We start from the raw sequence: 71,547 nt of genomic DNA, 5'->3' as shown, positions 1-71,547 counted from the left end.
GAAAATGCAGGGAGTGTGAAGTTTCCGAAGGGCGGGAAAGAAGGGGCAAGCAGACTAGCAGAAAAGAAGAGGGGGGGGGGGGAGAAGAAAAGCGAGAGGGAGGGGGGGGGGGGTATGGGTGAAAATGGACAAAACACTTTCGGTATGGTCTCAGACGACGGCGCCGGCTGGGTCTTCGTGAAGACAGTTCACTAAATGCAGGTGTACAGGGCTAAGGTTATTCTTCCCAGTGAATCTGTTACTTGGAATGCTTCGATGGGTTAGTGACCCCGAAGGGCCGAAAGGATTCCCGGATGCTCATTTATGCCGCAATCGACTGTATTAAGTTTATGAATAAAATACGATTCACATTGCTCACGCTCACGATTAGTTCTGAAGTTGCTTTGTAGTAGAGTAACTTTGTTTTTCGAATCCATGACCTGTTTGATTGGTGTGTTTGGATAGGGGAAGGTTAGGTAGTGACTTGGTGTGTGCGCGGTGGTTATTGAATCTGATTCTGAAGGGAGTGTGGGTTTGAAATTTGTATTGCATCTGGCAGTGGCCACATTCCAGTAGGTATACAACGTTGCCCGAGTCGCAGTTAAGGTTTTATTTAATGTCATTTTTGAAAGCTGAATGTGTGCTGCTAGCCTGTTTTGCTTTCTGCATGTGTTTGCACAACTGGCATCGACTTTTTCCACAAGGTAGGCAACCTGCGGGAGGTGGTTTGTTTACTTTAGTGTGAACTACGTAATTTTGATTAAATTTTTTGGCCGTCTGTAGGTTACCCGTGGAGGATTTGGGAACATTTTGGAGTGTCGGTCGCTCTGCTCAATAATATTAAAGTGTTTCTTCAAAATTTTGTTGATATGTTAGGGGCGTTATTTGTGAAAGAATCAGGTTTGAGGGGTGAGGATTCGGAGGTGCAATTTGGTGTTTCCTGACAATATTCTCACTACTTAGTTTGGTAACCTTATTAATAGTGTCGTTAATTATGGGAGCCGGATAGCGTTGGTTCTCAAGGACCGTCTGCAGGTGGTTGGCATTTTCCTCAAAGTCCTCAGGGCGTGAGCAAATGCGCTTAAATCTAAGGGCTTGGGAGTAGGGGATATATGTTTTGCAGTGTCGTGGATGACAACTCTTAAAATGAAAGTATTGTTGTCTGTAAGTGGGCTTTTTGTAGACGCTATGTGAGTAGTATGCCCCCTTCTACTTATCGTGAGGTGCAAAAAGTTTATTTGGTGCGCGGAGTAGGTGTATGTGAAAGACATAGTTGGATGGGCGTTGTTGAATGCTGCAATAAACTGGTTTATGTTGTTTTCTGTGTCTGTTCATATTATGAATATGTCGTCAAGGATTCGCTCGTAAAAGGCCGATTTAAACGGATTTGAGGAAAAGAAATCTGACTCGATATGATGCATAAATATATTGGCGTAATTTGGTGCCATTTTAGTTCCCATGACCGTGCCGCTCGTTTGTAGGTAATAGCTATTACTAAATTCGAATGAATTTGGTTTCAATACTAACTTGGTGAGTGTCATGATTGCTCTCGGGCTAGGGGAATCTTTGCTACTGTGGTTTTCGTAGGCTGTGACTAGGGCTTGCATAACATCATCGTGTGGAATATTAGTGTAGAGGGAAACCACATCTAGGGTTACAAGTTGCGCGCCTTCGGGAACTTTTACTTTCGTTAACTCTTCGAGAAAGTGGCTAGTATCAGGTATGTAGGACGGGTGAGTGAGGGGAACGTATTTTATTAGTGAATCTATGTAAACGGAGAAGGGTTCTGTAAGCGTGCCGATGCCGGAAATTATTGGTCAACCTGGGTTGTTTTCTTTATGGACTTTTGAGAACATGTAGAACCGGCCTGGAGACGGGTTGGCTCTTGTGAGTGCCTTGTTTATTCGAGGTGTTATTTCTCCTTCCTCGGTTAGTTGGTTCAGAGTGGTCGTTATAGTATTTTAGTATTTTGATGTTCGGCGGTGGGGTCTGCAAGGAGGGATTTGTAAAGACCGGACCCCGGTTGAAACGTCGACGAAGAATTAATGAAGTGTTAATCTTCGCTATTTATTTCCTCTGCAGTCTTTTTCGCAAGTGTATATATATATATATATATATATATATATATATATATATATATATATATATATATATATATATATATATATATATAGGGGAAATGAGGGTGCTCGTTATAATACATGAAGGAAAGAAGCCAACAGCCAACAGTCGGCGAGGCCAAGGAAAGCGTTGGGGATGGTCCTCTTACGTCTTTTTTTTTTTTTTAATGTCTGCTTAGATAATCACCGAAATTAGTAACGAATCTGTTTAGGGGAAAGATAATTAAACGCAAAGTAGAAGAAAAAAAAAAGTAGAAGAAAAAACAACGTGCCGATGGTGGGAACCGAACCCACGACCTCCGAATATCGCGTCCGGTGCTCTTTGCGTTTAATTTCGTTTAATTATCTTCCCCTAAACAGATTCGTTACTAGTTTCTGTGATTATCTAAGCAGACATTAAAAAAAAAAAGACGTAAGAGGACCATCCCCAACGCTTTCCTTGGCCTCGCCGACTGTTGGCTTCTTTCCTTCATATATATATATATATATATATATATATATATATATATATATTATACATACATGTGTGTGTGTGTGTGTTCGTGTGCTGTTCCGTGGCAGGGTCGAGGCGTACACCCACGTAAAACACTGGTACACTCACATCGACCGCGACACAAACACAGACAAAGCCTCCTCTATGGCACAGATCAAGCACACCGGACATCAAAACACAGTCCGCTGCCAATGAATGAATAAATGAATCAAAACTTTATTTCCACCGAAAAGGAGTCCTTCATCTCCCGCCCCCGGCACGCAGGCCGGGGAGCGGGTCAGGAGGGCCCCGCAGGCTGAGGTCAGGTGAGGTTACAAGCACTCTTCACGGCCTCAGCCGCCAGGCGGGTCGCGTGCCGCTGAACGGTGGGATCTCCGCTCCGCAGCCAAACCTCCCAGGCATCTCCACTATCAATGTTAACGCCGGCGCATGGGGAATCGGCGCATTGCCATATTATGATCTAGCGTGCCTTTTTGTCCGTAATTTTTACATTTAGAATCTTCTTCCTCCCCGGTCTGTGTTAAGAAAACCCAGACAGGGCAGATGTAGTTATCGGCTTGTAATCGCCTCCAGATGCGTGCTTCATTGTTAGTGAGAGACCGATCTGGGGGAGGGTATACTTTTCGATCTAGTTTGTAAGATTCTGTGATCTCATTGTATGTGATAGCGCAATCTTTAATTCCCTTGCATTAGGGCTGTTCTATCGCTGCCCGGTGGTAGAGATCTCGGGCCAGCAGGTGCGCAGCTTCGTTACCAGGGACAGACTCGTGTGCTGGTATCCATATGATGGATATGGTTCTAGTAATGGGATTTGTGAGAAGAATCTTTTTGGCCTCCTCTGAGATCCGTCCTTTTGCAAAGTTCCAGACAGCCGTTTTGCTGTCGCTGATTATAGTTTTGGCCTGTGTACCAGTGCAAGCGAGCGCTATTGCGACCTCTTCAGCTGTACTAATGTCACGGGTGCGTGTTGAGGCCGTAATTTTATGTGCACCTTCTCCATTTACTACTGCCGAGACAGCTGCTCCGTGTCGTCCGCATGATGCGTCTACATAAGTAACTTCATCGGCTGCTTTGCGTTTCATTTTTTTAGCGATGGCTTTGGCTCTGTGTTCTCTGCGTTCTTTGTTGTAGTCTGGGTGCATGTTTCTAGGTAAGGGTGGTACCAGTATGTGTTCCCTTATGTTGGGTGGGATAGATGTTTTCGTCTGTGGGCCTCTGTCTGATTGGAGTCCGACCCAGTCTAGGATGGCGCTGCCTGTCTCCGCCTGACTTAGTCTTTCCAGTTGAGAGATTCTGACAGCTTCAGTGAGCTCTTGCCATGTATTATAAATCCCAATTTTCTCCAGCTTCTTTGTTGATGTGGAGACAGGGAGGCCTAGTGCGCGTTTGACGCATTTTAGAATTATGACGTCGATTTTTTCACGTTCTGTCTTTTTGAGATTGAGAAAAGTTGTGGCATAACATATGCAACTGATGATGTAGGCCTGTGTCATTTTGAGTAGACTGCGTTCCTTGAGACCGTGTCCTCTAAGCGCTACTCTTCTGAATATGCCCGTAATTTGGGCTGCGTAGTTCTCAAATTTTTTGATGGTGTTCGTGTTCTGCCCTCTTGCTTGGAGGATCATTCCTAAGATTCTAATTTCCTCTACTTGTGGAACCGGGTAGTTTTCAACATTTATCTTTATGTCTGCTTTATTTTTCTTATATTTGGGGTTGTAGATGAATAGTTCTGACTTTTGCGGTGAGCAGGATAGACCGCGTTCCGCAGCGTACTCAACCACCTTATTTGCGGCAGCCTGGAGTTTGTTATCTATCTCTGCGTCGCTACCTTTATTTATCCAGAGATTTATGTCATCTGCATACATGCTAAATTTTAAGTCCGGTATTTGCTTTAGTTGGTGCTGGTTAAATAGCAATGTTAAATAGAAAGGGAGACAAGACAGAGCCTTGTGGCGTTCCCTTGCTACCCAAGGTGACTGTGGGTGATTTGGCGCTTTGAAAGCTCATGGTGACTTCTCTGTTAGTAAGAAAATCTTTGATATAGTTATAGGTTCTGATTCCAACCCCAACTTCTTGGAGACCTTCGAGCACTGCCTTATGCTTGACATTGTTAGGTCAAGTCCGAGAATAGTCTTTGTATCTGAAGATTCATGTGTTATGATATCGTATCTAAGTCTGAGCATTACGTCCTGTGTGCTTAGCCCCGGCCTGAAGCCCACCATTTCGTGTGGCCAGAGGTTCTCTTGCTGCATGTATTTGGTAAGTCTCGTCTGAATAACGCGTTCTATTAGCTTTCCCACGCACGATGTCAGTGATATGGGTCTTAGGTTTTCTAGTTTTGTCGGCTTCCCCGGTTTGGGTATGAGGACTATACTGGCATTTTTTCATGCCTGCGGTAGTTGTCCAGTCTCCCATACCTTATTCATGTATTCTGTCAGGGCTGTGATTGACTCTTCGTCTAGATTTCTGATAATAGTGTTCATGATACCGTCAGGTCCTGGGGCTGATCTTGTCTTTAATCCAATAAACTCAGCTCGGACTTCAGCCCTGTGATGGGGGCGTCTAAGTCTAGGTTAGGTTTCCCCTCATATGCTGGTAACGTTTCGGTAATTCCGTTTTTCCGATGTAGATTTCGATTAATTTACTCATCAATTGTTCGTCCGAGCCATCGAAGACATGCTTAATTTTAGTTTGATTTACTTTGGCTTGTGCTTTAGATTTTTCCGGATCGAGCATGTGTCGTAGAATGTTCCATGTTTTGGAGAGGCTCATGCCTTGTTCCATTTCATCACATCTGCTACACCAGCTTTGTTCATTTAGTTTGATGGCATATGTCTCCATCTCTTTATTATGTCGAGCTAGTGCTCTCCTAATATTACGGTCCCATCTTTGTGTTTTTAGGCTTTTCTCTAGGTCCTGTTTCTTGTTCCGCATGTTCCGCGGAGTTTGCTATCGATACTCGGCGGTGCATCTTCGTCTTCTAGAGTGACTGTTGCTTCCTCCACGTGTTTCTTTAGCGTTTCTGACCACTTGACGATATCGTCGATTTTCTAAATTCCCTCGGTCTCTCGTATTTGCCTAAATCTTTCCCATTCCGTGATTTTGGGTTGTTTGGGTTTTCTAATTTTGATTCCTTTTCCTAATGTGAGTGCAATAATGAAGTGGTCACTACCTAGGTTTTGCTCGGTATTTTTCCAGTCCGCTGTGGTGTCCTTGCTGACGCACCCACCCGCACAACCCGCTGCCAAGGATTCGGGCGCCGAGCACGCGCCATGAGCGCACACTTCGTATGACTCATTTTCGGTGAGTCTACCCGCAGCATGGCCCGCGGGCGCAGAAGCACCGTTGCGGTGCTGCTTAGCGAGTGTAAGAACAAGGTAGAATGTATAGGGCTCAAGGCGCGAGACGTAGACAATATTGGAGGGTACGGTACGGGAACTGCACTCAGGGAAGGCAGATTCAATTTCGTAGGTGACGGCGGTGACTTGGCGCGGCACATGATACGGGCCCACATAGCGAGAAAGAAGCTTTGCCGATAGCACAATGCGGCCGGAAGGCATCTGTAGCAACAGATGGGACACAGGTAAGAAGGAGCTGTCGAAGTGGCTGTTGTAGTACTTTGACCGAGAAGCTTGGCGAGCATGGTCGGCACGGGCAATGGCTTCATGGTGTTAGAGATGGGACTCGGGTGCCGCTGGACGTATCCTGCCCGAACACACACACGGTTTCATAGGGTTCGTGTTCCCCAGGTTCCCTAGGTTGAGGTCGGGCTAGCCGTGGAGGGAGTGTCATCGCTCCAATGTCAATCACATGAACACACTGTCACTCCTGCTGACATGCCTCCTCGAAAGAGTTTAGAATTGGTGATGAGGAGGAAGCCGTTGAACATGGCCCTTCGGTTTCCTCATCGCACGCCTCCTCCCGAACCCGCAGCCCCCCGCACGAACACCAATCCCCTTCGCCCGATGCTGTTGCGTCAGAGCGTGATGCTGTTCGCCAAACAGCCTCCTTCTTGGAGGCGTTTGGCCAGCGCATCATGGCTCATTTCGCGCAGCTTGAGGACCGAGTCTCCAGTATCGACACCCGCGTTGCCGCTATTGAATTCCACCTCACTACCGTGGAAAAATAGGGTCGTGGCCATAGAGACCCGCAAGAGCGCGACTAAGGCAGCCCAATTGCTCATCTCTCGCTCTCCTCCTCACCCATCCTAGGATCTACACCAACCGCTTTCAAGAATTTTACCCTTCCTTATGATCTGCACTCCCTGCACCTTAATCTCTGGCAGTGGAACTGAGGGTTCCGCGGCACACGGAGCACCCTGCGGCTGTATTTATTTATTTGTTTAAAATACCTTACAGGGCCCAGAAGGGCATTGAGTAAGGGGGGGAAAATAGCGAAGTAAAATAGGAACAATTAGTTAAATACAACGCGCAGTACAAGACAGAGTAAAAACAATTAATATTACACAGGGTAAACATAATGACAAGACATACATCACCGCGAGAAACAGTTTAGTAAAGGGTACATAAGAAGTGGGAAGTTTGCATCGCATGTGCTCAGTACACATCTATAGAATAAGCAGAAGCCATAACAAAAAATCGAATTGATAAAACAGCTCAAGAAACCAAATCATAATATATTACTAACGATGAGAAAAAGAACTTATAGGACAGTAAATTCTATAAAATGACACAAAGGCAATAAAGAAAATGTTTGTGCAGCTGGTCTTGGAATGGTCTGTGATTGCTGATGGATACGATAATGTCGGGAAGATCATTCCAAAGAACAATAGCACGTGGAAGGGCAGATGAATTGAAGGCTTGGGTTCTACTGTGAATGCGTTTAATACTGTACTGGTTATGTAGGCGGCGGGAAATGCGTGTAGGGTCTTCGATGGGCAAGGGAGATGGCCTGTAGCTGTGACGATATTTGTGAAGTAAGCATAAAAGAGCGGTGGAGCGACGAATTTCTAAAGGTTCGAGGGAGATATCGAGTTTGATCGTAGTTATACTGAAATGGGGGGGGGACTGAACTTTGAAGTGATAAAACGAGCGTCTCTATTTTGCGCGGATTCAAACAAGTTGATTAGGTACTTTTGATATGGGGACAACGTAGGTGAAGCAAATTCTAAATGAGGATGCACAATTGTCAAGTAAGCCACGTTTCTGACGTTATTGGGAGCGTTTCGCAAGTTCCGGCGCAGGTACCCAAGTGATCTTGAAGCTTTGGCCCAAATGAATTGATGATGCGTGGTCCATGAAAGACTATTTATTCGTGAGGTGTATACCTAAATACTTATAAGATGATGCCCGAGACACGAGTGGCGTGATACGAGTTTTTTCTCCCGAGTCTGAGCATTTTGACACCTTTGAACCTCCATTTTTCTATATTTCGTATTGTTCATTTTTAAATCATCATATAAAGAGTTAATTACAATTATGTTATTAACTCGTCATCGCCTATCACACAACAATCGATCATCAATCACAAGAAAGACAAATTACCATGATAGAATTTTTTTCCGAGGTCAGCGATTATTTCTGGCCCGTAGTGCCGACGCCGCCGACGGCATTTCGACCGAACGCGTTGTATAAAATATAGCTTAATAAACCGGAAACCGAGGGCGCGTGGATGGCATCGCAGTTCTGTGGCTAAAATTAGGAGGCATTCATCGCATACACAAGGCTAGATGTCGGCGTCAGCAAGACTGTCTCCTGCTCGGCGCTGAGCGAGAAGTCGAGCTTAGCAAACAAGCGCAGAGCGCAGCAAATTCCTGGCCGCAGCGTGTAAAGGGCGGGACTTCGAATTCGAGAACTCCTGTCCAAAAAAGATTTGTGGAGGAGGGCCGCGCGGAGCGAGAGAGCAAAGAGCGTCAGAGCGAAGCAGCCGCCACCGCCACCTTGCCACTGGTCCATGCCGATCGTAAAACTAAGCTGTTGCCTGTTTTAGCCAAGTATTTTCTTTCCGGGATCAATTAAGTGTTCAATTTCAAGACCAGCTGTTACTTTTACATGTAACGAGCAGTCATGTGCACGTCATATACAAACTATACTATTTACAATTATGTTTATTGCGGCGAAATGCTATGCATTTCATGAGAAAATGTTAAACTTCTACATGTTTGTAGAAGTATGGTGCCAAAATGTGCGGCCACAGGAGTGTGAAAACATGGGTAGCAGTAATAACACGAGTAGATAGACCACTTAAGCTACTACGCTCTCCCCTTCCTGTTTTTTTTTTTTTTTTTTTTTTTTTTCACTTCATTTAGGAGCTCAGGTGAAGACTAACAACAGATTAATGCTTATCTGCGGGGTATCTCCATTCGCCGAGACTTACTTGTCCACCGCTACGATGCGACTGCATGTTTTTGAAGTCGAGGTAGCAGCTCCTCCTTAGTGAAGCTTCCCGGTCCGCAGCCCAGGTCCAGGTACTGGCGTCTTGCACCGGCTGCCATGCCCGACGGCTCGAGGAAACGGACCATGTTGAGCGCTCTGAGGTTCTCCTTGTACACGCATGTCTCAAGCGCCTGGTAGGCTTTTGTGCCGAGATGCCAATCGTTCAGTAAGCTCCTCACTTTCGACACTTGCTTCGTGTGGTTCGATGCCCACATTCTCGGATTCTGGAATGCGCTAAAATAATAGAAGAAAAAATGGGATAGTGAATTGGTTTCGATTGCTTTATGAAATTTAACATCCAAAATCGACTCAGGCTATGAGAGACGCCGTAGGCTCCGGAAATTTCGACCACCCGGGGTTCTTTAACGTTCGCTAACATCACACAGCACACGGATGTCTTGCTTTCCGCCTCCATTGGAAAGCCGCCGCAGCAGCAAGGATTTGATTCCGCGTCCACCACAGTGGGGCTTAGGGTGAATTGATGTAGTTCGAAGAGAACTGTCCTTGTCTTTTAATTAAAGCTGCGATTTGGGCGAGTTGGTACTGATTCATAATGAAAACAGCGCGGGAAAACAAGACGAACGAAGAACGACAACACAAGCGCTGACTCGCAACTAATGGTTTTCTTTTTAATTGGAAGAAAACGTTCTTTAAATGCTTTTCTAACCAGGAGAACACCAAAAGCAAAGGGAAGACAACGAAAACTACTAATAAAACATGATGGTGACAAGACACACACATCATCGCCATGGCGCATATGCGTGAGACAGATGTCTTTTCCGGATAAATAAGATAACTCTTTATCATTAAGAGCGATAGAAGGATTACTGACACACCCGCAACTGTCATCGTGAATATGAAATGACTATAATTTCACGTGCTGACCTATCTTTTATGCTTGGCGAGGATGGCGTTAGTAATTTTATGCTCGTTCGTTGCCAATCTTTGGAGGGGCTGAAGCCTCTCCAAACGTGGTCATTCGGCAGTGAAGAAGCAGTAGACGATGATCAGATGATGATGGAAAAACAGTATATATTGGCAAACTGTACATTACAGCAACAAGAGTCACACAGACAACTGTAACTTAAAAGAAAATAGACTCTCACACAGAGAAGTCACTCTACAAGCCCTTACTTTCCTACTGGGTGTTTCGGTTAAAGGCCTAGGGCCTATAGATACGTGCTAAGCACGGAGCCTAAATCTTGACTGCCGAACATGGTCTGAGGACCGCTTTTTGATGACAAACATCAGCAAAGACCCGAGCGCGGTCATCTAAGTGATCCGCCCCAAAAATGAAATAGCCAATCAAATTCTTGAAAAACATGCCGCCACAACCCCAGTGGGTTGGGAATAATCTTGGACCCAGGTTCTTAATTACGCAAAAAAAAAAAAATATATATAACACTCAAAACAAACGCACTCTCCGTGTGTTTACGACGCGACCTTACATCTGACGCCTTTCTGAAAGAAACGCCGCGGGGGATCTGGAGACTAAGCCACCCAGCCGTCCCGTTCGAGAAAAAAAGAAACAGGTGGGGGGGAGGGGCGGCAGTGTCCCAGAGCAGTGTACAGTCGCCGTTGCTCGCACCCGATGTCTGGCGACACAGCGGGAGGCCGCTGGGCGGAGTCGCTACTTGGGAGGGCCAAGGGTCGCACCTATTGTCGCCTTCTGCAGGACATTCTTGGGCGCTGACTGCGCCCAAGAAAAGGGGAGAAGAGGAGAGAAAAAAAAACAGCGCTCGCTCCCTCGGCCCGTGGGGGATTCGGCCGCCAGCTCGACTCCACGCGCGAGTCGCTTTTCACTGCGGCTGGTTCACACTGGCGACTGCGAGAGTGAAACGTACTAATTCGGGTTTGTACTCGTACTCTTTATCATGTGCTCGACGCTCTGGCATGAAGTGATTTCGTGATCTGCTATTGCGCGAGACCGCTACCAACAGCGCGCAAAACCACCGCCGCTTCCGTCTTCGTTGAACTAGAGCGCTTTTGACTGTAGAAACATCCCTAAACATGGGCATAATCATAAGATCTACTTCCTCGCTGATAATTGCACATATTCATACCCGAAATGAGTCCGAATTGAGCTCTGTAGCAGAGTCTGTAAAGGCGCGAAAGTCGGCTCTTCGTTCAAATCTCGTTCGGTGAAGGGGTTGTCATGAAGCGAGTCGCATGCCGATGTGAACACTCGTTGTCGATCGGCTCTTGTCGCAGGTCGCACCCTGCGTGACGAATTGAGCCGCGCGACATCCGCGAGTCGCCAGTGTGAACCAGCCTTTACACGTCCCTTCTAAGAGGGTAAATGAGCTTGGAATCCAGTAATTTACAAAAAAAAAAAAAAAGAAAACAGGCCGCCACATTCCTCTTTCAGGCGACCATTTCGCCACGCTACAGCGCACCTAAATCCGTCCCCACTGGGGAAAACCGTACACTCGAAGTCGGGAATTAAATCCAATACAAAACTATGGCACTGAAAAAACGAAATTTCTTCACGACAGCATGCCACATCTTGCATTGCGCACAGCAGTGTGCCCTAAAATTTGCTATACATGAGGCACATGTAAAGACATACAAAAAAAACATTGCACTACAAGAGCGCGTGTAGGCTACGCAGAGTTAGTTTCAGCACGAAAGCACCCATCCGCGGCGCACGGTTGTAGCACGCGCCACCGTTCACATCACATCACGCGGCGGGTGGCGGGGACATTCACGCCACTGCACAGTTCCCGCTCCGTCATGCAACTGTCTTTACACCACTGCTTGGTGCCGCCAAACAGTTCCGTGCACGCCACCAGTTGAGTGAACAGGAACCTTCACGCCTGGTGAGGCCAGCATGGCTATGCCCAACAACCAGATCCAAAATTTGACAGTAAGGCTTTCTTCGTCCATGTACTTCGCGCAAGATTTCGTTGCGCTCACAGCGCACGAAGACGGGACAAAAGACAAGGGTGACAAAAAGAAAACGAGCAAAACAAACTGCCTTGGTGCACTGACAGCGAAAAGAATTTTTGACAACTCGTCGAAATTTCTGCTTTACTCACTGCTATCTCGTGATGCCTACAAAGCTATATAACATTTATATTCAGTGCCCGAGGAGGTATTACAGATCGTGTTCGAGAAATTTGGCGTAATGTTTTTCACGTTGACTGCATATCGCTCCTTTTCCATGGTGACTCTGCGTGACAGAAATCCCCACAGCTGAATAACCGGCATATACAACGCTATACCATACAACATTTACGGAGGTATTTTATTCAAAAGATAATAGAGACCTTCTAGTATGGGATGTTGGGGCAACCCGTGCGAACTGTTGAGAAATCTTTGGCACACTCCCTTTAAACGTGCGCTCTCTTGGAGCACTCTAATGAAATAAATTTGATGCTGTATTGTTTTGTTTATTGAATCAGCAATGCATGGCTCTGCCCGTGAGACAGGATGAGTGAATTGACCTGTTACTCCTCCAAATTCTTTCTGTTATACGTAAAAATATCGTTTTGACATCATTTGTTTGACGGCTGCACTTGACGATTTGTTCGACCTGAAACCGTGTTGACATAATACCGTAGTGAAGAAGCTTGGTATTTACGAAAAAAAAAAATTAAAACAACGGCTGCACAACCAACGCCGCGAGGTACTACATGTACGGTCCGCTTCATCTCAGCAATTTGAACAAGTGGTATCGAATTCCTCGAGACGTCCTTGTGATCCGTCACGAGTGCATGCAAAAAGAAAAAAGTTGGCAATGGCTTAGCTCGGCGTTGCCAGGATATATGTAGCGAAAGCTAAGGCTTAGCTTGGTTAGCCTTTTTGATTGCAACTCTAGATTTGTCTGGTTGTCTAGGTATGTAGCATTGAAGACGAAACATTCTTGTTTTAGACAGACAATTCATTGCATTTCTTTTAATTATGGTTGCTTCTTGATTGCTACGAAGACGATCGCAGGCCTCCTTCTGCTTAAGGGACCGGCCAGCTGGATGGGTGGCGCCTCCTCTCAGCGCTCCGCTCGTTGCTGGAATGCACCACGCTAGCCGGAGCTTCGGAGTGCGCTGTCTGTCGTTGGTTTGTTTGAGATGGCTTCTGCACTCCTAATTTTTAGGTGACGTGCGTGAATATATCCGGTGAAATGAAGCCTGGGCAAACGTGTCGTGTTCTTCGCTGCAGTGGCAGCCATCCAAACTCATCGGAAGCTTCTAAGTCGATTCATTTCTATCAGTTTCCATATAAACATGAGCGGTGGGTGACCAGGACACGGTTCGTTCGAAGACATAGGCCCGCATCTGCTGGTATGGTTACTGTGTGGTCGTGTAAAGTGCGGACCTTTTTATATTCATATTGCAACCGAAAGCTTTGTGCCTTCTGTTTCCCTGGAGTGACGGCACGGAAACTCGGAGCCGAAGCCGCACTCCGGCACCTATAGTACTGATTTCATTGGCAATTGGAAATCGGCAAAATCCGAAATCGTACAACAACTGCGAAGATATAAGGAGCGCGATCTCGTCGCTCCCAAGCACAATTCACTGAATAAATGCACTCGCAGAATGTAAAAGAGTAGTCGCTCGCTTTACTCGTAGCAGCATTCATTGCTACATGCGCAACAGTCGCGTAGCAAAATGAAGCACTCAGGCTTTCGCCTTTCATCACTTTATTTCCTTCCTACATGCAGACTCTCCTTTTCAGTTCTCTGACATGCTATCGGGCATGCGACACAGCTGGCGAAGCGAGTGGAGGCGAGCGCAACGAGCGCAACGACGAGCCAAGCGGTGCTACGTCATATCAAACGGCGGTGGCGGCTCCGCGGCGAGGCATGCGGTTTGACGTCATGCCAGATGGCATGGCAAGCTCGCGATTGGCTCTAGTATGGTGCTCTAGAACATATTCTAGAGCACTGTAGCTCTAGCGGCGTCTGGCTTTAGCGACCTCCGCAAGCTACGGCGGTTGCTGGGCGACGGCTCAAGGTCGGTCTGTGTGCTTTCTCGGAGCACCGCCACAGTGAAATCGCAAGTTCGTGGCCAATGTAGATTTCGCTACAAAATGAAATCATTGAGAACGAAAATATTAGAACCGCCGTTGATTGGACTACCCGGCGGAACAAGGTTAGTTACAGAATGTGTCACAAAAAATAATCTCAGCTTGAGCTTCGCCCTACGCTGCGTTGCAGCGAGCGCCGTAGAAGCAGACGAACCGACAGCGCGTTCGATCGCATGGTCAAGAAGTGACGTAAGCCAAGTGACCACAGCAAAAGACCTCCCCGGGGTAGGATGCTGTGAGATTTGTGTCGCCCGCATGGGCGCCGTTAAAGTATAGTTGAAGTGGCGCCGTTCGGTGCCATATTGATTTTCTGATTGGCTATCCGAATTGTCACGTGTTTCAAATTTGTGCCACGAAGTTTAAAGTATAGTTGAAGTGGCGCCGTTCGGTGCCATATTGATTCTCTGATTGGCTATCCGAATAGTCACGTGTTTCAAATTTGTGCCACGAAGTTGAGAGCTGTCTAAATACTTTTTGCGGTGGCGTAAAAAGACTTGACCTTGAAAACGGTTTTTAGCATAGTTTTTCTTGCTGCCTGGACGATAAATGTAATTGTGCGGGGAAAAAGAAGGTAACTAATGAGGCGTCGTGAACTGCTTACTGTCGAGGGGCGCTTACTGAAATCTGATTGTCGGACATTGTGTAGCGGGAAATACGTCATACATAAACCATATACAATGACGCTAAAATGACGCGTCATGACGTAAGGATGTGCTGCCATTGCCGTAAATTACGAAATTTGGGCGGCTTTGTTGGAAACCACAGTGAGGCGACCGCACAAAGACTATCACTATTTTGACATGGAGTATAGGCGGCTGTTAGCTCACCGCAGTTTGGTAGAACTTACTCTGGGTGGTGATATAGAGTGCGACACCTTGTGGTGGCAGAAGGTTCTGAAACGACGTTAAGGCTACTTTTCAACTCTGCAACCATTCAGAGGATTAGTAATGAAGACACAGCTACCGCGGCACGAGGGCACTAGCTGTCCTCCCGTTGTAAACGATTCGCTCTCATAGAGAAAGCATCGATTCTCGTCAAACCGCAGCGATTGCGGTCTGCGAGCTCCACCTTGACTTGCTAAAGCTGTTAAGCTGCGCGAGACGGGGCATTTCAGAGCACGGTTCACGGTCTGTACGGTTCGTGAGCTCGACGACCTGAGGAGTGATATGGTGCTGTGGCTTTGCAAGGAACTTCGCGGCGAGAGGCAGCGATTGATCGCCTTTAACGCCGGACTTAATGTTCTGGCCGTTGTTCATATCTGCGGTATTCTACGGCGTGATCGCTTTGGGGAAGTTTTGACTGTCATTTGTTTAAGGGCTAGCCTCTCAATGTAAGCTCTTTCTGAACTGACGTTAATTGTGTGGGTAATGAGAGTGTGGCACTAGATTTGTTTGCTTGCCCAGACCAAATAGTACATTTGCCAGGTTTCTGCTGCAGTCTTCATTCCTGCCTCCAAAATATTGTGCTGTGGGCCACATCAGCCTTGAATCTCTTTACTTTTTTTTCCCCTTATCATATCCAGGTACTTGACTGTGCTTTTGCAATCATGTTCCTGTCTCCATTGCTGTAGTCTGACTGCACTAAATTCAAAGAAACGGGTGCCGAGTTCATCTCTTACGCCACTTTGTAAAGTGTTTCTAGGCCTTTAAGAAATGGAAGTAAATAGGATAACTATTTTATTATTTGTAGTACTAGGCTTAACAGTTTTTGTTCGCTTTAAGCTTATTATTGGAGCCACTTATAGTTGCATTCGAAAACTCTATGCACACGACCATCTGAGATGCTTGGCTTCATAAGACATGTTCAAACATTGTTTTATATGTGCTAGTTGAGGAGTAGGCGTGCATTAACAAACACAAATACTAGCGTTATGATGCAAATAAAGCAATTGTCGTATCTAATATCCACTGTCTGACTGCACCATAGCATCACACCTCACCATCATTCTACTTGTAACTTTTTCTTCTTTGAGGGGTGTATATACAGGGCGTCCAAGATAACTTTATCCAAGGATTAAAAATTAAAACATTTGTGGTAGTCTAGGGAAACCATTCTGTGGAATACTGCGCTACTTGATATACAGAGACAAATGGAAGACGACACACGAATGAAGCGCAAACTTACAACTATTTATTTTTATCGACAAAACACGTACATATATACAAAAGGCATTCTTGTCAAATCACAGACACATCATTCATGCATGTGATCACGCACGTTATCATTTCGACCACAACTCCGCATCTGCACAGCTATCATATCTAGCTCCTCTTTTGTGAGAGCCACAGAAGATGTACTAACGCACGTATCTTTTTCTGCTGACTCGATTAAGAAGGCTTCTACTATTTCTCTTTCAATTCTTTCCTTTTGTTTACCTACAATTTCAGTCCTATGGAATGATGGTTTGCAGCCATTTACGCATCGCAAGCAATGTTGCGCAAGATTTCCAGGGTGGCTGATTTTCCCACAGTCATTATGATGTTCCAGGAGCCTCTTATTAACACACCTTCCCGTTTGTCCGATGTATTGTTTTCCGCACGAAATCGGGATCTTGTAAATGATTTCATCCTGACAAGGTATGAACCTTTTTTGATGTGCAATTTCACATTCCTTCCTCTTGCCACGCTTATCATGCTCATTTACTGCATTACAGAGGCTTATCAACTTTTTTGGCGCCCTAAATATCACCTTCACATTATGTTTGGTTGCTACCTTCTTTAATCCATGTGATACTTTGTGTATATACGGAATTACAACACATCGCTCTCTGTTGCTCTCTTCTCTCTGCACCTGCGTTTTCTTCGTTATGTTATTCAGCAGCTTTTCTGCCACAGACGAAATGACACTATCTGGGAAACCACTGGCTTTCAGCCTGGTTATTTGCATGCCGATGCTTTCTGTCATTTTGTGATCGCAGGACTTCTTAATGCTCTGCAACATGCATGAGTGGGCGACGCTCCTTTTAACAAGCTTGGACTGGCTCGAATCGAATCTCATGAGGCTTTTTTCGTTTTTGGTATGATACCACCAGCATGTGTATATGGGGGTCTCCTGTATTTGTAGATCGAGGAACCTTATCATCCCTTTATCAGGTACTTCATAGGTAAAGTCAAGCCCATTGAACTTGCCCTTGAAAAGCGCGACCATCATATCCGCGTCAACCGTACCAGATCTTTCTGTACTAAAACAAAGCAAAAAATCGTCTACGTATCGAAAGCATGCTACAACACCCCTGCTATCCAGTTCAGGTTTTAGGCTGCGGTCTCCCTTTGCCATATAAAGGTTCGAAAGGACAGGAGCCAAGCACGACCCGATACAAATGCCTCCTCGCTGTGCGTATATTTTCCCTTCGTACAGCACATACAGGGATCTCAGATACACCCACAGTAGTTCAAGGAAGCCGCTAACGCTCGTCCCACACTCGTTCTGAAACTTCGTAGGTCCATAGCTGTCAATACATTCTTCAACTGCTGATATCGCCCCGTCTTGAGGAATTGAATAGAACATGTCTTTCACGTCTACTGACATGCACGTCACAGGATGGTCTTTCCTCAGAAAGCTGATGACTTCTTCGGAGCCTTGCACCATATATGGGTCATCACAAGTCAACTTAGACAGTTGCCCCTGCAGGTATCTAGCCACATGACTTTGCCACGTATTCCTGTCTTCCACAATCATCCTGAAGGGGTTTCCTTCTTTGTGCGTCTTAACGGAAAAGGGATGATAAGGTTCCTCGATCTACAAATACAGGAGACCCCCATGCACACATGCTGGTGGTATCATACCAAAAACGAAAAAAGCCTCATGAGATTCGATTCGAGCCAGTCCAAGCTTGTTAAAAGGAGCGTCGCCCACTCATGCATGTTGCAGAGCATTAAGAAGTCCTGCGATCACAAAATGACAGAAAGCATCGGCATGCAAATAACCAGGCTGAAAGCCAGTGGTTTCCCAGATAGTGTCATTTCGTCTGTGGCAGAAAAGCTGCTGAATAACATAACGAAGAAAACGCAGGTGCAGAGAGAAGAGAGCAACAGAGAGCGATGTGTTGTAATTCCGTATATACACAAAGTATCACATGGATTAAAGAAGGTAGCAACCAAACATAATGTGAAGGTGATATTTAGGGCGCCAAAAAAGTTGATAAGCCTCTGTAATGCAGTAAATGAGCATGATAAGCGTGGCAAGAGGAAGGAATGTGAAATTGCACATCAAAAAAGGTTCATACCTTGTCAGGATGAAATCATTTACAAGATCCCGATTTCGTGCGGAAAACAATACATCGGACAAACGGGAAGGTGTGTTAATAAGAGGCTCCTGGAACATCATAATGACTGTGGGAAAATCAGCCACCCTGGAAATCTTGCGCAACATTGCTTGCGATGCGTAAATGGCTGCAAACCATTATTCCATAGGACTGAAATTGTAGGTAAACAAAAGGAAAGAATTGAAAGAGAAATAGTAGAAGCCTTCTTAATCGAGTCAGCAGAAAAAGATACGTGCGTTAGTACATCTTCTGTGGCTCTCACAAAAGAGGAGCTAGATATGATAGCTGTGCAGATGCGGAGTTGTGGTCGAAATGATAACGTGCGTGATCACATGCATGAATGATGTGTCTGTGATTTGACAAGAATGCCTTTTGTATATATGTACGTGTTTTGTCGATAAAAATAAATAGTTGTAAGTTTGCGCTTCATTCGTGTGTCGTCTTCCACTTGTCTCTGTATATCAAGTAGCGTAGTATTCCACAGAATGATCAACCAACTGGCCCCCGTGTTTGCATTATAGGGAAACCACTTGTATACAGCTTCCAGCCTTCTGGCGCACCACTGACAATTTCTTAGTTAGCAATTAAGTAATTAGCAACAAAGATAATATTTATAATCTTCTAACTACTGTTTTCAAAGAATAAATGTGATATCAAATTGAAGAGCTCTTTCTCAAACTCCCATTCCATTTAATTTTGATAAAGAAAGCCTCATGTCTATCTTTGTTCCCAGCTCCTAAGAGCAGCCGCGAAATGCAAGAATTATCGCGTGACTATCTCATTCGCTCGTCACGATTGTGGTTCTCTCCATCGTGGTTTTGGTGAACACAATTAGCCGCTGCCGTGACTCGACGGTCCAGTTCCTCCAGTCTGCTTGTACGTTGGCGATGGTTACAGGGAGAGCGGCGAGCTCGCTGCAACTTGCACTGTCACCTGCGCAGGCTTTCTTAGTTTTGTCACGTGTGCGCGACACGGACTCGCTTTGTGTTTCAACCCCGTGAAACACGGTAACTTCACGGTAGAATTCGCCTTGTATAGAACATAGTTTCCCAGTGCACTCCGCACGATAATTAGCTTATCAAAGGTGAAACTACGGCCGAAAGGGAAAACACCTCAAGAAAGAGAACACGACTTGTATTTTGGGCTTATTCTAGATGGCATTTTCAGTTGACCGATAATTTTAACCATCTTTTGGATTGCTTTGGTTTGGTTTATGGGGCTTAACGTCCCAAAGTGACTCAGACTATGAGAGACGCTGTAGTGGAGGGCTCGGGAAGTTTAGACCACTCGGGGTTCTTTAACGTGCACTGTATTGGGCGCATTGCTTTTCACCTGCATCCAAAACCGGCTGCCGCGGCCGGGATTCGATCTCGCGTCCTTCCATGGGTTCAGCAGTCGAGCGCCCTAACCACTGATAATTAATGTGTGAATGAGTTGGTAATGAATATCGCGGCATTAGTTTAACAATGCTACGAAATGGACGTTCTGAAACACGGGTACTGGTCGACACATGTTTTATTGGCATCCTTAAATCGGGTGCTGTATACGGGCTAATGACGTCTTTCTACAAACCTATTGGGAGCTCAACATGGTCGCTGTTATCGCTGTTATCTCCAATGAGTGTTTTTGCAGTGTACAAACTGAGACAGACAAGCTTTACTCAGACACAAAAAAGTGGGCAATGTACACGTATACGTGAGAAACGAAGTATAATACGTGAATAATAATAATAATAATAATAATAATAATAATAATAATAATAATAATAATAATAATAATAATAATAATAATAATAATAATAATAATAATAATAATAATAATAATAATAATAATAATAATAAACAGAACTGTGTGAATTGGTAAGCAGCTTCCCGGTGCATTACTTATGTAATTAAAGAAAAATAAATCATTTGAAGCCTCACATGAAAATGAGTAGTAATGGTAATTTTCCTTTTGCTGCTAAAATGAGCAGAACAGAAATCATGCTGAAAGTTTCGCTTAATTACCCGATTTGTAATCGTGTTTAAGTTCAAAAACATCATGTGATTTTTCCCTCCACCCTAATTACGGGAAAATAAAACACGGAACTTAAGGAGCCGGTATATCTGTAAGTAAATATTTTCGCGGTGAACTTTTGTCCACACATCACAACTCTGAAATTATGTCTGCGTGATCGAACCGTAACTGCTTAATCGGATATGTCCTGCAATGGGGTGGCCCGTGTTTATATATGCCAAAGCAGTACTGCAGCTCTCCGCTATCCTTCGTTTGTATTGTTTTTGTTTTATTTTCATTTCTTCTGCAATTGCCTTTCTTCTGCAAGCCTTTATTGCCTCATCGTTGTCAGCAAAAGTGTCATGCTTTTGCGGCGGCTGATTGGTCACGACGGGATGACGTCATGGAGGTCTCGACCAATCACAGAGCACCACCACAGTATGCGCGAATGCGTGCCTTATATGGCCATATGTCAATCAAGGATCGATTTCTAATTAATGACTAATTAACTAGCTACTAAATACTGATGAATGATTACTAATAATGCCCCGAAAATTATTTACTAATTACTCATTACTAACTGCCTAGTTAATCAATAATTACTAATTAGTTGCAGATGCGTAACTAATTAATTACTATGTAATGTCGCGCACCCGGTAAAATCAACCACACAACAGTAAACGTAGAACTGCGAATATTCAAGGAGCGCGATCTCGTCGCTGCCAAGGCGAATTCACTGAATAAATGCACTCGCAGAATGTGAGTGAATAGTCGCTCGCTTTACTCGTAGCAGCATTAATCGCTACATGCACAACAGTCGCGTAGCAGAATGCAGTACTCAGGCTTTCGCCTTTCATCACTTTAGTCGCCAAAGTGTCCTCGAATTTTATTTTTCCTTCCTGCGGCGTGCCTTATATAAGTCATGACTGCGCCCACCGAAGTGTCCGCGACTGGTATCTATTGTTTTCTTCTCTGTTCTTTTTATTTCCGTCATTAATCTACCGCCACTGCTATCGCCATCAATTTTCAACGAGCTTTTACCGCATAAGTCGTTGAAATGACATATAGCGATGAATAACATAGAATTCCACTGCCTTGACAGCAGCGGCTGCCAATCTGGAGCGATAAAAGCTAGAAACCTTTTGTTCATTTCGGCGCAGTCGCTTTCACGTGAGCAGACGACATCAACCACGAGGATGGTTGAGCCTAAGGCACATGCTGCGAATTTTTCTTTCTCTTCTTTATTAGGAAAACGTAATCTGCGTCTGTAGAAAGGCAGACGAAACGTTGTCGGAAGTGTAACAGATGCTATATAAGATGGGCGCTATAGCAGAAGCTGCTGCACTCGACGACGTGGAGCTGGTTGACAGCACAGTAGTATGGCAAGGTTAACAATTCTGTCTGTGGCAGTGCCGCTGTTCCTGATGACTGCATGTTCTCCCAAGACCGTTTCTGACTTCGTAAGTTTGCCGCACGTTAGCGTGAAACGTCGGATACATGCACAAAAAAATATTGCAATAACGGGTAATTTTCTTGTAGTTTGCAAAAGCTATACGTATACAAGGGTGATTTTATTAGTTTTTAAACCTGCGAGGAAAGCAACCTTTTCGTTAAAAGAATAAATATTTTTCCCCTAATCTCCACTGAAGGCTGCACACTTGGCCCGCCAATTAAGTTTGCATTTATACTATTCTATCAGCTAGATTCTCTGGAAAACAATTTCAGATAATCAATCACGTCGGGGTGTCATCTCTATTTAACAAGATTTTATTTCCGCAGAGCCTGGTCTAGAAGCTAATGAGGTAAAATCATGGTGGGTGATAAATGGGAAAAGTGGATGCGAACCAGTTCGAAGCCCATGCATTTCGCCCAAGCTGGCCATTGCATGCTGTCGATTGGTTAGATGGCGCGTTGTCTTGGTGAAAGCCGGCATTATTACTCGTGACTCCCGCCATTCCTTTTACCTTCCTTTTCAAACAGCCCAATATCGTGATTATTTTGCCCTCCTACAAGTATTCAGTTTAAGGATAATTATTTGGCTGTCCCGAAAAGGAGTGGCTGCCCTTTACCAAACCATGCCAAAAGCGTAGACTACTACTACTACTTCGACTTAGATGCGTAATAATGATGGGTATCGCCAAGCACTCGCAAACGATATATATATATATATATATATATATATATATATATATATATATAAATGCCATTTCGAGTAAGCTTTTGGCCGATAGTCCACATTCGCAGTGCCCATCGCGCGCAGAACTTGTTCATGCGGAGTTCTTCGTACTCAGTTCTCTGTTCTTCTTCTGACTCAGTTGCTTTAGCATATAAGGGATATCGCACGTTTTGATTCGGCGGTCCTCCAAAAAGATGCCACAGATTATTTCTTCGATGTCCGATGGGACGTCCTAAGCAAGGGATCGGTGACAGAAAGGCTGTCGCTGCTTGCGTGTGTGCTAGCGTAGTTCAAGCATATGTCGGAAGTGAGCTACACACGTCTGGGGTCAGCTATATATACAAGATCTTATATACATATATACAAGAGCAGTACCTGTAAATCGTAATGTGCCAGCATTTATTGGGTTCCACTTTCTAGAAGTGTACCATGGTACCACGAAGACAATTGTCCATCCATCTTCGTATCTCAGTGCGGTAATGGGTGTGTGCAACTGCGCAGTACAGCCGTTAGTAGAATTATTGACACCTCTCACTTAGAACCCCAACACGAGGTGCGATTCCCTCTTTTGCGTTACTTACTGCACAACATAAGAACTAAATTAAGCACATTGAATCACTTCAATAGCGTTCTGCTTCAGTATGTGTGATTCTTGGCTGATATGCGGTATAACTTGTGCTCTCGACGAAGTGTATATCAGTACTTGTTAAATACCAAGCTGCTAACTTGAAAGCCGAAAAAAAAAAAAAAGAAAGCAGGCATAGTTTGTAATTAAAACGTCAGTCAGCCGCTGCCTTTAGTACAAAGTCAAACGTATCAGCTGTAATGCAAACGCCACCAACCATCTCCGTCCCGGATTGCTTGTACGCATTTATCACTAAGGTTTTATTTCGATTGTAAGGCTCATAAATTGCCGGACACCACTTTGTTTTATGTCAGAGCTCTTGAATACAAAAGGAGTAGAAAAAAAGTAGCAGCGTGTTATAGAGAATTTTTCCAACGAAAATCTTATTTTCTGATGCAGGACGAATACCTAGAATTGATACAAGCATCAAACAACATGTTAAAATACATGGAGGTGAGTACACGCATGACATGAAAAAAATCTAAAAAAAAAAAAAAAAAAAAGGAACGTCCTGAATAAGTCGCATTAAACATGCCTTTGTTATGCAGTGCTTACCTTCGGAAGTTTTGGAAATACAATGTTCTTGGGTGCCATCGGAAATTTGATGCTGAACATTTGTTACGAACCGTGCGAAACACTACGTACGCCTCTAAGCGTCAATAACTGCTTTTCAGTTAAGCTCGTTACTCGAAAATAAGATTCGTAGACAGACAGGACCCCGCCGGGGTGGCGCAGTGGTTACGGCGCTCGACTACTGTTCCCAAGGACGCGGGATCGAATCCCGGCCTCGGCGGCAGCTTTTCGATGGAGGCGAAAAGCAAGGCGCCCGTGTGCTGTGCGTTGTCAGTGCACGTTAAAGAACCCCAGGTGGTCGAAATTTCCGGAGTCCTCCACTACGGCGTCTCTCATAGCCTGAGTTGCTTTGGGACGTTAAACCCCACAAACCAAACCAAGATTCGTAGACAGAGATTTTCTGACTGCATTAACTTCAACGCCTACGAGGGCTTGAAATATCTTTAGCTGGTTGAACAAAAAATCCACTGAACTAATTTCATTATTAATCTGTTCAACTCGTTAGAATGGCATTTACGTGATGCGATGTTGCCAGTTTGTATATTTTAGTAAAGAAATGAAAAGGCAAAACATGATGCCTAAGGGCGTTGAATAGATGCAATGGCTGCAAAATTATGTAGCTGCCGAGATTTATAAACTTGAGGGAATTGCTTGAAAATGTTCTACCGAAGTCTAAAAATTATTGTAAGCAGAAAGCTGCAATATTCTGTCTTAAATAAATTGTCATGCCAATCCGCTTAAAATTTCGCAAAATGCAGGGCAGAAAACCAAATCCGTGGGACGAAGCTGCAGCGTCCGAAGTAGCGTCAAGGCTGGCTCCTGTGCTAAGTACCCTTCGTTACGTCACTGCCTCTATGATGTGGGATGCTACAGGTGTCCCTGACAGAACAAACGGAGCCATTATGGCAAGTTTCATGCTTCGTGTTATTTTTTTTTTCTTTCTTTATTTGACGCTGCATTAAAGTCGATGTCGAGTGTGGCGCTTCCGTTCATAATTAATGCTGGTTATCGTCTTACGTTCTAAGAGAACGTTTTCTTTGCTTACAGAAAAAAATTTATTCAGAGGTGACCTCTGTGCAAGGCTCCATCAGAAAGCTTTGTTCTCATTTCCATTACGCCTATTTTAGGAACGTCACTTTACAACGTCTGTTTTTACAAATATTGCTTGCACATCCAGCTACCTTACCGGAAAAGGAAGGCTTGGAGGTAAGTTATATTGTTTCATTTTTGTTACTTTTCTCATTGCATCTTTTATGAGGGTAATTTTTTTTTTTCATTCTTATATGTTCGTATTTGTAGAGCAGCAGTTCACATTATCTAATTCAGCTATCTAAGCATTTGATATCCACAGCACTAACTCTACATCCGCGATCAACCGGTCGCGAGATTTCCTCCTCGAGAAATAGGAAGGGGAAGGTAGACAATACAGATAACAGTAAAACGAAGAAACAAAGACGCTTATAAAAGGGTACGGCGTCGATTGCTTGCGAGCTCCCACTTATAAAGAGTTTTAGCTTAGCAGGGGACTATCAGCGTACAAGGGTTACGAATTGTCGGATGTCTATAACGGCAGGTGCGCGCCCACTTTGTCCGTCACCCCCGCGAACTTAACAAGGCCGGTGCATGACCTTCTCTCCCAGCAGCCTATGTCACGACTACCGGATGGGCGATAAAGGGTCAGCAAATGAAGCTGGGCGCACGGGTGTGACTGAAGTGGCGAAAGGACCCCACCTGATTCGACGCAGATTGACCTTTTATCGCCCATCCGGTAGCCCTGACCTAGGCTGCTGGGGTGCGCTGACCTTGTCAAGATATCGATGCTGACGCCAGGCCGGGCAAATGCCTCTGCGTGTGCGTGGCAGGCAGCCCCAGTATAAGCATACATGTATATACGTCCCCGCTAAGCAAACATTGTCTTTTTTCGTGCGATAGCATTAGCAGTGCAGTGAAGGCAAAAACCGCTCGGCGGAGGCCGCCACCATACCAGCCGAGGTGTTGTTCTCTCCACATATATACCAGGTGGAAAGTGGAGAAGAAAATCCTCCTCTCCACTTGTTAGGGAGAGGACGGCACGAAAAGGGGCGCTTTATTTTGCGCTTTTTTTTTTTTTTTTTTTTTAGTTAAGTTAAAACCTGCAAGGGAAGAGGAAGGACAGGTCCAAAGTTCGTCGGGCGTCTGTGTGAAACCTCCGACCGTTGCAGTTGGTGTTTAGGAGGCCTTTCCTGTCTCCACCTACCACCTGCCGCGTAGGACAGGTGTAGGAAAAGAAATCACCATCTCCGCTTGTAGGAGGGAGATGCGAGACTAAGAATGACTCAGCAAAAACGAAGATAACCAAGAATAATCACTCGGCCAAAATGAATAAACGAAGCGACTACGAATAGAAATGTAATACAAATGCAGTCAGGATTGGAATAGAATCGGAATTGAAGTAGAATTGGAATGGATAGGTGAGTGCAAGACAATGAAATCCGAATTGGAGTAGATGACCGAACGATATGAAAATAGCTTGGAGAGATGAGCTCAGGCTCTATAGGGGTATGACACGACGACGTTAAAAGCTCCCGTCTTCGGCTCCCTACTCATTCTCGTTAGTGTACATGCACTTTGCTACTCGCCTAATCACTAATCCCTTAATTTGTCTCCTTTATCTCACACATGTTAATTAGCGTGCAGTCTTCAGCTGCCACACCGTGTTAAAGAAGACTCGGCATAGGTATAAGCCCAGCGTTAACCAAGTCGCACTAACACGCCTGGTGGCCTAAAAGAGCAGCATGTTTGACTTTGGAATCCGGAATGGATTCCCATTTCAAAGAAGCTATCCAAGTTGGGAGCTCCTGCCAACTGATCCATGTTATGTGGTGTCATGACGTCACACGACCCGTCGATCAATCAGTACCCGACTATGTCACCCGCAAATTACCGCCTGCCCCATTATTTTCCGCTCACAGCACCGACAACGTTGACGTCTGATTTACTGGACAATTATGCCTGTAATGCTATCACTTCAAAATACGGTCGCATTTTCACCCTATCAAAACACCAACCCCTAAATTTCTTTTCTTGAGGTATACGCTTGGCTAAAAGAATTGTCGGAATCGGGCCACAGGATTGATGCGCGTTTTGTGATCCATACATGAGCCAAGATGGCCCAGCTAACCTTGCTCCCATCCCTATAGTACTTGCTTATAGTAGTTACTGAAGCTATACAGTATAGCTACTGAAGGTTTCGCAGAACATTCTTTTGCAAGACGTTTTGTATTATATTTTTAAAAATGTGATAGCTAGAAAACTACTGGGAAGGAGTTTGACAATTTTGTTTTCAATCAATGATTCCCCCTCCCCCCCCCCCCCTTTTTTTTTTTTCAGGAAGATGCCCTCTATTCCAGCATGCGCTCTATTTATTGTTCGGCGTCAATCCAAACTGAGAACGGCCAAATGAGCCAATTGTACCCGCGTAAGTATCGTTGCCTAATACAGAAAAAAGCAGACATTGCAGGCTCAGCAAAGGAAAACGCTCTGGTTGATGCTTAAGGAGAGGGGAAAAGGAAGAAATTAAACGAATAGAATGCATCGGGAACGCTGGTATACTAACCGGCATATATTGCTTCACTGCCGACACTCTGCCGACGCCAACATACGGCCGAGCGAAATGGCGTGGCATGTGGCCTAGCATATAGTCTTCCTCTCGGAAGAGAGCTGCTGTCGACAAATCTCGTCCCAGCAAACGGCTGTGCTAAGAGCTCCATTTATCGGTGACAAAGTTCATGCGAGAATATGCTGCATAGACACAATCTGGACATGACTGTGATAAAAATGGAAACGCAGAGATGCGTATATACTAATGCGGGCATAAATGCGCGTGATATGTCAGGATTAAGTAATTTGAATAACATGACGAGTATGTCTTCAAGCAAGCGCGACGCGTACCTGTTGATATGTTGGAATTATACAGAACGCGATCTGTTACGGTCTTCGTTTTAACAGCGAAAGCAGCCCACGCCGGACGACGTCTCCCGTATCCCATATTCCAATCATTCAATATCATCTCTCCTGCTCCGGGCACCTCGACACAAATTAGGGTGGCAGTGCGCCCCATCGATCATTGCGGCAGTCCATGCATGTTGCTACAAAGTACCATCTTCCAATATACTCCATTGTGTATAAAAGCGGATACGGGCAGTAGCACAGCAAATGCTTTCCCTGGGGTTTATACGTTACGTCGTGTAACGTAAAAAAATGGATTTCTTTTTTTTTTTTTTTTTGTTCCAGAAGCCCCTCAGTGCTTTACGGATCATGCCAATTCAAAGTCATTTGTTTTTCAAAGCTACATTTGCCAGTTGCCTAAACAGATGGCTGCAGCAGTTGAAGTACGCCAGTTAGGAAACTTCACAAAAGCGCACTTCCGTAGCAGTGCCTCAAAACGACCGCTTGACTCGCGTGCGGCAGGAAATTGTCACTCACAAAAGTCTGCCGTAGCCCTTCAGCAGCATGCGCATGTCGCTGCCAAAGACAATGTGGGTGCTCATTTGACAGAGTGCTTTCGTCTGCTTACATTTCGGAGTCATTTCATTCGAAGCCGTTGCTTAATAGGTTTGGTTTATAAGGTGTAACGCCCCAAAGCGACTCAAGCTGTGAGATACGCCGTGTAGCGGAGGACTCTGGATTAATTTAGACCACCTGGGGTTCTTCAAAGCGCACTGACATCGCATTGTGCACGGACGCCTTGCTTTCCGCATCCATTAAAACAATTACCGCTGCGACCGAGATTTGATTCTGCATCCTCGATATCAGCGCCCTAAGATACGGCGCCACCGCGGCGGGGCAGTCTTTATAACAGAAACTCCGGCCATTGGCACTAAGAAAGAAATATGAACTCACGCGTTGAGTCTTAAATGATCTCAAGTTGTGCGTGTGGCTCATACAAAACGGGTCGTTTTGAAGCGCACAAACCCATTTTTACAGTTTCGTTAACCTTCTCGGCTCGGTCGATCGTTAAACTCTTTTGCTTCTGCACGTCTGTTCCATATGACAAAGACCAAGCTATGTGACGATAACGATTACATTTGTCACGCGTCGTTAAAGAGGGCACCTGAAACGCCCTTCATAAGCGCTTCTGTTTCAAGTGCAATTTGCGTGATCTCCCTCCACTCGCCTTTCGGCATTGCTAACCTGCTTTTCTGAAAAACAGGCGTGCGCAGGGCTCTTCATCAGAACCAAGTTTACTTAGGCGCTCCCAGACCCATTCTAACCGCGAGTCCCCTTTCCGGGGGTGAAGGTGGCAAGTAAAGAGTCCTCGGAATGCAACATCACCGGTTCTTAGCCGCCAGTATAATAATAATTATATAAAAAAAACTGCATAACCATAACCCTGAACTTCAGATCATTATGGCACAGGTCCAACGAAGTAAATGTATCGGTGCAGACTTGGCTACCCCCCTTGGGTGATTAAAAAGATGCTGAACGCTGCAAGACGAGACCCGGCGTGCATTTAGCGCCATCATCGACCAATGATTAGCCATAATGCAGCATTTTGCGCGCTATTTTGTGGAAGCACAATCGGAACGTGCTTGGAACTTCTTTTCTGAAAAAACAAACAAAAAAACATGCCTTGGCTGAATTTAATTTACAATAATAATAATAATAATAATAATAATAATAATAATAATAATAATAATAATAATAATAATAATAATAATAATAATAATAATAATAATAATAATAATAATAATAATAATAATAATCTCTTAAAAGCCGCTCAATTATGCGATCATCCTCGCTGGCAGCAGTTCAGAGAGGTTTCACGTAGCGCTACCGAGTACACCATCCTTGCTGTTCTCGCTGGATGTTTTCTAGGCATCTGCTGCACACTGTTTTTCTTTATACATTTCACTGTAAGAATCACTTTAGCGCTGAGGTTTCTCCTGGCAAGGAAGAGGAGGGACGCGTGACATCTGCTTTCCCAGGCGCCATATGCCTGGTAGTGCGAGCAGAGCAAATGAAGGTCTAAGTTTTCCCACACGAGGATGATGAGAGATGAGAAGAAACCCAAAAAATGCGGACTGGTGTTCCAGGTGGTGGCAAAGAAAGGATTAACTGAGTTGCTCATGACTTCGAATACTCAAACATTTCGTTTGAGGGGCTTAGAACACGTAGAAGAGCGCTTTATGTGTCAGTAAGGTTTGCGTAAGATCTGCCTAAAATGTATATGTAGGGCATTCCAAGCGCTCCACCGCATGGGAACATTGATATTAAGCCGAAAAATGATCTGAAAGCGTCAGGGAGACCTCGAGCACTTCTGACATCTGGCGCTGTTTCTGTGATGTCCGTAGTGTTGCATGTATCGGCCTAGCCTCTTACAGCTAAGGCATGACGGGGTACATACAGCGCACAAGGCCAAGCAGCGTCTGAAAGTCTTAACTTTCTTCCAGACTTGGCTGATGTTATGTCAAAAAGTGGTGATGAAGCATCATTGAAAAACACGTGGATAAGGTGGCACCGACAAGCCACAAGGCCGCAGAGGAAGCTTTTCATAAATTACACGACTCTGCTCGACAAAAAAGCGAAGCTGAGCGGTAAGGACTGGTAACTCCCAGACGCGAAAATATTGATATAAGGTTGTGACAGTGACGTATGCAATGGATACCAATGCAGCCGGCAATATTCTCACCGCCATGCTGGAGCAGATGCCCTTATCCCAATGAAAGATTGCCAGCGCGGTATCCAAACTTTACTCTGGTCGTGTGTTTTGCGCAGGGGTTCAATATTTTGATCTGGTCTGCACTAATCTGTACTGAGTCATTGCTTCCTACGTGATTTTGCCGTCTCGCGTATACGATAAAAAAAAAATCAGCACTATTATTATTAAGGCCTGCCAGCTTACTTGTTTTCCTTTTTTTTTTCCACGGCGCAGTTAAAATAGATACCCAGTTCAGAGGTCTTACCTCGTGGATAAGGCAACAGGGGAGATATTCACTAAACATTTCAACGATCATGTCAAAAGGTTTTCAGATATAAATAACTGCGTTACCACATTTTATTTCCATTGTCCAAATGCAACTGTTTCAGCTTACTTGGTGCGGGAGATATTTCCAGAATGATACGGTTTCCTCTCTCTCTCTCTCTCTTTACAGAGATTTCGCTAGTTAGGCAACCCAGGCGTTAGGAAACCCAGTCGTCTACGGCACGTTGTTAGCTGCGTTCTACTTCTGAGCTGTCGTGGGTTGTAGGCGTTTGCAAACCTTTTTATTTTAGCAAACTAGCAATCAGTTTCCCATTCCTTTAGAGCGTTAGCTCTACTGCGTTGATTCGCGAATTTCACGTTATTCTGCGTTATTCCTGAACCTAATACCTCATGCGTTTCACAGATGGCGCCACGTACTCGTGCGCCACATGTTGTTTTATCTCACACTGCGCAGCAAACATCACCGTCTTCACCGTCATGTTAAGGCGCGACAGCACTATGCTATCGCCGCAGCCGATCACACCTTGTGTCACTACAGTAAACATCGCGGTCTTCATCAAGTTCCAACTGCTATGGTCTCTAGAATATACTGCCTATACTTCGTCTCACAAGATATCTGCAGCACTGCGAAAGGCAGAGGAGCCCTTGCAATTGTGCCAAGGTATATATACCTTGATTGTGCTCCTAAGTGCATCTCGCCCCTGGGCACTATAGTACAAAAATGTGCTCCTACTGTCACCACCGCCAATTTAGGGGGGGGGGGGAGGCGAGAGGCGCGTAGGAGAACAATTGCCTATTGTAGTTTGTGTGATCCTGTTTGGACCAGGGTGGCTTTACCTTTCGCAGTGCTACAAATATCTTGTGAAACGAAGTATAGTTTGCCGAATGAGGGGGCCTAGATGGCATCGAGACTGCCAGCGGCTGGCGCATAAGGGCGCTGCCGACTGGGAGTGCACTAAAGATTTTTTGTGTTGCATCTGTTTATTAATGCGTAAGCACCGAATGACTATGTTGGTTTTGTTTGGTTTTGTGGGGTTTAACGTCCCAAAGCAACTCAGGCTATGAGAGACGCCGTAGTGGAGGACTCCGGAAATTTCGACCACCTGGGGTTCTTTAACGTGCACTGACATCGCACAGTACACGGGCGCCTTGCTTTTCGCCTCCATCGAAAAGCGGCCGCCGAGGCCGGGATTCGATCCCGCGTTTTTGGGAACAGTAGTCGAGCGCCGTAACCACTGCGCCACCCCGGCGGGGTCGAATGACTATGTATGCGGTTTCGTGTCATCACGAGCTTGTCCGCACGATTACGTTCGAACGAATTAGTTTATAAGAAAGATAATGGTTGCATCAGATAGAGCGTAAAAAAAATCTGTTTGAAATCGAGAGGTGCACGTGGGTTAATTAGTTAATTAATTAGATCCAGTTAAGTCAATCAGACATCGAAATAGCCAGGAGGGTAATGAAGACATCCAAAGGGGGTCCCGTGGCACTCGACTTCCGGTGACGTAGGCCTAAATTCCGGTGGCGGAAATTTTGAAATGTTTAACGTGAACGAACGAGAAAGGGCGCGTGAATTGCGTGCACAAATAGGTCGGGATGGTTGTGTGAAGAGAGATAATCAACTAACTGCAGTTTGAAAAATTCCGAGAGCACTGCATATTCTGCAATGGAAAAATGCGAAAGCCTGAACGTTGCTGCTACACATGGTACACATCGCGCGCCCCTTGTCGAACGCAAGGGTTTACAGGAGAGGAAAGGCGCAGTATCTGTCACTCGCGAAATCCCGCTGACGCATCTCGCGGGCAACACAGAAACGCTCAGGCTTACGCATTTTTCTAATACAGATTCTGCAGTGATCCCGAATAATTTTTACATGAAAGGAGGATTTAAATCTGCATAGAAATTGAACTCTTTCAAGAAAACAAAGAGGGATGGTAAATATTGACACCCGTTATAAGATAGTAATTAGACATTTCTACTTTCACAGTTGCCAGACCAATATGTCCGCCGATGCATTTTATTGCAGTAAATCATGTTTTTAATGTGAAAAATATTTGAAATAAAAAAAGTGCCTCGAATATTTTATTATTGTCTAGATGGTGATTAAAATTTTCTGCAATTCCTTTCTATCCTGCAATACGTGTAGATTAACTAAACATTGTTGCCAGGTATACATGCTTTTCCATTTCTTCTGTCAATTTTTCGTGTTTTGCCATTTATTTATAATAGTGTCTACGCTTCCGTTATTATACAATAGACATCAGAGCCATTTTTTAACTTACATTACGCTCTCAAGTGTAGCAAAACACCATTGGAGGTATTTTAGTTTTGGTATATTGGTGTAGCTGGTGTAGGTTAAAAAATGACTCTATTGTAACCTAATTTCGTCACTGTTCTATAGTTGTCAAACTTGTCAGCGCGGTGTTTGCTGCCCATCATAGCTTGCCAGTATTTTTCTGCATGGTCCAAAATAAGCATTGTTGAATAACATGAGTACAAGGCCTTGAATAGAGTGGTTAGTTTTCCTACCGAGGTGGCCAAGGCGGCACTCAAGAGATGATTGCCAGAGGCTGCCGGATAGTCTACTAAAGATTTTTGCAGCAGCCTTGTCTGGGAAGAAGTCTGTCGAGGTGCTCTCAGTGGAATCGAGAGTCCTTCTTTCATATGTGTCTGTTCTCTGTCTACCTAGTTGATGTTTTTTCCTGCTCTGAAAATCGTGCAGAGTGAACCAGGGCCGTGAACTGAGAAACTTTTTCGGTGCTTGGGCGGTAACAGTTCTGTCATAATTATACAAAACATGCCCATTCTTTGCAAGGCCGCTTTGCCCGAACATTCTTGCATTGTGGTATTGCGATGAGTAATGACGGTCACAATATGAACGCACGAAACAGACGACACACGCACCAGATGAATAACAATCACGAAAGAAATCACGCACTAATGCCCACACCACAGAAACGCCAGAAGCGCTAAACGATATCGTCGGCTAAGCGAAATCGTCTGCTATACGAGATTGTCTGCTTTGGCTAATATGGCCTTTCCCCTTTGTAGCGAGAAATAACATTATGGTTGAGGCCAAGACAAGAACAAAGAAAAAAGTATAAATCCTCATGACAAATGTTATGTATTGCTTTGCGACGATGATGCATGATGGCAATGTTATATCACACTAACTGTGCATAGCGCCCATCTGGCGAGTGGTTACAGTCATTACAAACCACGTTACTCTTTCCTATGGTGAAATGCCGTCGCGAGGATCACTAGACAGTTATACCAGGCACTGTACAATTGCAAAAAGCTCTGAACATCGCCGTATTCCATTTGCGCCACTCCTTCATTTGACCTAGGTAACCACGCCATACACTCGTCATCTATCTGAAGACAGAGACCGCAGCCGTGCCAGATGGGCTGCCGATACCATTGAACAAAGAGAAGCCAGAGTAGCGCTAATTGCAGAGAAGCTTACCAAGCGCAGAATCGAGCCACGATCGAAGCAACCGATGGCTAACGCGCGTGAAACTTGGTTCAAGGATACCTGAATATCTTTTTTTTTCGCATGTCTTCAGTGTATGCAGTATTCCAACTTAGTGGTCCTTGCACAAGCCGTGTTCTGGTGACTTGTCTTGAACTTTTCATGCTTTACAAGCAGGGACCATTGGTCGCGTGCTTTAGATCCTACAGACACGATTCACGTTTGAGAGGGAGCTCGTTCCCCAGAAGCCAAGTATAATCGGGTTTTCACATGAGCGATACGGCACGCCTTGCTCGTGCGCTCGTTAGCGCAAATGTTAGACAGTCACTCCAATGACTCGAAAAATTCAGCGAAGACTTTCGAGTATAAAGATCGAGCTCCTCGACGCATGCGTACTTCTTTGGCGATGAGCCGTTAAAGGTACACTGAACACAACTTCTTGTTGGGATAGTTGGTAGCTCATTATATTAAATTTAAAACCACACGGCGGTTTTGGCGCCTTTAAATTTAAATTAACGTACACTGAAGGAGAATACCAAGCTAGGATATATGACTAGTTCAGTTCTCGGGGAGAGCAAGCACAAAAGTTTTTTTTTTCTTTTTTTTTTTTTCGCACGGAAAGGTGCTTTGTTGCCGAGAATCGCCATTGAGAGTCCGACAGGCTTTAACATTCAAAGCACCTTCGAAAATAGAACCGCAGTGATGACATGTATATGACGTCTTTACAATGAAACTCTCCGACCAATACGAGGTCTTCCAAATGTCGGGAGAGCGGTTAGAAATCGGAAGTAGCCCGCCGGTCCCGTGACCGATCAAGTAGCTAGGCCGAAGCTATAGACTGCAGAATAAAAAGCTATGGATGGTATTCTCGCGATGTCACCCTTTACGACATGTTTATATTGGTCGCATTGACAATGATCCGGGTTAGCCCCTGACCCTCTATCGTAAGCATCTTGTGCATTAAATGCCACATAACAAGGTAAAGCGCACTGCTTTTAAAGTAGAGAGTTTTAGCATCACTCACCCACCGCGAACCAGTGGAAGTATAATATGGTTTCTTCTTCGTAGTTGTGCTTCCGGGTATCGTTGTTTTACTTTTTTTTTTTTCTTGCTTCCTGTTGTTGTGCTTCCACGAAAACGAATCATGGTTTTCCTACAAGATGATACTATATAGTTTTCTGATGCATCCCACCGTGAGACAAGAAAATGTTGTCGCGGTAAGCACTGGGGCCCTACTCCTTGCATAGAAAAGAACGAGGCTATCGACATGTCTCAGCACCAGCATCTGTATATTCACAGCGTTGGGCTTGCGATCCAGCCCGGCGGCTGAGCTTTCGCTTTTTTTTTTTTTTTTCTTTTTGCCACCTAATCAAACATCCCTTTCTGCCGTTGCATACAGCACAGAAAGGGCGCATGTTGATGTCGGTCATTGGCGACATGCCCTCTGGCGACTGCAGGACACATATTCGCTTATTTTGCGCCTCTGGTCTTCGGGCTCGACAAGAATATTGTTGCTCTCTGATTTATTAACTCTGCACTAAGTGCCGGACTGTTAAGAATAATAATCCATATACAAGTCGCATTGCTCCTGCTATGTTACATTGCTTTAGCGCCCTCATGCATTCCTACGCAAAAAAAAAAAAAAAAAAAAAAAAAAAAACCTCATGAAGGAAGTGAAGTACCAATATTTAATCGATCAGTACTTTCCGAGATACTTTAACCTTGCCTGGTCATGGCGGGCTCGCGGCTTATCGTTTGAGCGTCCGCCATGATGAGCTGAGATGCCGGTGAAAGGCCTGACCCGGCAACAAGGACGCGCACAAGGCTGGAAGGAAGAGATAGAAGAGCGTTTGTCAGCGTCACGCGAGTTAAGGCGTCTGCCATGGGGTGGTTCCAGCTGACAGCGACAACGGTCGTCCGCACTGGTGTCGGTTAGAGGAGTAGAGATCGCTTCTGTTATGTAAGGCCCGGCCTGATGCCATATGGCAACCGGGACCGGCTAACACGGCGGAATGCACAATCGATAACGATAAAAGAAGCGTGGGCAGAGTGTGTGATAGGCGCAACGTCTGTCGCGCTTGTAAAAAAACAAAAACAAAAATCCTTGTATTTCTAGCCTAGCAGCATGATGCCTGTCCTCTTGCTAGGACGCAGTTCTCTGCGCGCAAACAAAACTGAAGCAGCACTATTGTCATTCGCTTGAAAAAACAATGTTTTTGTTAATTAACTGAATAGAATAAATACCAAAGAATATCAATATTCTCAGCAAATAACAAACAATTATTAAGTTTTTTTAACTGCTATTATTGACATTATTGCCAATCAATGAACAGTCATCATTGGCTGGAGGTACTTGCATCACGTATAATTGGTGTGTGTACAGGTAGGGCGCACTGTTCATACACAAGAGAGGGAAGAAGTCGGATAAAGAAGCGGCAGATGCTAATAATGGCTTCAGTGCATCTTCGTTTGTTCTTTTCTTAAGCCTACGTTGCATTCTGCTCGAACGTAACGAAATCCGATTTTCCTTAAGGCTTCTCGTCCCTGAAGGATGCCTGGCTTTCATCCTACGAAACGGAACGAATCGATTTGTCTTTTAAGCAACTCTGGAAGGAAATCAGATACTTGTACATGCTGCTCCACGCCTTTGTGCGGAAAGAACTTGGTGAATTGTACGGGAAGAAGCACTTTGATGGCAGGAACATTCCAGCTCACCTGTTAGGTAAGGTGCCTGTATTTTGACCGACATCGACAAAACTTGTCTCAATTATTTGCGGATAATTTTGTTTTAACACTTTTACTCTCGCAAGTATATTTTGCATCGAGGTGCGCGCGAAACCATTACAATGGGCGTCTCTCATAGCCTGAGTCGCATTGGGACGTTAAACCCCACAAACCAAACCAAGCCATTACAATGGTACTGCTCGAGTAGCGCGAGCGATAGAAGTATTGGAGATCTTCAAAAACGCCATTCAATACCGGGGGAAGATATAGAATGTCGGTTTAAGTAGGTTTATAAGGTTTAACGTCCCAAAGCGACTCGGGCTATGAGGGACGCCAAAAATGGAATGTTCGCACGGCCCTGAATATTGTACGCTATATCAAGGCGAAAGCCTTTAATGGCTCATGCTGTCGTGGACAAAGTGTGTCCCGCTTTTGCGGTGTTCTGATTGGCCGAGGCGGGATGCGTCCCTGCAATCTGCAATCCCACACTTGAACGCGCGCCAAGGAACGCCACGCGATAGGAGTGATGGTGGATCGTCCAAACTCACACTGGCCGGAGTAAGCCTGATAGACACTGGGCCTTTCGTTCCTGTAAACTAATTACAATTAAATATGTAGCACTGCAACGAATGTCGACAAGAGGCTTAAGATGGGAGGCAAATTATAAGATAGGAAGGGTAGGCTTTCGCCATTCTCCTCTTAAGAGACATCTAAGAGACCCTATGATTTTTTAACAGCAGTATCGTTGAGAGATATAATTCGCTAAGTTAGAAATGGATTTTATACTTCAAGGAGCCGGCTACAGACTGTTCCGGTGTTATGCGAAATTGTGCCTGGTAGCTACTCAAAAAAAAAAAAAAAACCGCGAAAAATATTTAAAGCTCAAATGTTCTCAAAGGGGCCCGGCACTGTATTGTTCGAGTTTCTCATCTCGTTTCCATTTCTTTTCCAAGTGGTTTTGGCAAATCGCTTTAGTTAAAATTTCAGCGGTTGTTCTGATTAGAAATAACGGAAAAACATATGCTACGTGTATTTTTCTGCTTGCCTAGAGCCAAACCTAGCACTCTCGGCTAGGTGTGGTGCCTTTGCATTGTTCGACGTGGAACAATAAAACTTCTAATGTGCGTCACGTGTTCACATCATGCAGGGGACATGTGCGGTCAGAATTGGAAACACCTCTATCCGCACCTTGCTAAAAAGTACGAATTTCCAACATTTCACGCCAAATGGAAAAAAGTAAGTACTACTCTGTTATAAAAATACGCCGACTACAGCGTGTGCAATAATTACGTTAGAATATAGTGCTGAAGCCGACAGTGAATGCACATTTGCTAAATCAAAGCGATAAGGGCGCCATAAAGACCACAAGAAAAAAGATTGGCGCTCACCTCTGCGTTTCATGTTTTTCTTTTGCTATTTATATATTCACTACCACAACTGGCCTTTTTTGTTTACTAAACTGTTCTCAATTTATTTCTCTTGCAGAAAGTCTCGTCTTCAGTTGTGTTCCAGGAAGCTGAACAATTTTTTATAAGTTTGGGACTACAGCGTCTGCCGGCGTCGTTCTGGCAGAGGTCTATCTTAAAGGAGGGTTCTACGAACGATATGATGTGCCAGCCCATGTCCCTGTTTGTTTCTTCTCATCAAGACATCAGGCAAGCACCACATAGGCCACTTGGCGACAGAATGAAATATGGAGAAATCTTGCTTTTTTCAAGTTCAAAATTGGCCTTTCGTCATGTTTTCAGCTCCAATAAATAGATACCAGTTTTTCCACTGTCCTCCGACACCTGTCGCGGAGAATCTGAACTAAAACTTCCGCTATTGTCGGGTACAGCTTAATCTGCGGAAACCCCCTACTCTGCATTCCTCCGAGTGCGCGGCAAAAAATATTCCCCTGCTAAATATTTTCTTGTTACCTAAACTAGAAGCTACTATCAGAATAAAGTATAAGCTCAGGAAATTGATGCCGATCACAATGGTGATTTCGATTATTGTTGTGCCTGCTCAACGGAATAATGCAGCTCATCGTTATCAACTGTTGTTTTTCTTCTTTTTGTTTTAAGCTGTATGCTGTACTATGTAACAATTGAATTTTTATATATCTAGCCAGGAGGCCGTAAGCAAAATTAAGAGAATATGACAGTGTTACTCGAAATACATACATATTGCAAATACCCTATTACAAAAGTTTGAAATATATGGCATATTCGTGGACATTTTCTGCAACTTATTCAGTCATATTTTCAACCATAGAGAGCAAGTTGTTAAAATTTAATCCTATTGATCTGAATTAACGCCTATCAATAGAGTTGTTCCCCAGGGCAGTAGGTCCGCTGCTATTCAATATTTATATTATTGATCTTACAAAAACTTCTAATCAGCCAAAATGTTTTTTATGCGGATGACGCCAGCATCATTTTGTCCGCTCCTCAAAATAATGCCAGTAAAAATGAAGCAATATCTCCCCTTACAGAGCTTAGAAAGTGGTCACTAGGAAATCAAATAAGAATTATTGTGAATAAAACAAAAGCAGATGTATTTAGGCCAAAATCACAACAACCAATCATCCCTCTAAGATTGAAATTTGGGAAGGAAGAACTACAAATAACTAATAATATGTAAAAATCCTAGATGGAACTTTCTCTCAGAACATGTTGTGGCATGACCATCTGTTGTAATGCGCTTATCTCGTTTCATTGGCGTCATATCACGCTTTAGAACATATTTGCCATATCAAGTAAAAATGCTTCTTTATAATTGCCTTTTTTATTAAAATATAAATTGCTGTTTTCTAGTTTGGGGGACAAGCACGCATACAAATCTGTAAAAAAGATTCATTCTGCAAAAAAATATTCCTTAGGATTATTTATGACTTGCCACACAGCCATACACAGAGCTTTTTCGAAAAAGACAGATTAGTGCCAGTACAAAATTTTTATACATTAACAATCGCCGTCAAATTAACGAACAACCGCACGTTTCTATGAGAATTATCATCGTTAGAAGAGAGCGTAGCAGCCTACACTACCTGCCACAATGAAAACTGGAATATTATATAATACAACGCATGAATTACCTAAGGGAAAAAATGTCGTTCACCCTATCAACACTCCTAAATCATTACAGCAAAACTGGTAGCGACCTGTTAAGAAAACCTAGACACGGAATACGCCAACACTATGCATTCCTGCCAAAACGGTGTCATAGACTTTTGTATTTCTTTTATGCGTTGATTTATTTTTATGATTACCTGCATACGGGTTATTTCACCTCAAATTATGCAATAGTTGCAGACGTAAATATATAAATGTGTGTGCGTGTGCGGAGAGGGGGGAGAGCTTTTACCAACAGCTCCCTCCATCTTTTCGATGGAAAATAAACCACTTATTATTATTATTATTATTATTATTATTATTATTATTATTATTATTATTATTATTATTATTATTATTATTATTATTATTATTATTATTATTATTGTTGTCGTTGTTGTTGTTGTTGTTGTTGTTGTTGTTGTTGTTGTTGTGGTTTTTAGCGGACTGCATTGGGGACACTGAATTTTATTGATTTCTTGCAAACACGATTTGAAGCATATTGGTACAAACTTTCACATATTATTACAGCGTTCGAGCAGTGCACTCAGCACTTAGCAGAACCTGTCGTTGTCACCTGCATTCGAGATAACTAATCTGCGGGTGCGTGTTGAATGCGCTTTCTTATTATTTTTTATACTGTCCTCGTTTTATTCTCACGTAATTTCCGGCAACTTGTTTCAAGACAGGCAGTTACATGCTGCATGCGTCATTCTTCGCCTCGGTTATTGGTTCGGCGATAAACAGGGGAAGGCCTGCGTAGTCACTGTGAACGCTGGAGGGTGGCGCGTGTCCACTTCTACTAGCCGTTAAAAAGTTGCAGCCGGTTGAGCTAAGCAGGCAAAATGCGAACGCCAGCATGTCGCGTTTCACTTCGCTTTCGGTAGAAACCGAGATTTAAAGATTTTAAGGTTAGAAAGATCGGCGAAATCTGCGACTGGGGAGGGACCTTAAGCGTGCGATAGAATTTCGCGACCGCTTAATGCACCTTTAGAGGGTGATGAGACGGCGGTGCGATTGGAATCCATTGATCACTGATGTAAGTTGATAAGACAAACAACATGCAACGCACATTGCAAGAGAGTAGCAGTTAAACACGTGGGGTGATAAGCTGCGGCGATAGCATATGGTCGTGTGCAGTAACTGGCAAAGCGGATCTGTTCGCACCGTCACGGGATAGGAACCCTTGTAGAAACCGCAGCGTCGGCGCATTTGCGGCCGAATTAATTTTATTGAGGCGAAAGCCTTTTGTGGCTCATGCTATCGAGGACAAAGTGTGTCCCGATTTTACGGCGTTCTGATTGGCCAAGGCGGGATGCGTCCCATGTCATCTGCAGTGCCACACTTGAACACGCGCCAAGGAACGCCACCCGACAAGAGCTATGGTGCACTGTCCAAACTCACACTTGCCGGAGAAAGTGTGATAGATACTGCTCTTTTCCTTTCCTGTAAACCAATTATAAGTATGCGTAGCACTGGAACTAATGCCGACAAGAGGCTAACGATGGGAGGTAAATTATACGATAGGATGGGTACGCTTTTAGAGATCCTCTAATTTTAAGGTGAAAAACCTTATTGGCTCATACTGTCGTGGACAAAGTGTGTCCCGCTTTTGCGGCGACTGTCGAATGGTGTTTCTTGGCGCGCGTTCAAGTGTGGGATTGCAAATGGAAGGAACGCTAGACAAGATGAGACGTCTGGCGGAAAGACGCAGTACCTGTCACACTTTCTCCAACAAGTGTGCGTTTGGTTGGTGCGCCATCGCTCCTGTCTCGTGGCGTTCCTTGGCGCGCGTTCAAGTGTGGAATTGCAGTTGGTAGGAATACTAGACAAGATGAGGCTTCTCAGGCTTTAGCCTTTCAATACTTTAGTCGCTAAAGTCCCTCGTAATTTTTTTGTTTCAAGTCAAAGCCCATTTCCTTCACATCGGCTGCCCTCCTTTCTCCGAGTGGTGCAGCTGGCGGCGACCCCATACACAGAGCTCGGCTTAGGGGATTACTGCGGTATTTAATGCTAGTGCATTAAACATGTCATTTAATTCATTTTAGTCCATTTAGGTCATTTAGACAATGACAGACGTCACTGATGTACTGCCCCGCTGTGGTTGTACAGTGTTTAGGGCGCTCGACTGCTGCGCCCAAAAGTGCGGGGTCAAATCCCGGCCACGGTGGCTGCTTTTCGATGGAGGCGAAAATCAAAGCGCCCGTTGGCTGTGCGATGCCAGTGCACGTTAAATAACCCCAGGTGGTCGGAATTTTTGGAGCCCTCCCCTGCGGCGTCTTTCATTGTTTGAGCTCTTTGGGACGTTAAACCACATAAACCAAACCAAACCAACCTGCTATATAGATGATGCCTCTAGAGTGCTATGAACGAGTGTGAATGCCTTTCCTCCCCCTTTATCAGAAAAGCGTCCACGATGAAGTAACCGGCCTCCCTTCGCCCATCCCATTACAGGATACACATGGCCGTGTTCAACGAAAGGGAATCGGACGTCTCGCACATGCTGGGACATGTTTACTATTTCATGCAGCTAAGCAAACTGCACCCTGCTTTCCAGCGTGAGGCAAACGAGGGTGAGTCGACCTTGTACAACATACGATTGTGTGACAGACTATCTGTAGACAAGGGGTGTCCAATAAGTAATGCCAATCTTCTTTTTTTTTTTTTTTTCGAACACTGACTGTTCAAAACTAATGCAACTGACAAATATTAGTCTCATATCTGCCGAACCTATATTACTTTCTACTGTGATCTCTGTCAATTTGTACGACTTTGCGCTACCAGTCCAATAGGACATGAATCTTTATCAAGGAAGGCATGTATTCCTTTGTACCAACTTTAAACGCTATAACTTTAAAGGTCTAGTTCGGCAAAGAAAGCGGTTTTGGCGCGACTGGATTGGTCGAGACGGACCGTGACGTAGTCATGACGAGACGGTCGATAGCCAAGTAGGGTAATCGAACCTCTGGCCGGCGAGTCGCAAGTCAGGCACGCTAAGCCACCAAGGCGCATTCGCGCGACTGGGTTGAAAACCAGTACGTTAAGACAACAAACCTGCCGATGTCTGCGATAGGGTGCGTCAGGAGACCCACGGGCGACCGTGGTGACACTCTAACATTAGCACGTCATACTCTTCAGGGGAGCTTGTGCCCTTCCAAGTTTATTTTCTTCTTCTTCTGTATAGCCTTGTCTTCAGAGGTAAATGATGCTCTCGTCGTTCTCAAATCTGGATCCATGAAGTGCAGAGATGAAAATCAGAGGTTGTCAAGTAAGGACTGTCAGGAGGATAGGGCAGTACAGCGCAGACAAACGTGGCAATCGCTTATATGTTTTCGGGCTTGTGAGAGAGCCAAGCGTTGACGCCCATGCTGGAGCCGCGAAGGAAAAAAGCTGGCATGAAGTAAACATGCTCGATTTTGTTCACTGGGTCGCAAAGTCATACGTATTGACCAAGATTATATTCAAATTAAAGTATAATAAATCCGGCTGATATGCGGATGTAATATTTTTGCATTTCATAAGTTTTAAATAGGCGGTGTTTTGGGAGAAGGAAAATGGAGGGCTATTATTTTTTTTACACCCCTCGTAGCACAATAAAATGCGAGCGGCTATCTTTGGTCACGTGATCACGCCAGAGCTACCCTCTTTATGGCCTCGACTGTTTTGTCTCTCACTTGGTAAAACAAAAAAACCAGTGCAAAAAAGGCGACCACAGAAGAGGACACGAACCTTATCTTTTTTAGCGCTGTTTTTTTACCAAGTATGAATAACCAATTAGCCCAGCACCATGTTTTATTGTTTCGTCTCTTGGACACGTTTAACCACCGCATTCACTCGCCCTTTTCTGCATTACGTATCTGCCTGAGTTAGCCAGCAAATCGGTCAGCTGACTGCAGTGATTTTTTTTTTCCTAGCTAGAATCCCGTTCTGGCCATGCGCCATGCAATTCATTGCCAAGCAGCTCTTTAAGTGGGATTTGTCACGACTCACTTCCTTCTCGCAAGCGAGTCGTGATAAATGCCGTAGTGCCGAAGTATGCAGCGAATGTATGAGAAAGCTTCAAACACGTGCCCTCCGGCTGAAACACAAGCAGATCACTCACTCACTCACTCACTCACTCACTCACTCACTCACTCACTCACTCACTCACTCACTCACTCACTCACTCACTCACTCACTCACTCACTCACTCACTCACTCACTCACTCACTCACTCACTCACTCACTCACTCACTCACTACTGTATCTAGCTCACTCACTCACTCACTCACTCACTCACTCACTCACTCACTCACTCACTCACTCACTCACTCACTCACTCACTCACTCACTCACTCACTCACTCACTCACTCACTCACTCACTACTGTATCTAGCTCACTACATGCGTCCATTTGCACCATTTGAGAATAATCTGACGATTATTCTGCCTTCACTGACCAGGGCTGCGAGAAGCTGTGGCTGATATCCGATTCCTTTCTTCGTCTTCACCGAGCGGCTTGATCGAACAAGGACTCCTGGAAAAAGACAGTAAGCAATATTTCGGCTTATCGGCGGTGAAGACGTCAATAGCGTCCGGTGCGCGTGCTCATTACCTGCTAGTTTTATTCAAACACCTTTTATCGTCGCTTCTTTTTATTGCACCCTATTAGCGCAGTAGTGTAGGAGCCTGCTAGGCTCAGTCCTTGTTAAACTTGGTGCATTTGCTTTGCCCACTATTTCCTCAATCTCATCTGATGCAACTTGACGAAAGGTAAAAGCGCACAGGAAGACACACACACGAGAGAAGACGACACATGACACGCGCGTTCTCCTCTCGCGTGTGTGTGTTCCTGTGCGCTTCTACCTTTCGTCAAGTTGCAACGCACCATCAAGCCCATCTTCAAGTTTTGTTAAATTATCTGATGTGTCACTTTTGTTGCGTTCTTGCCACCCTGTGCCAAGTTATTCATGACATGTTCATACCACGTGAAAAATGTATTCCTCTTGAGCCATCCTTCTTGTTTAGGATGTGTTGCTTGAAGGAAGTGGAACGCTCCTGTGTCCCTTTCACGACCACATTCACACTTTACCCCTGCAATAATACATAGTTGGTTGTATTTATTTAAAGCACTTTGAAGTTTTCTACAGTGCGAATTATTTATTTCTTGTTCATTCGTGCAGTGTAATATGACAGCTACATAAAAATAATTTGATTGCTTTTCTTGTTCAGTTGAATACCGTCAAACACAATAAAGTATCAATGAATCACAGCTGGGATCCTGTTATTGTTGTTGTGTAATCATAATCAGCAAATGTATTGCCACCTTGCGACCTGGGGCGTAACCCCAGTAAATTGAAATGCAGCCCTCTTTCAGACATTTCAAGTCCCATTCCATTTTTATTGAGAACTTCTTTGGAGACACTGCCGCTTCTACCTTTCGCCTATTCCCTTGACTTGTGGAGGTGGAGACTGTCTCAAGGCCACATACCACTTAAAGTCATGAACAAAGGATACTGGAGCCTCAGGTACTGCCCAATGCGTTCTTGAAAGAGATATGCAGCGCTTTTTTGCGTTGCAACGTTATGCCGTGGGCAGTAAGGACGCTACGGTGTAGAGGTTTGCAGAAATTTCAGCTACCCGGAGTTCCTTCTCATGTTAGCTCAACACACGGGTGTCTGTGCATCTCCTTTCAACTGAGATTCAGGTTGCGCGTTTTAGAATTGAGCTGATGCGATGTAATCATGACGGATGTAAGCTGAAGCTAAGGTTAGGACAATGACGTGACGAACAAGGCCGTCATAATGCAATAGAACTCAGCTGACGTTCTGGGCTTGATAAGGGCATGACAGGGGGAGGTCTCATGCCAAATGCATGTCTGGATTAAATATATGAAAACTCGTGATTACTACCACTTATGCTGATTGATGTTATTCGAACACTGGGTCTCTGCGTTTACAGCATGAAGCGTGCACGGGGCAGAGAAAATGTTTCCGCTCTTATCCGTGGGAGCGAGGCGCTCAAGTTTTTCCAGTGTTGCCTAATGACTTACGTGAGCCCGTGCACCTGACAGTCAAAGTAACGGCAGCCAAACGTTCACCTTATATGCGTACCAGTTTCACCTCGTAAAAAGTTTAGTGAATCAACGTTGCAGTTTTCTAAACGGGCATGATAACTTGTTGCGTAGGTCATATCATCATCAATACGAACATACTGCCGTGTACTGGGTGAAATGGCCTAGTCAGAAATCGTTTTGCGGTAGGAAGTGGCTAGGTGTGTTCGAACATCTAATAGGAGAATGGGAGACGCTATTTGCACACATAAAAGATGCACTGCATTTCGGCCTGATCCTATGATTAATTCAAAATTAGAAGTTGCACATTTCAGTCTTTTTTTTTTAATTTTTTTCAAGAGTTCGGCGGGTATTTACGTTTTCATATCAGAAGGCAAGTTTCGTTGTTGTTTTTGTTGTTCTTTTTTTTTTTGTAAACGTTTTCGACGAATCCACCTTTTCCCGGATTTTACTGGCAGTGTGGTGAAAATCCGCTCAGAGTCTACTCATCATTTTTCCCAGCATAAACGCTTTATTTACAATTAATTGCAGGGAAAATGATAGAATTTGGAATTGGGTGTGTATAGGGAATGGATATCTTCGCTCAAAATTACGCAAGGTAAATAAGATATGACACCTCACTACATCATGTGTTGGCAATGCGATAACACAAGAAGCTAATGATGCCTTTATGTCATCCTTTCATAGCTGTGTTAGCTGAATATTACACGTCTGTCTGGAAACAACCACATACCTCCTCGGGTCACCTAACGGTTGGTTAGACGTACCGCCTAAGGTGTCTAGAAGTGGCGACACAGACGCAATGAAGATACATCAAAACGTATAGATCTCACTACCGGCCTTGCGAAGTCATTTCCTTACATCCTCCCTACCCATTGTGCCCCCCCCCCCCCCAAAAAAAAAAGAAAAAAAACAAAACAATTCTCTCCAGGCAGTAGGTATTATAAGATCCGATGACTTTACTTCCATCCCGACAATAAGCGAATTTTAGCGAATAAGCGACGGGCCTATGAGAACATATGCTGCACAGAGGAAGAGGGGACTTTCAAAACGAACAGAAATACCTAACCGTGAAAAAAAAAAATATATATATCCTTAGGCGTTTGGGTGATTCGTTATCAAGGACGGGCTTCCAAAGAGTGGCTGCGATTATAAATGAGCGTAACAAACCATCTCGCCCTGCCTTTTAAAGGAGCAAACATCAAGGGGTTTCTGCCCCAGAATCCAGGACGGAAGAGGACTTCGACGCCGGAGCCAAGTTCCACGTGATTGCAGGAATACCTTTTATGAGGTACATAAAAGCTGTTATGCTTTCATTATTATTCAGGTAACCTCAGTGAAGCGTTTTGGGAAGCGTTCACGCTTCCTTTACAATTCACGAAAACGTTTTCTCCCTTGAAAGCAGTGATAAGCACTAACAGTCAACTCACATTTAAGAACACCACTGTGCATAGTCAGCACGACGAATGTGTCCCTATGAACAAAATCATTTGATTTAAAAAACGGAACGCATGGCTCGCCGATTAAAGCTGCGCCTTTCATTTTCCTCCAGTGCGGAGAAGAGAACAGCCAGATAGCGGGAATCGCTCATTTATATTTTTTTGAAACACGCCGTGGACGCCAGGCTGCAAACCTCGGCCGGACGCCACATACTGCGACCACGACATTTTCTGGGTGACTTCCGGCTCTGGCGATCACAGGGGCACTGTTCAAAATTCTGGTACTCTTCCCTCAGCAGTTCCAACCGTAGTGATAATACGCGAGATAGTACGCGCGTCGCGTCGCCTGTCGAAGCTGCTGCAGGATACGTTCAGTGCGACTGCATAGGTTATTGGCATCGGGTCTCTTTTCGCTGCTGTGCCGCCGCTTTCGAGGAGCAATGTTAATCTTCCTCGGCATTGAGAAACACTCGGTTCCGTCCTTTGCTTTTCCCTTTTATGAGTTGGCCTCTCCCGCGTGGGGTCAAAATAACGACGGATGCGTCATCTTCCGTATCCATTGGAATCCACCTTTTGCTGCTGTATTGCATGGCACACAATGCAAGGAACCAAATAGGGCGTACGTTCTATTATATATATTTTTTAATGAAGGGTGTATTTTAGAGTCACTACGTTGTACTCACGTTTGTATACCGTTTGCCACGCTAGGAAAAATTGCCATATGATTCACGATAAATTTGTGTATACTGGCGCCTACCATTCGAAAGATGTCATCGAATGTTTTATAAAAACGTTAGTTTCGCAGGTCGACTCGAAAATTTAGAGTTACGTACCGCCACGCCTCTCGTATACGTTTGCTTTAATGTCCCGCTAGACGTATAGGCTGGCGCCATTCTGTAACCTTGGCAGTGAGTTCCTCGCTTTCACACGTATTTCAATTTTTCTTTCTGTTCCGCCTCCACGAGGGTACTTGTGCGCCCACGGTACTCATCGCAACACTAGCGAAAGCTTTCTTTTTACTTCTATAAATAAGGGCCGAAGCCTGGTTTCTTTCTTTTTTTTTTTTTTCTATGCAATTGAAATATGGAAAAGACTATAATACATGATGTTTCGGAGAAGATTGATGTCCACGAATTATATTTATGGACATGCGGAGAGGTTGTGGTAATGGACCTTGTTACCGAAACAAAAAGCCAATCACGAGACACGTCATTCGACTTTTGATGCGTGTGGCTTGTTTATACAGTAAAGTATTAAGATGTTGATTTGGTTTGGTTTATGGGGTTTAACGTCCCAAAGCGACTCGGGCTATGAGAGGCGCCGTAGTGGAGGACTCCGGAAATTTCGATCACCTGGGGTTCTTTAACATGCACTGGCATCGCACACTACACGAGCGCCTTGCTTTTCACCTCCATGGAAAAGCGGCCGCTGCGGCCGGGATTCGATCCCGCATACTTGGGCACAATAGTCGAGCGCCCTAACCGCTGCACCTCCATGGCGGTGCGTTAGTGTTGTGGCTAACCATCAGAGTGACAGAGCAGCCTGCGGGCCATGATCCGTTGATGCCAACTGTGGTAGGGCGAGTGCCGTGTATGTGAACGGGAAGTATGAAACACATTTCGGAAGCATCAAACACGGCGCACGTTTTCCATCTGTGATCGCTCGAAACGAATAGAATCCAGTCTCGTTTCGGTCATGTGTAACTCGCTTGTGTATTTGGGGGACCGATATAAGAGATCCACTGCTGGTTCTGTTCTCTTGAATGCGTTTAGTTGGGAACGAGGGTGAAATTGAATTTTGTATTCCTTTCCCTCCTTGTGATACCTCCCGTTAGAGCGATACCAGTACAACCAATACCAAAGTAAACTGGTGGGGTGCCCGATTTTATATTCTTAGAGGTCTGGAATCACCGAATAAAAGTATAAAACAAAGAAAAGATAAAATGCTTTGTTTATTAACGGGAAACTTTCTGAACAAATGAAGGATGCACCTAATGACGCTGTGGTACTTGTGCAGTCACAACAGGGGCCTGTTATAAAAGATGGGGAGTGGTCTTGTGTAACTCGAGTGCGTGGTCGCTGCTGATGTTTCGCTCATCAGAGGCTTAATGTTAGAGCGGAAGAAGGGCGGTCGGGCTGCTTGCGAACGCTGACTGTTGCTTGAGCCTGCTTCGCAGCGCTAACGCCATGAATCCGTAGGTCATGCTCCCCCATTCCCTTACCAACCCCACTTCATCCACCTCTAACACCCGTTCCCTCCACCGCAGCGTCTGTGGGAGCAAAAATGTGGAATAAACATGTTTTCGACCAATCTTCACATCATATCCTATATAACCCTGATCACTGGTACCACGCGAAGAGCAGTGCTTGCAGCCACAATGCTTACAACAGTATTCTCATGTTTGTTTCCTTGCAGGTATTTCGTGTCGACAGTTATGCAGTTTCAAATTTACGAGCAGCTCTGCGTGATGTGTGGATATCGAATAACGCAGTACGATTTCTACAAATGTAATTTGCGCAACTGTCACAAAGCCGGAGACACAATAAGGTACGTAATACAGCAGGATGCGCATTTTTTTTTTTTTGTTAGTGTGAAATATGCTACTTGCGCCAGAGGTGAAATTTTTAGGACAGCTGTGCGGTAGACCTAATGGCTATTAAAGATGTTATCCTGCACACATGTGTAGCGTGCTCGTCCACAGTTTTCGCTTGGGAGCTTGTCAGTGGAGGGACCGGCGCCAGTGTCTCGTAATAAGTAAACTGAAATCTGACAATGTCTGAAGCGAATACGCATTGGCCAGATTATCCGAATCATTCCGACCTGTTGTTATTCGTTACATGCAACGTATCAATAAAGGTGAGGACGATTGCATTGTTGAGTTCATTTTTAGCCATACACGTTTATTAATAATACCTCGGGTAGACGCACGAATTTTATCGCTGCAAGTCCCACATTTCGCTTGACAACTGTCACAAAAACACTCGCAATCATTTTAAATGCAGCAATAACTTAAGCAGTTAACTTATTTTCCTCATAAAGTGTTTGTTACATAAGCTAGGTTGCGAAATTTACTCCCTGCCACGATGGCTCAGTAGTTAGGACGCGCGACTTCTGAAACTTAGGACGCAGGTTCAATTCCGGCCACGACGTTCGCGTTTCGATGAATACGTAATGTAAAGCGCTTGCGTACTCTACGATGCCAGTCCACGTTAAAGAACCGAAGGGGGTCGAAATTTTCGGAGCCCTCCACTACAGGGTTCCTCACAGCCTGACTCGCTTTGGGACGTTAACCCCAATAAATCAAACAAAACAGATTTTAAGAAAATTCATTTTATAATTCTTTCAGTGGGCAGGAGTTTTAGAATAACCCGACAAAAACGTCTTCCGGGATTTGTCTCATCATGCAGTCTTGTGAGGTGCCTATTTCGACTCAGATGAGACCTCATGGCAGAACAATACTGCTAGCACGCTATGAATGACGGCACTATCTACACGCTGGCAAAGGCAGATAATAAAAGGAAGCAGATACGGCTGATAACCATGCACGCTAAGCCCAGGAAGCACCTTGATATCGCACCAAGCATTACTGCTTGATTATTGGATAAATATCTAGTATATATATCGTTGGATGTGCGAGAAGATTGCGAAACGTGTTAGGCTTAGAAAATTGTTCCCACTACTGCCGCAAGATAGATGCACGTCTAGTAAAGCGGGTTGTTAAAACTCTATGCAAATTTTCACTAACGACAGGTACGTCATTCCTGCAATGTATGTCCGCCTTCAGCACCGAAGCAGGCCACGCGAGAGCCGGTCAGCAAGGCTGGCTTCACTGCACGATGACTGGCGGACCGAACGCTGTCTTCCCCGCATATCAGCAGTTTCGTGTTCAAAGCAAGCTCGTTAAGGCTACTTTCTAGCGGACTCGACATTCAAGACGTTCATCATGTGGGTTTACAACGTTAGTGATATCAGCAGGTGCTTAAGGACGCTCAACCGACCCGGCGCCATGCACGTAAAGGTAACGAGGGAGCGCATTTGGAGATGCTCTCTTTGCAAGGGCCCGGCACGCATTACGATATATTGAATGTTTCGTTAGAGGGAGTTCGAAAATGCAATGAAAGTGCTATACGTTTGCATGCGATTTCTGAGGGGACATCAGAGCAGTTCGATATAAGCAATAATTCAATATTACCGAGTTTGGCATATCTGTGTTGGAAAGTATAATCTAATCCAGGCTATTGTGTTGTGGACAAGAGCTCTGCTGATAATGCGAACAATTTATAAGTTCGTAGTATGAGACCATCTAATAACAGATGAAACGAAATGGTAACTAGCCGATTATATTCTTGAAAATAGGGACGGAACAGAGGTTAAGAGCTAACGTCAAGACGAGAACATCGATGTGCATAATAAAAAAAAGGTGTCTTGTATAAGTTAGATGAGTCTGATGTGGTGTATAAGCCGAGGTTCAAATGTAAAGTCTAATGCATCTGTTATAAAGGGTGGACCTAAAAGCGAATGCTTGATGAAAACAAAAATTTACGTCAATTAATCGGTGATCCTAATTCTTCGCATTTTGGAGTTCATATTATTAGCATGTATAGGTAATATTCAGTCACACATCCACGTTCTCTCTTTTGCCTCCCGACAGAAAAGCATTGCAACTTGGGACCAGCACGCATTGGAAAGAACCATTTCACATCTTGACTGGAAGTTCGCATCTTTCCGTGTCGTCGATGATTAAGTATTTTGGGCCCTTGAAGAAGTGGCTCGAAGAAAGAACAAAAGGGGAAAGTCTTGGTTGGTCCCAGTTATACCGTTAGCATCGTATTCTTAACCTCATCGGAAAAGCTGAATATCAAACCGGAGGGTACAACGTGGGTTGTGTTCTGCCAAAGCATATCATCACAGCAAGAAGTACGTACACATGTGAACAGGCGTTGGACAAATTTTCCAGAGTTTATCTTCATTCGGTGTGCATAAATTAAATCTCAGTGCACAAAACTGAACTGCTGTCTCCAAGTATCTGTCTGTGAACACCGCGTTATAAAGTGTTGCTTAAACTTTTGGCCGTTGTCAAGGCCTGAAAACTTGAGAGTATCCATGAGTAATATTTGCCATGTTAAGGAAAGTTACGTAACGTCTCCTCGAAAGAGTTACCTGGACCGTAGTGCGCGCGTGGCCTTACGGCGACGCGGTGATAGTTGCCATTCGCTAGTTTTGGTTTTGGTTCGAACCTCGCACGGACGGATTAGCACAGCTACCCTTATAAGGTGCATTAATACTCCATATTGGCCGACCAAATTTTGTAACAATCCATATACTTCTAAATGCTGCGGGTATTTTTTTTTTTCTTTGTTTATCATGCAAGAGGCGAAAACATATTCAACGAATGCTGGCCGATGCGTCATGCACGACACAACATTCTTTATTTCTCGTTGCGGGCCTGCTTTAGCTTTTCTTCCCGTGTCTTGAGTTAGTGTATAAATATGACGGCGCTGGGGGATTCCAGGCAACTTGTTTACCGCCGTCGGCAAAAAGCTAGTGTTTTTTCCTTGGTAGCCCAGGAGGCGCCCGACACCTGCAAGTACACTGGGTGTGTCAACTTGTTTTCGCAATAGCTACTCTATATCAGAACACAAACGGCGGCTCACACGTGCGCCAGTATCACTTAAAACAGCACCTCAGTGCATGTTTTCTCTCTGTCTACCTTCCCGTTGCGCTGTTCCGAAAGGACCAAACAAAAATCCCGACTCGCTGCAACTCCACCCTGCCTCTTACAAATCCAAAATACTGCACTGAATGTCGCAGAATTGTGCGGAACTTGAACGCTTTGTACTGTCACTCATTTAAGACGTTTCAGCGCGTATCGTATAGTTGTATGAGAACACCTAAATATTTTAGAAGATAAGGTATTTACCCAACGACGTTACAGGAAAGGAATTTGTAGCTAGCATGATTTTGGCGCCTTAGAGCTCCACGTAAGATAGAGCTCCACGCGCGCTCATTATGTCTTCAGTTACTAAGCGGAAAATCTCGGACTGCTACTTAATAGGTTGCAATTTTGTTTTTCCAATTCTTGATCCCATAACGTCTGCTGTGGAAGATATATGTTTCATGGTTTTATGTGGTTTGACGTCCCAAAGCGACTCAGAAAATGAGGAACGCCATAGTGAAGGGTTCTGAAATTTAGCCCAACTTGAGTTCTTTAACGTGGACGGACATCGCACAGCACACGGGTGCCTTGCTTTTCGCCTCCATCGAAAAGCGACCGCCACGGCCGGAATTTAATGCAGCGTCCTTGGATTTAGCATTTCGAACGCCCTATAGCCTCTGAACCACCGCGGCGGGGCAGCTGCCGAGGAAGATAATTATCATCAAAATTGCAAACTTTGACAGCTCTGCAGAGGAAATATGACTGTTATGGGCATCTTAGCGCAGCTACTGCGCATAATGTGCGTGGCAGATTTGTCGAAACAATTGATAACGTGAAAAATCCATCGAATGAAGTTATAAAGGCTAAAAGCACAATCCTGACTTTCCTGGCCTTACTGATATCATAAAGGTCATTAATGAAAAGTACGCGCGATGAGTGCGTTGCAAACGTTCCCTAATAATTCAGGCTTAAGGTAAGTGTTCAACGCTGTTAAAAATAAAGTTTGTGGGATTCCGGCTTGCTGCGGCTGCCCTTTGCGCGGCCGCCGCCCGCTTCCCAGTTGTTCTCCCCGTTCCCTTTCTCCCGCCTGAGGCGGCGGAGAGGGGCTCGAACGACTTGTCACTGTCGTTAGGGCCACAGCTCCGCCCTGGCGTCCCAGTGGCTGTTCTCATTGGCGCCTTTTGGCGGGAACACGGCACCGCTTCGACAGCCGCGCTCGCGCGACTGTCCGAGCGGAGCTCAGAGAGAGACCCCTCCGAGACATCGCAAGGTGCGTACGCAACTGTTCTTGTCTGCCGGCCTTTGTCCGCGCAGACCAGTGTGTACTCGAGTTCGTCTGCTCCGGGTTGTACCTGAGAGCGCAACTCGAGCCTGTCGATCGTGATCCAACGATCCGCGACAGGCGTACCTTGCGGTGGTTGCCCACTCTCTCTCAAAGGAACCCTCTGGTCACTGCGAGAGAGAGATCACAGCACGCCCTTGCGTGCTTGCGGCGCGCACTCCGTGTCACTTGTGCGCGCAGGGGAGCCTTGCTCCTCGCGCGCTCCCTTGACACGGTGACTGCGTATGTATGTGTATGTGCGTTTGTAAATATGTGTATGTGTGTGCGTTTGTAAACATGTGCATGCGTGTGCGTGTGTGTGTGTGTGTGCCGCTGGAGGATGGCGTTTCAATAAACGTCTCCTTTGTGAACTTGGAGGTTTGTGTCCTTGCAGCGCAGTGCTCTCCTCCCGGTGGAGGTTGAGTGCGCGCTGCGGTGTTTCAGTGTGCGCGTGGTGACGGCTGATCGGGGCTTCGGCTCGCGCGACGCTCGAACCCGCGGTGGTTCGTGGCCTATGACCACGTAGAAACCACAAGTTACTGCAAGCGGAGAGCTCCAAAGCATTTCCACTTCAGCCAGAAGTTACACGGAAATAAGTACTGTCCTCGTAAGGCAGAGCCTGTGCTGAATCAACCCTCTGGAAGGAATCTGAAACCTTCAATCCAAGAAGTGATACCAATTATTTCACTGACCTAAGCTCTGCGACTGTCGACTTTGATTCTTTTCAAAGTAACCACAAAGGTGTTATGCTTCGCCCCTTCAAGTTTCTCAGCACACGTTCTGTGCGGTTTCATCCACGTTTTTAATTTTTGTCACCAAGTTAGACATAAAGAGCATAATATCCGACTATCTCAGAAGGCATCAGGAACTGATTCTCTATGACCTTCGTGAACTGCCAGCTCTGTAGCCCGTATTATTGTCACTTCTTTCATTAAACATCGTTTTTATTGGGAAAGCAATACTACTCTAGGTTTCGAGCCTTCAGCGTAGCGCGGCCGGTAGCCACGTCTTACCCACGTGACGCTGTGACGTCACATCCCACACGGGCTGGCAGGAGCTGCCAACTTGGGTATCCCGTTTCACATGGGAGGGTTATGTCAGAATCAGCCTGCTAGGACCCTGGCAATCACGTTACCCTATAGGCCCCTAAGCACGTTCATACCGCTTGGTTAAAGCGGGGTTTTATATGTGGGCTGAGGAAGAAGAAAAAGAGAAGAAGAACGGTCGGTCACCCGCAGCTAATGCTTTCGCTCAATATTTGGTTCAGCAGCGTTTGACCTTTGTAAAGTTTTTACAAATAAACTTAATGTCGTCATAGTTAGGCCGCTACATAAGAGAGGTTCATTTATAAAGTTGAGTATGGCACGCTTTTTCTATCCTACCTGCCATAAAGTCCAGGCTTTTGACAAGCTCTACTTCTAAGCTATGAAGAGTTTTATAAGCAGAATAATATTTTTCTTCATTTACAGCTTGGATTTGTCAGCGGAAAAAGGGCTATCGATCCCAGGTATATATTTTAAAGTATCCCTTATATCGAACACACAGGTCATATCCGTGGAAATCCTGTGTAAAACTATCCTTAGAAAGCCGCGCTGTATGTCGAATTGAAATTTTGTCGGTTGTCCCATATTTCGAACATGCTCGCTGCGCCCCTGCATGCAAGCAGTGCTCTCCTACCCGGACATTTTCAATCCCTTTCCGCACATGGACACCAGCAGGCTGCGCTGCCCTGGGGGGCCTATTGGCAGCGCTAGTGCTATGAAAGCGCGGGAGAAGGCGAGCCTGCAGCGTATTTGAAGATGGCCTTCGGTCTCTCGCTCGTTTTCACCGACACAACGCGGTCATGTAGTGAGGCCAATCTAACTAATCTTAGTGGTGGCTTTCGCGTGGCATCTTTGCTGTCGAAGACGTTGTGGACATCAACTGAACATCAGTTTGGACGAAAGGTTATTCTATTGATAGTATATTGTTAACAAAATTACAGCATCATCGATGGCTTTGATGCGGAGCATAGCGAACGTTGCGCTGCCAGCAAGCCTCCGGGCAACACGGCATTGCAAGAATCGTTTCACTAGGCTGTATCATGCATGCAATGCATTCTTGCTTCTAAGTTACAATAAGTTTATCTATTTCTTTCTTTATATGTGTAATTTATGAAATATTGAATTATTTTGCTTTCACTTTTGAGTCCCATATATCATGGCTCGATTATATTTTGCTCCACAATTTTCGTGTGTTACAAGCCCTGGATTTGATAATAATCTTGTGGCTTAAGTCATTTTCTTGGACACTATAAAAAACATTTAATTGTGCATCCATAGTTAACTTCCCGTTGAGAGAGACGTTATAATGTTCGGAGAAAGTTTAAAAATTACTTTAGGCTGCTTCTCTGACCGTGCCCAGTTGGTAAAAATAGGCAGTCGCTCAAGGGATTTTTTTTTTTTTTTTGAGTCTGGTGAACTACTTCAGGGCTCAGTTTTAAAGCGATTGCTTCAAAGTTCCCGTTCAGCGGAAAGTTCAGCGTTGTCCTGTCGGCATCCGGCGTTTTCGCAAGGAACTTCGGACTGGTCGACGCGGCCATAACGTCACAGTCATATGACCTCACGCGAAAATTTCAAACAGCTCACGACGCTTGCGTGAAACGCGAAGTCAGGCTTGGGAGGAAAGTGATTAAAATATTATGTGGAATGCGATTTAAAAGTCGATGCATTTTTCTTCTAATTCCTTAACATTATGAAGAAAGTAAGTTCGCTTAAAGGAAAGTTTAAAGAATTTCGCGTTTCACTCATGATTCGAACCCACAATCTGACCTTTTTAGTTGCGTGAGTTATAGACGTTATCGACTAGGACACGGAAGGCAGCCCTTGCAAGGAATTAGGATCGATGCGAAACGTTCTGAGTTAACGTTACTTGTGGCAGCTGATACCGTACGTGACCAATAATTAGTGAAATGTAAGGCCGGCTGGGACATAAAAATGGTAGTACTGACTTGGAAGGCCGCGTCAAATGACCTGAGGAAAATTCGCACCATGGGTAATTGGAAGTGAGAATTTAGATCGGGAATGAGGGCTTCCAAATAAAGCACAACGGTTGAAACTGACTTCAGGAGACCGTATCAGAGACGTAGAGCACGTTTTTCCAATAAGACAAGGGTTGCATTTTGTAGTTCGCTGTGTTAGAGAACAGGATGCAACCAAATTCAATAATCGGTCTTACATAGGCTTTATAGAGAAACACTCGCGATGCAATCCAAAATTTTTATTTCCTACTCTTGTCAATAGACCTAGAGCACGTTCTCCTATAAACACATTTTTTTTTTTATGTATAGAGAGACGCCAAAGTTTTGGTAATAAAAAACCCCTAGATATCTAAGGACTCCACCTGTGAAATGGGTTGAAGGGATAGACTATCAAAATGTGCAAAGGCGTTCCCGGAGAAAATGCAAGCACACCGGATAGGCCAAGTAGTGAGCATATAATCGTTTTCCTAAGATATAGCGAGTGAGATAAGAAGAAGATTGGAGCGAATATGGCGGACACTATAGAATGGCAACTCTGAGAAACAGAGCATGCAATAATCGCGCCTATTAGATCCAAACTCTGAGACTAACGAAAAAGCTTGAAATTAGATTGAGAACAGAGAAGAGCACTATGAAAATAAGGAAAACGGGACAGCCAACATGGAGGAAAAAAAAAACTAGGAGGGAGCGTGACGTCACATGCGCAGTCTCTGCAGGCCATCCACCTCAGACGGCGCTGCCTTCCCCATCTCGGGGCCCTTGTGCGCATTGAATGTTGGTAACTCAGCCAACATAGTAGCCAGGCTCAAAACCAGCGTGGTACGCGGTGTTTTTAGTGACTGTGCGCCGCCTAGCGGAGCGTGCGAAATCGAAACCAGGCAAGAGCTACCGCTTGCCGTCTCACGTGACGGCGAATTTCTCATGATGATTTTCATTACATTATTTTATGACTAAGCGCAACGATGTTTCCTCTATAAAAGCCGGACTGCAGGCAGAGATCAACATAAACTAGAGCTGAGGATATCCTAGCGGAAATAAATGTAGGGAGGAACTTGAGCCAAGATGTGTAATGCGAACAACAGAAATTAAGCAATATATTAACTTAAATAGATATGATTCCAAAGGAGGGGAAACGTAGCTGGTGAGGGGAGCAGACGAGATTGATAAATTAACTTTCAGCAGCCGCTAGCGCAGGACAGGGCTGATTCGACCCCGCCGCGGTGGTGCAGCGGTTAGGGCGCTCCACTTTGCGCCCAAGGATGCGGGATCGAATCCCGGCCGCGCCGACAGCCTTTCAATAGAGGTGAAAGGCAACGCGCCAGTGTGCTGTGCGATGTCAGTGCACGTTACAGAACCCCAGGTGGTAGATATTTCCGGAGCCCTCCTCTACGACGTATCTCATACGTTAAACCCCATAAACCGAACAAAACGAGGACTGATTAGAGATAATTTGAAGAAAAGCCTTCTTTCTTCATCTAACTCGTCTAGCGTCTCCGGACTCGTGCAATTCGTGCTACTTTGGTGTTTTGGAGAACTGCTTGTGCATATACTTCAATGATCGCGTTGTTCCCGTAACGACTTCTGGATATGGTGTGATGACGACTTTCGTATATGTATATAGTGCAACAAGCTGGGTATTTTTCTGCTCATTGACAACACCCGTTGCCATTGTGTGTCAGGTACAGTCTTTGTCAAAAATATACGGCCCAAGGGGTTCGCTTCTAAGCAATCTAGCTAAGCCCCTGAAAGCAATTCAGGAATATATAGGTAAACATAGAGAAGAATGGGGACTAGGTTTGTCGTCTACTAGATTTCGAACGGTGCTGATGCGTACCGATCCCCGTTACGAGACTTAGAAATAAAAACCCTTGGGCCGTATATTTTTGACAAAGACTGTACATACAGTGAAGCATTCTCGTGGCATTCGTGTCACTTTAACCAATAATTACTTGGTGCTACTATGGTACAATGATGCTTCAATCAAATGCACAGTACCTTTTTGTCAAAATGGGCGGCAACATGTCTGCCAGCTTTTAGTTCACGTGCATACCCAGCTAAAACACTTGCTCTGATGGGACTTCACTTCCGCCCCTTTTATTCAGCTCCTGCTTTCAGTCATCTGTCTTGATCAGCGTTAGGTATGTAACGTTTCTTCCCTGTGAAAGGGATCCATGACCCATTTCCCAAGCATTTCCATCATCGTCTGCATCAGGATGGCCTGCTAAGCTCACGCTAAAATGTGTGTGCGTGCGTGCGTGTTACCAGCTACGCAATAAACGCAAACCATTGGAAGAGAGATTCTATACCAAGAAGTTGGCTGCCTCGGCTTCTGCAACTGCACGATGCACCAGGGCAAAAAGCCGGCTGTACAATCTTTCCTGCGTTTTATGATTCTGTTCAAGCTTAGTGGGCGTGTGTATCGCTCGCGTATGTGTCGTGCACATGCTGCATAATTACACTGAATTCCTGGGTTCTTTCTTACTTTCGAAAAAGTGGCTGTGGCTGGAGTTTTCTTTCCTTGGCGGCTTCCGTCTCAAATTCTATTTACGGGAACGACATGTCGGACAATTATAATTTGTCATATATTCCTGTGCAACGGTCTCTTGTTCCTTCTTTTTGTGCTATTTCGAACAGAATAAAAAGGAAATGTTGTAGGACCTAGACATATATTATCACCGCAGCTGCGAATCATACATGATGTATAGGGCAACCAACCACTGAAGTTGGTGTCTGCATATTCGCCTGACTCATGGTATCCTTCGGTGCTGTTGCATTATGGTTCCGCTCTGCTGAAGGTGTGACTGAGGCTCGCTGTTGCATGCATTTCCGCTCGCAACCGTGCAGGCACAAAGGCAGGAGGGAGACTGGCATGAATTGTCGGCCCAAGGCCTGGTGATAACATTTTCTGCAGTGGTAACTACCATTCGTTCATAGATCCCTACTGATGAATAGCGAACTTCGCGCGATACCGAACTTGATGAGATCACACCGGAATATGGGGAAGGCGTCCGCTGTGCGTGGGTCAATTTTCACTCGGCTCAAATGCTACAAACCACGTCATCGATAGCAGTCATAGTGTTCACCAGGTCGGTGAACCTACCCAGGTTCGTCCAACGTACCGAGAAATTTTTGACAAATTTTAGGAAAGAATTGTTGCACGAGATTTTTTTTTTTTTTTTTCGCGTTGTTGTATTCGCAATCGATATATCCGCAGATCATCCTTCGGAAGGCTTGAAATTTTTTTGCTATTGAATTTCAAAAACACGCTTCAACAGCTCTAGAAACACGGACAGATATAAAGACAAACACACACAATTTTGAGTTTTTCTTTCTTTCTTCCCACCTATCCGTGTTTCTAGCGCTGTTTTAACGTAATGCCCAACCAACTCGCCCAAAAAGCCACTACGCTTCGTTCCTTTTCTATGGCATTCTTTATTATTCGCGGGCGCGGAGCGAACTTCAGAATCAAAATTTCGCTATATATCGGAAGCTCAAACCATTTATATCGATATGTTTATAAACTGTACCTTACAACACTTCACAGTCGCCCCAAAGTTATATTCAGAAACGCAGCCCATTTATCTTCTATGAAATGCTTAACTATACTCGCTGCGAGCGCAGGAAAGACTTTAAAAGCGCATTCTCGCCACGCATCTGAAGCGTAGACCGTACCCTGTTTTCGCAGCGAGGAGGAAAAAAGGCCTCGAAAATAGGAGCGTGCAATGCCACTCCTCCTCTCTGATATGTGGGGACGCGGTGGTAGCCAGCGGGGACGCCAGGGGGCATACAACGCGGAAGGCGCACGCGGTACTTGCGCATTCTTTTGCATACAAAGCGTCTAAGCTGCTCAGCTGATACTGCATTAGCAGGCGGGTGGTGCGCTTTTCAGTTTTCTATATTTTGTACGCTTTTCCAGATATCCCAACCCTGTCCTTTCTTCCTTTCGCCCTCTCCTTTCTTTCCCTTACATCCTCCCTGCTTGCTTCATTGCCGACGGCCGCAGCTCTTTCTTTTTTTTTTTGCGTTGTTGTTCAAATCACTAAGATAATAACAAGCCAGGACATGATTAACTGCGATAAAAAGATTAACAACGACGGTATACGAGTTTCGCTGTTAAGCTATTCAAGTTGCAACTCAATTAATCGGGCGAAGAGCCGCCTCGTCAATTTCAAGCACCATAGAAAGTGTTTTGGCTTGAGGGCTAGCCTTTCGTACGAGTTCCGAACTATTTGTTGGAAGAGAAGGGACAGGAAAAAAAAAAATGCCCGTGCAACAAGCTGCCGTTCGGCAACAAGCTGATGTTATTATTTGCGGCGATAATATACGAGATGCCGTCTGTCGAAGAAAAGATAGTTTGGCGCAGTCACTTCAAACGTGTGAGGTTAGGAAAGAGCTCATATGTTGCACTCGAAGACGACGATGCCCAATAATTTTGTTGGCAACATATTTAATAAAATAGCGCTAAATAATTTTTTATTTTTTTTTCCTGAAAACTTGAATACCGCAAGCTTTTTCTGCCGATAATAAATGTGAATGTGTTATGGGAATGCCAGCAATTCCTTAAAACAAGCAAACTTTGCGACAACAAAAGGGGCTATAAGATAATTGCTCATAAAAGCGACTTTCGCATGAGGCCGTTATGGGACATTATTTCATAACGTCACTATTTCATAATGATCAACAATTGTTCATTATCTACTTCATCTGGCCTGATGTCAGCATTATGGCAGCATCAGACGAACGCAGTTAGCGACTGGTCACAGAAAAGCTTTCGACGGCAGTCATCGCTATACTCGCCGCACCCAACGGCAAACGAATGTCTGAGCCATGCAGCCAATGCTGAAATCGGTCGCCAAATAGTCAAATATGCCACGGATGTCTGAACTTCGTGGCTCTGTTACCCAACAACACTGGCGTAGGGTAGACTAGATATATCAAAAATTGATAATGCATCCTTATAAAATAGAGCCCCAGTAGAGTTATGAGAACTCCGCGATGTAGCCGCTCGGAAGGCCCAACAAATAGCGTGATTACCATTTGTGGCTGTAGCATGCAAAGTAGCAATGGGGGCTAGTTGGTTTACCATTTCAAGAATTTTCGCGATACGCTATATGCAGACACACAAGAAAGCAGGAACCTGCAGTATACGTGGTTCCTGCTTTCTTGTGTGTCGGTGTAGCGTAGCGTAGCGCGAAAATTCTTGAAATGGCTGTAGCATTGCTGCTAAAAATGTCATTGCTTTCACTACTCAAACTGTTATGGCAACTCGTCTCTAGAAATCATTCAAGGACAAAAAAGTAGATTAAAAGATGACCTGCATTGCTTGCTTCACCGCTCTCGCGGCCAGTGGTATATACACTACCGCCTCTCTGCACGACATAAAAGTTACACGCTAATTGTAATCAGGCTTGTAGTCGTTCGCCGACGCTGTCAGGCGCATAAGTTCCGGTCATTTCTGACCGAAAGGCTCAACTACTGCTCAAAAGCTTTTTTCTTTTTTCTGAACGAAATATTTGAATGCGAAAGCCCCGAAATGCCAATGTGCACAACTTGTCTCCTGCTGCGCGGATGCGACCGCACATACACGCATGGCGGTTTTTCTCAATTTAGCCGCTAGGCTGCGCCACCTCAACAAAAAGACAGCGCCCATGATAAAAATATGCCGCAGAACCCTGGACTTGAGCTTGCGAATTCATGCTCCTTGGTATTGTTTGGTTGTCACTGACACTGAGTGGTCCGCGTGTGAAACACACGTTGCACGGCACAAATATCCGTTCGAAATCGACACCGCCATGAGACACTTCCTGCAGCGTACAAGATGTCAGCATTGGCACTGGAGTGTTGTAGTCGCCTTCTTCCTTAAGGCGGTGTTTTCTGGGTTGGCGGATTTTTAACGCTGAAGGACAGGAACATAGGAACAAAGTAGACGAAATACAGCGCGTCCTGATCCTTCTGCTAAAAAAAAAAAAAAAAAAGGAACTATGCTCCAACTAGTCCGCAATAATGTTCTCCAGATTTTTGAGAATGTGAGCCACCTGTAGTCACGTGGTCCTGGCGGGATTGAGGAGAGGAGTGTGGTGCAGCTTTGACCTCTTCGCCTCGAGGGAAGGGGGGGTGAACGGCATGAGAGGACCTACGGAACATCGCCTTAAGTATATGAAGCTTGCGAGGAGAGAGAAATAGCAGGCGAGAAGCATCGCGGTGAAACATCTGCAAACTGTTAGCGTCCTTTCACGTACCAAATCACTTATATAGTGGGCTGTGATGTGAGAGGAGCTCTGGTCCGAAACACTCTAGGTGAGGCCCTGTTCCGACTCCCTGGAGTTCTTCACCGTGCACAGACGTCGCGTAGCACCCATGGAGTCTTTTGTATTTTGACTCCATGGAAACGCTGCAGTTAGATTTGCGAATCTGTAGACTCGATACAGCGGATCAGCTGTTCAGCAGCCAAACGCAGCAGCCTGCGGTTGCTAGATTGTACACAGTCGGTCACACTTCAGCGCTCGAGCGGTCTGCTGCGGAGAAAATGAAGTGAACTATGATCGATCATCCTTTCGAACTGACAAGGTATATGTACTTGTGCCCATGCTGTTCGCGGGTTTATTGGGCTGCGCTAGAGCGCCAGTATTATCACGGAAGGCCAGTAGCTGCTTGAGCATTACGCTGTATTTCATCCGCATAAGAGCGTGCGAGCGTTGCAGACAAGTGTAATCGACTCTACACATGCCGTTTTCCGCAATGACAGCAAAAGCATCCACATCAGGCGGCTAGTACTGCCGCGTAGCCTGTACACTGGAGCGTCAATGCACAAGAGTGCCCCAGCATATAACTTTTTTTTTTTTTTGCGCGTGTATGCAATCGACATGCTTATTGTAAGCAGCACGAACAGTACAGTTATTTATGATGCATTGTGCACGGAAGGCTGAACCACGTTGAATGGCACCAAAATGTGCCTTTGTGAGAATGAAACCACGGTAAAAACGCGGCATCGTGTGTCCTCTGGACAGAGCGAGTGCGATCGCCGAGGACAAAGAAGAGGTGGCTTCTCTGGATCGCAGCCTTGTCGTGAGATCGCAATGGCAAACGACGACGAGGAATCCGACTACACGAGATCATCACCACGCGCTTTGGGCGGAATGTGTTTCGGCGACTCTTAAATAGGGCCAAACCGACAACAAACATGTCCTAGCCGCTTCGTTGGACAAGCAAGATTCCTGGGCGTAGGTCAGCGTGGTGCTAACATGGGATGCCGACCTCCGACAAGCCGAGCAGAGCGAGCCACGACCGCGGTATGCCTGCGCCTCAAGTCTGTCTCGGTAAGGCCGTGTTTCCACCGTCCTAGCGCTAGCCAGTAGCGGACTCGCATTAGGCCGCGTTGCGCCGAGGCATGCGGACGCTATACCTACTTCGTTAAGATCTGACGCAAAGCTTTCTGGGTGTAGCGGACTGGTCGCAAGATCACTGGGCATCAGCACTTGAGTCATAACGAGGCAAATAACGGGGCATGAAAGCTTAACGTACACTGTGATGGTGATTCTTTGCAAAGCATGATTCCAATGACTGAGCGAAGCAGCCATGCATGATTTGAGCTGAGTCTCATTTCGACCCAGAAGTAAGAATGCGCGGAGCAGCCAGACCATTACTTCTTGTAAGAGACGCAAGAATTGTGCACGAGAAATCTGTCATAGGTGACAGGCACTCCAAGTCACTTAAACAGAGAACTTTAAAAGTGCTAGTGTGTGAGAGCGTAAGCAGCGACATTTACAACTAAATCATCCGAGGTACAGTTTCTTTGCCATGAGTTTCAAGCGCTGCTGAGTAGGGTCTTTCGTTTATGCTAAAGGAGATATTAAGCAGCAACATTTGCATCGACGCATTAATGTACCTTTTTTTCCTTCGCTAAGAGACAGTTAAACGTGGGCATGGGAGGATCACAGGATAAATATTGCGTCCGCCATTAAGCTGGCGGCATTGCCACAAATGATCACGCATTCTATAGCGCTTCATTCCTCGCTTAGCAGCAACTTGCTGCTTTTTTTTACGAATATTTTTGTAAAGTAACTGGACATTACTCGCGTTAAAATGGCTTACCTTCTGTCACTTTTCTTGCAGGTCGACAGCTAAAGCGACAAGATGACGTACTACTTTACGGGCTTCGTGAGGAGTCCCGGAGGACTCCTCAAAATGATCCAAATCGTGAGGGATTTCCTTACCTCCTTGACCAACGAGCTTCGGCCAGCTCTGTAAAACGAAGTTTCGAATCGCAGCTTATTTTCACAGCTTCAAATCGCAGTAGTAGGAAATAGCAGTAGGGCGATAAAATACATTCGTTAGTGCTTGTGTTCGCGTTCTTCTCGTCTCATCTGTGTTAGTGCTGAGCTGCAATGTCCAAGATGGAACTTCGTTTTTATTTTTGCGCTTTCCCAGCAGCTTCGTTTTTGGCGAGTTTCCTTTGTAACGCGCTATACCCAATCTATAGAGGCAACTTGCATTTCTCCTCAGTTTTCTTTGTTCAGAGGTGACCTTTCGAAGCAGGCAATTGGCAATGACTGCGTCTAAATCTGGCGGCTGGAAATAGCGACGTGACCTCGCTACGTCCGTAATTTTGCGGAACTAACCACGTCCGCTAACGTAGATCTGGCGTTTGCAAGGTTTTCTTCCAAGGTCTGCGAGTGTGATGCCGCGCAGTTTTCTGCGGTCGGCTTTTGTTGTCTACGTTATGACTGTTTGCGTGCATATACTACAATGTAGGATGCGAAATCGGTGTCAGGTGTGTCTGCTGCTCACTATCGGAAGTGCGTGACGCAGTGCCGAAGCGCGTTTCTTCACGCGTCTCTCAGAGCACCGTGACTCAGAGGTCTGCCAATTGTTTCACGGTTAGTTCCTTTTCCAGTTGAACAAGAGAGCACCGGCACCCTCCCTGCGCAAAAAGCGATGCACTTGAGAGCAGAAAGTGCGACTGTTTAGCTAGCTTGCTGCTGCAATGACGGTAAGCCTTCCCCATGAAATGCTTACGGCAAAATATGCGGGCTCATTGCTGATACTGATAAAAGCAAGTGTAGTAAAAGGCGAGGTTGGTGCCCAGTGTGGGTAGCCATCGCCAGTCCAACTCAGTTACATGCCACCAAGAACGCTACGCACCTGCAGTGGCGCTTTCCAATAATTTTATGTGGTCCACGGCTTGGCTGGCAGAAGTTTGCAGTCAAACGTGGTCTAACTGGCTTTTTCGAACATTAGATGACCTTGTTTCCCAAATGCCGATTACATTCGGTCCATGCATCCTGAAAGGAATCTGTGAACGACACTCTCATCTCGCCATTGTTTTCAGCTCATCGGTTTGGTGCTGATGTTGATCCTAATGGGGGGCCACTACGACGTCAGCACGGGACTGTACCGCCTCCGCATCGACGCGTTCCTGATGACGATGACCGTGTTCACGTTCGTCCTCACGTCCGCCCTCCTCCTCATGTGCACCATTATGGGCTCCACGGAGCTCCCTAACTCTGTCCTGGTACGTGCTGGTTGAATCTGATGTTATTTTATTAAGGCGAACGCCTTTAATGCCTCATCGTTGTCGACAGAAGGTTGTCAGCAGAGGTGTCAGGCTTTAGAGAGCGAGAGTTGAAAAAACATTAATAAACCTTATCTCCACAGAGAATCGAACCTCCATCCGAGCCCAGTGCTCCACCAACTGTGCCACGCCTCGGATCGTGAAACGCTCTTCTTAATTCCCCTTGTCTACCGAGAGGATGATACTGGGATTCCGCGAGTGACAGATAATGCGCCTTTCCTTTCCTGTAAACGAATTACAGAAGGCCGGTGAACTTTGATGCGTTCAATGAAATGCTGCTTGTGTTCGACAAGGTGCGCGCGATGTACCGTCATGACAGGTCATGACGTCACCAGGCGATTCATGCATATAAGAAGCTGACCTCACCGGGCGTCCGATCCAGGCGTTCGCGCGGCGCCTTTCATTTGCCGCTTCCTCGAACGCCGCAAGCAAACAAAAGCAGACCCAGATGTCTAAGAGGCGTTAGTACAGCAGGCATCAGCGGTGTTTGAAATTTATTTACAGGATATAAAAGGCGCAGTACCTATCACAATTCTCCGCAGACACATGTACCATGCCGTGTATAGGAAGTGAGGAAGGTAGGAGTGAAAGAAGAGAGGGAGATAGAGGGGCCGTAGTGGAGGAATACGATCCACAGCGCTATAATGGCTTTCGCCTCATTACACTTTAGTGGCCAAAAGTGCCCTCTGTAATTTTTTTTTTTTTTCAAGCAAGCATGCGGCTATGCATGGTTGAGGTGTATGGGAGTATAAAGTAAAGGAGGAGCCCCGTATTGCATTTGGAGCAGGCCTTACCATCGGCCCTGGTAACGTATTAGGTAACGCACTCAAGGCAGAGGTCACTTTTTTCCAAGAAAGAAAGTCTGTACCTACTTTAATTCGGGTCCAGCCAGATATTACTGCGGTCATTAAGGCGTGATGCTGGAAGCGAGGCCTATATGCGTACAGCGTTCCTTAAAAAGGAGGCGTTAATAATTCCGGAGCGTCTATTTTTCCCATTAGCTGGAGTTCAGAGTTTATATATATTCTGCTTTACAATTTTTTGGCACTGAAGTGGAAAGTACGGCTTGCACACGCAAATCAAGGGCAGAATTATAATGCTCTTGGCGCGTCAGTGAAACGCATGATGGGGTCAGAATTTTTACAATCATGACCGAGCTCCCTACAGCACCGGCCGTTACCAGAACATAGCGATTGCCGAACTGGCCAGTGCGAGCTAGAGGCAAATCGCTCTCACTTGCGATAAGCTTCGATAATGTAGCACCTAATTTGCTTCTGCCTGCTGTATTTTACGCTTCGGCGCTATAACAAATAGCGGTGCAAAGTTCAGACTGCGCTTATGTTTTTCAGGGAAGTTGAGGTGCATTTCTTTGCCAAAAGAGTGCATGCAGGGACGCCATTAGCATTCACCGCACTCTGGCATTATTTGGTCTAATCCCAATGTTACTGTAAAACGCCAACGGGCGAGTTTTGAATATAATTCCTTGTTTTACTAGAATACTGCCTAGCTCGGCTTAGACATGTGATTTGCGTAACGTTAAGAAAAGCAAGGGAGGGGCGATAAGTTAGGTTTCAACCGGCTGCCTCGCATTATGAGAGAAGGGAATCAAAACATGTAATAGGAAAATAGCATAGAAAATAATGAAGGAACGTGGGAACCATGCGTAGCACTGCGACAACTTGTCCTAGCAGCATGACGACCTCACCAAGCGGAGCAGTGGTCGGTAATCTTCCGGAGCTGTCAATCACTGTTGCCACCATCCGAGGTTTATGGTCTCCGTCAAGTGGCAAGTACACAAGCGATCTAAACACGAGGCATGCGCAAAGTACATACGTGTTCTGCCGTCTCATTTACTGTCACAGACGCTACAGCAATGGCTGTCACCATAACTAGTGAGAAACAAGTAATACGTATTAAAAGCTGCGCAGAAACCCAAACCAACTAACAAATTGTTTTAAATTGCTGTGCTCGAGAAAAAAAGACGGAGATGTAAGACAGCGTGCCGACATGATTTGAAAAACTGACCCAAATCCCGAGAGGCACGCGTGAGCTCCCGCCAAACTGTGTTGAGGCGACACTTTGAATTCACTAAAAGCACGTACACTTTAAGACTGTCGTTTTGAGCAGATCTGGCACTTCGTTTGCAAAACACTGCTTTACACTGATGCTTGGGTGTTTGTCATTGGTTTAGTATATCGTGTCCTTCGACGACGACGCTGTGAAACAGTTCTCGTGTTTTACGAACCAGTCGTTCGTGGCATTTGCAGCCTCTATAGTGCAGCTTGCATTGGCTTTGAAAGGCAGTCTTAAAATTACAGAATTTATACCCTCACTGACGGCTCGTGGATTGTGGACCCCATGCCGACACGAAGAGCAACAGCTTCCGCACCAATGAGAGAAACCTGGAAAAGGTTTTTCACTTTCGCGACAGACCTTGCCATGATTCCCATAGAGCTTGAAGAACCTTTTGTAATTAACTGAGCCGTCCGTTGATTCGCTGCCTGTGGATCTCAGAAACATTATAACGTGTACCTGGCTGTGCTGACGACGCCACACTACCACTTTTGTCCTGCTGTCAGGTATAGAACGGAGCACTCGAGGTTGCCGGCAGCCCCGTAACAGAGTAATCACTAAATAAAATTGTCAATTTATCACTTTCATATGTTAAACCTCGCAATTTACGATTCATAATAAATGTTTTACTATCAGTATCGATAACAGCGGCGATAGCTGCGGAGTGAGTATATATTCTCGTGTCAAGAATACGCAGTGAAGATGAAGTATTTTAATGAACGTTACGCGCGGCCTGCATGGATGCAGAAAGGCAAGGAATTAGAGCGAAACCGAATGAGATTTTCCATGTGCGTCATTGGTTCCATCAGCGATTTATTGTCGGCCGCAAAGGTTTACGGGACGCGGGTGTGTGTGGAAAAATAGTTACGGTGCCGCCATGTGGAACAGCTGCCTCAAAAGCCTGAGCATGAGGGGACATGAATGCTGCGTCCACTGGCATCCGTGCCAAGCAACTAGATCACGAGGCAAAATTTGCTCCCTTGAACACTCATCCCGTAAATTTTTGCTGCCGACTTTGCGTAGCGATGGGACGCTCCCGGGTATAAGTGCTGCCTCAGAACAGACACACTCCTTCAGTCCATTGGCACTACTGCAGAGCTCACGCAGATTGAAGAGCTGAAATGTTTGTCTGGCTAAAGTTTCTAAGTGCAGAATGACTATATCGCAAGAAGCACACCGCTACTGCGTATCAGTAACTGTACGGGTGGGCGCCACGTGAGGGGGAAAAAAAAAAGACACGTGGGAAATTACCGCACCGGGGAGGGCCGCTGGTTAAGCCAATATTACTCAGCGAACATAACAGAAATGGCATTCAAGGTAGTTATTACGTCACGTGAGCAATTCAAGCGGGAGAGCATGTGTAGTCGCCAGGGGTTCTGTAAACCTTGCGCTTCAGAAGAAAAGGAATTGTAATACCTGAACACCACTGAGAGTTCTGTCCTCTTCGCGTCTTATTGCGCTGCGTACAAACGTACATTAGGACTTGTTTAGAGTCATTTTGTAATTCAGTTTTGTTCATAAAAACGTAAAATATTTTGTGTCAGTTCAGAAAGGAGCTTCGCTTTTACAGTTCACGTCAAGTAACTGCTAGTGTCGGAAAGGATTTGTAGTTCCAGCCGCTAAAATTATTCTATGCTTGACATTTATTTCGCCTAGAACGTTGTCGGTTTTGCTGAAAAGTGCATTTATTTTTTCAGCACACCATAGCTTGGTGGAATCATTGAAATAGCACCGCACTGCTAACTGCCGCGGGGACAAAATAGCCTTTGGAATTATAATCACTGTGATGAGCATTTAACTGTTTAAAGTCAAAGCGTTTTACTCACTGTCGATTCAATAAAGTGATATCGAAAGTACGAACTGCGCGCTAACTCCCTTCCATATGCATCAGGTAACCAAATCTAGCTAAAAGAAAATTCTATTTCTCGCATGTATGCGAACATTTATTTTAAATATTACGTTAGTGCACATGAAAATAACATGAATACAACGTTCAATAGCGAAACGTGCGCCAAAAACGAGTAAACAGCGCATATGTTCCAGTCTCATATTGCGGCTACTTTTCCAACTTCGCCCCTTCCGCAATCAACACGGCGCAAGAAAACAAGAACAAAGGGAAGGAACCAGCAGGGCCACACGTACGTCTTCCGTCCTCCGGCGCTTCTTAATGTGCTAAGTTATTCCCCTTCTTCATCCTTGTTTCCTTGCGTCGCGTTAATCGTGGTCAGAACCAGCTTGCCCTTCACAGTATCCTTGAAAACGATTATCACTCTTACCTGTAGCTTTTAGCATATTCTTTCATGAGAAGCCATCTTCGAATTAGTTAAAATCGTGTTAAATATTGCTGCTCAATGAAGAATACAATTGATTGCATGAACTCAGATATTTTTTTTTTTCGACGGTACGAGTTTTAGCTACTTTATATAGTACGAAGCTGCGAGGAGTGTTATGGTAAGCGAAAACTTACTATTTATCGCATTGTACCTCAGAACGGCAACCCGTATGGTGTAAATTCG

General features: G+C 45.1%; 3 protein-coding genes across 7 annotated transcripts in view; all 3 read left to right on the top strand.

Annotated features, from left to right (window-relative positions):
- The first annotated feature begins 21,615 nt into the window (after positions 1–21,615).
- On the top strand, positions 21,616–37,074 carry LOC146202333 (angiotensin-converting enzyme-like protein Ace3). Of its 2 annotated transcripts, XM_084588104.1 has the most exons (7): positions 21,616–21,731; positions 23,472–23,525; positions 24,404–24,550; positions 24,693–24,851; positions 27,015–27,102; positions 30,077–30,220; positions 36,615–37,072. In XM_084588104.1, exons 1-7 carry the CDS (start codon positions 21,651–21,653, stop codon positions 36,821–36,823), a joined length of 882 nt encoding a protein of 293 aa, XP_084444230.1. In that variant the 5' UTR covers positions 21,616–21,650; the 3' UTR covers positions 36,824–37,072. The 2 variants fall into 2 exon arrangements, with proteins under 2 accessions (XP_084444230.1, XP_084444231.1); XM_084588105.1 differs by lacking the exon at positions 30,077–30,220 and having other exon boundaries at positions 36,615–37,074.
- A 680-nt stretch (positions 37,075–37,754) lies between these two features.
- LOC146202332 (angiotensin-converting enzyme-like) lies at positions 37,755–52,394 on the top strand. 4 transcript variants are annotated; one of them, XM_084588099.1, is made up of 8 exons: positions 37,755–38,041; positions 38,291–38,460; positions 42,355–42,473; positions 44,343–44,429; positions 45,257–45,407; positions 47,145–47,243; positions 49,807–49,938; positions 52,043–52,394. In XM_084588099.1, the coding sequence occupies exons 1-8, from the start codon at positions 37,925–37,927 to the stop codon at positions 52,212–52,214; spliced, it is 1,047 nt and encodes a 348-aa protein (XP_084444225.1). In that variant the 5' UTR covers positions 37,755–37,924; the 3' UTR covers positions 52,215–52,394. The 4 variants fall into 4 exon arrangements, with proteins under 4 accessions (XP_084444225.1, XP_084444226.1, XP_084444228.1 ...); XM_084588100.1 differs by lacking the exon at positions 44,343–44,429 and having other exon boundaries at positions 37,756–38,041; XM_084588102.1 differs by lacking the exon at positions 47,145–47,243 and having other exon boundaries at positions 37,757–38,041.
- Positions 52,395–65,503: 13,109 nt separating this feature from the next.
- The window catches only part of LOC146202331 (uncharacterized), a 7,922-nt gene continuing 1,878 nt past the window's right edge, over positions 65,504–71,547 (top strand). The window contains exons 1-2 of the mRNA XM_084584429.1: positions 65,504–65,583; positions 66,716–66,898. Of these exons, the coding sequence (XP_084440555.1) occupies positions 65,521–65,583; positions 66,716–66,898 (246 nt within the window). The 5' untranslated portion in view covers positions 65,504–65,520. The remainder of the gene's footprint in view (positions 65,584–66,715; positions 66,899–71,547) is intronic.

This window comes from Amblyomma maculatum, chromosome 1 (assembly GCF_055883805.1).
Source record: "Amblyomma maculatum isolate TAMU_Amacu chromosome 1, ASM5588380v1, whole genome shotgun sequence".
NCBI classification, from domain to species: Eukaryota; Metazoa; Arthropoda; class Arachnida; order Ixodida; family Ixodidae; genus Amblyomma; species Amblyomma maculatum.
This window is presented reverse-complemented; position numbering and strand designations above follow the sequence as displayed.

Excerpts from the sequence above, each read along its gene's own strand:
- LOC146202332 (XM_084588099.1), top strand. The coding sequence starts at position 37,925 with ATGTGCGTCACGTGTTCACATCATGCAGGGGACATGTGCGGTCAGAAT. Across the intron at positions 38,461-42,354 it reads TCTTCTCATCAAGACATCAG|GATACACATGGCCGTGTTCA; the intron begins GCAAGCACCACA and ends ATCCCATTACAG. Across the intron at positions 45,408-47,144 it reads AAAGGATACTGGAGCCTCAG|GAGCAAACATCAAGGGGTTT; the intron begins GTACTGCCCAAT and ends TGCCTTTTAAAG.
- LOC146202333 (XM_084588104.1), top strand. The coding sequence starts at position 21,651 with ATGGCAAGGTTAACAATTCTGTCTGTGGCAGTGCCGCTGTTCCTGATG. Across the intron at positions 21,732-23,471 it reads CCAAGACCGTTTCTGACTTC|GACGAATACCTAGAATTGAT; the intron begins GTAAGTTTGCCG and ends TTTCTGATGCAG. Across the intron at positions 24,852-27,014 it reads CGGAAAAGGAAGGCTTGGAG|GAAGATGCCCTCTATTCCAG; the intron begins GTAAGTTATATT and ends TTTTTTTTTCAG.